The 62,182-nt window shown below is 39.9% G+C and overlaps 2 protein-coding genes across 3 annotated transcripts in view; one reads left to right on the forward strand and one right to left on the reverse strand.

Moving 5' to 3' along the window:
• Cbr4 (carbonyl reductase 4) overlaps window positions 1-372 on the forward strand; it is a 24,941-nt gene extending 24,569 nt beyond the window's left edge. For both annotated transcript variants that reach the window (XM_005373574.2, XM_005373573.2), the window contains exon 5: window positions 1-372. This exon is cut by the window's left edge and continues 562 nt beyond it. The gene's annotated coding sequence lies outside the window, so the exon portion shown is untranslated.
• Window positions 373-22,865: 22,493 nt separating this feature from the next.
• LOC102008488 (palladin) lies at window positions 22,866-60,608 on the reverse strand (the record flags this gene model as incomplete). Its single annotated transcript, XM_013513428.1, is given in 11 exon segments — window positions 22,866-23,693; window positions 24,929-25,062; window positions 25,582-25,747; window positions 28,482-28,689; window positions 32,462-32,594; window positions 34,417-34,511; window positions 42,173-42,322; window positions 44,983-45,204; window positions 47,231-47,329; window positions 50,632-50,767; window positions 60,496-60,608. Coding segments are annotated over 11 exon segments (1,629 nt in total), but the record flags the coding sequence as incomplete, so codon positions are not given.
• Window positions 60,609-62,182: the final 1,574 nt, after the last annotated feature.

A 62,182-nucleotide genomic window follows, 5' to 3' on the forward strand; every position in this document is an offset into this window, starting at 1 on the left:
CAGAACATTGATTAGTTGTCAGTGCTTCAGTAGCTCTGCTAATGGTTTGCAATGGTTCAGCATGTGCTCAGACCATCAGTTTTTTACAGGTTAGGAAAAAAGTATTAGTTAGATAAAGACATGAAGTTAGACTGTATTTCTTGGAGAGCCATCACTCTTGGTTAAGCAGATAGGCAAAATAATATGCAATTTTAATTATGGCACAGTTGGCCCATTCTTTAGAAATTCTGAAAGGTGATAAAGCTTAATCCTTATGTAGTATTAAGGTTTTAATATCTGGTACAGTAATGTACTGCGCAGATTTCATGACTGTAGGGAGTGTTTTTTTTTTTTTACTCCCCAAAACTCAATGTAGGGAGCTATTGAAAAAAATATATAAGAAATACAGCACTCGGAGTATTTTGTGGGCCAGGGCTGGTGGCACATACCTGCAATTCCAGCTACTCAGAAGACTGAGGCAGGAGATTGCAAGTTCATGACCAGCCAGGGCAACTTAATGAGACCCTGTTAAAATTTTTTTAAAAATCAATTAAAAGTAAAGAGAGTTGGCACTCCCTAGGTTCAATCCACAGTATCACCAAAAAAAAGTATTTTGTATTAGTCAATATAATGATGATTCTTACCTTAACATTTTAGAAAGGTAATAAATAATTACTCATAAATGATCATTAAAAATAACAAATGTGCAGTAACAGTGAATTAAATATCTTTATAAGAAGCAAAGCACTAGTTTTGAAAGAGAATATTTACCTGGGAATAGAGATAAAAACATGAACTGAATGCAAAATATCAGATCTGTTTTGCACTGAACTCTTGTGAGGAATAATGTAATATTTCAGTGTTACTGGATTCATGTTGATTTTTATTATACCATTTTTCAAAATTATAAATATTGCACTTTAAAAAGTAACCTTTTATAGCTCTTTTGAAGCTGAATATTATCCAAGCAGAGACTTACTTATATATTGAAAATCTGTTCAAAAATATGAGTAGGATACCCTAGTAGTACTATAATTGTAAGTCAAATCTGTGTTTTAAATCAAGATTCCTGAGTTCTTAAAAATTATTCTTGATTTATCTTGGAAATAGTTTTCTTAATCTCTTCATGATATGGGAAACAAATATAAAGTTAGCTGTTGAACAGATCTGCTAATTGGAAGGCATAGTAATATCTAAAATATATCAGGCATTAACAGTTCCAGGTACAGAGAAGAAATGTAGCATTTCGGATGGCTTCAAATGTGGTGCTTCTAAGCTAGAAGAGTTTATGCAGACAGAGGACGTTTAGCTTTTTTAACTCGGTCTCACCCACTGGCCTTTGGCTACTTGCATTTCACTCAGGCTTTAATTCCCTTTCCTGGATGTGTCAAATTATGAAGTTATCAGTTGAAATTCATACCTAGATAAATTTAAGGAAGAAGAATTTGAAGAGAAAAGTTTTTATTATGTTCCATTGTTTGTGGTATTCCAAAAATGGAACACTAGGCATAAATGGGTTAAGAAGAAAGTCATGTATTTTACTGAAGTAATGGCATTGAGATGAAAGTTACAGATAGGCTTAACCTTTATGTGTGTGTCTATACACTTTAAAATGAGAAATAAAACCTTTTAAACTATATTCCCAGCCTGTATCAAACTGGTGAAATATGTGGAGATACACTGAAACAGATAAAACAGATCTTTACTCTGCTGCATTCTAGGCATTTCTTCACCTGCTCTCACTGACCTGGTAGAACATGTAACTTCACACTTACATTTTGTTTCTCAAATTAGTTGCGAGCTGTTGCCTTATACTCAGAATTTGAGAATTTAAGTGAATTCTTAAGCAGAAGTCTCACACTAGCTGTCATCTGACTTTAAAGAGCCCGCAGTCCAGCCTGTGGTTTGCATGAAAAGAAAGTTAATGGTTAAAGACAATGTAAAGCCAGTATATTAAAATTCTGCACTGAGGTTTAAAATTTGTTCTCTTTTCATACCTTTTCATACTCAATTTATGAGGGATTGTAAATGCTTCTTAGATATAGAATTATTTCTGATTACTTTGGAGGGGGAATAATTTGTGCAAAGAAGATCATTTAATTTATATGCCTCTGTTATCCAGTAAAGGGAGAAAATTCTTCTGGCTATTCAAGAATTGTATGTTACATTACTGAAATATTTTCCCAAACTTTTAAAATGAAAATATTACACATATTTTCATTTGTACAATTAAGAAATCACACCATTGCCCTAACTTGACAACATACTATACTTAAATAAAGTATTTAATAATTGACTTTTTTTGTATTAATTTTGCTCCCAGCTGTATCATAAGCTCCTAAGAATAGAGTCTCTACTATGTTTTCATTCATTTAATTAAGTTAATTCAACAAATTGTTATACTTCTTTTGGTACCACTCACTTCACCTGTTTAGCCCTGAGTACACTGGATAAAAGAAATACGCAGGTTAATTTTAAAAAATGATTCAGGAAAATTATTTACTACATGGTACCCTTGGCAGAAGTCATTCAGATGAATCTGTTCTGGTTCTCAGTATATATCTTGGCATATTGTTTCTTGATCAAATCTGTGTGACTTAACGTCTTTTGGGGGGCTATTTGTCTCTGTGACCTTGATGCTTGTTTTTTTTTTTAACTTTCTAACTTAATTTGCAGTGCTAAGCCAATCAAATACTTTCTCCTAGGCTATATGCCTTCAGTATGGATAATTGCCAGAGTTTAATTTGGGATTCTTGAGCCAGTAATCCACATGGAGATGATATCAGTATCACTGTGTTGCTGAACCTAGTTCCATTCACTTGCTGCTTGAAAAAGATTTAATGAATCAAGGACAGGTTATTGGGGCAAGAAAAAGATTTGGTAAGTCGGCAAGATTGAGAAGGTGGTGGACTACTTCCTGAAAGACCATGTTAGCACAGATTTTAAAACTTCTTTTATCTTTAGGCGGGAATGATGGATGAAACCCGGTAGCTGGTAATATGATGCTTTGCATCAGTCCCTAGAAGGGGAGGAGAGGTTAGGGAAGTGTCGGGTACATCACCCTGCTGCTGTGTAAATGACTGAGGAGGGCTGTGCCCTCACTGCACTGTCCCCTCCCAGGGTCGTATGAGAAATAATGAGTGCTCTGGCTACCTGCTGCGGAGAGTGGGTGAAGGAGGGGGCATGGTGGAGTGGAACTGCTTAACATGGAGCTGGAAATATGGGAGGATCTGAGGGCCAGCCACCTCACACATGTAGAACAGGCATCTGCCTAATTTGTACTAACTATTAATCCACTTCCCTTCTTTATAAACTGCCACTCGTACCTTGGAATATTGGGGTTCAACCTCTTTTAAAGTCCTTTGTATTAAGATAACAGGAAGTAGGGAGACCTTTTTCAAATGAGAAGGGGAGCAAGCGATGGAGGGGAAGGAAGGAAAAATCAGTGAAAACAAAGAATTGAAGAAATAAATGGAAATAGAGCTTTTGGACGTGGGAAGGGGAACAAGAGATGGAGCAGGAAGAGAAGGGAGGAGAAGGGATTGAAAAAAGAATTAAGATGTGTCATTCAGTACTGGATAAGCAGTGCCTGCGTCCCCCAGAAGATTTATTAATTTGTTCTTGCTGTCAATTTTGCTTGGGACTCCTGTGAGGGAAATTTCTATCGCATGTCTTAATCCAAGGAAGCCTCTGTCCCTCTTCATTCTGTATCTGACTGTTCTTTCCCCACTGTCTGTGGGCCCTGAACCTTCTGTCCTTTGTTGGCTATTTGTACCTTCTTCCACTCAGGACAATCTTTCTTCAAGTGTTCTTCCTTCTTATACGTCAGTGTAGGCACATTGATCCTTGCCAAGAGGAGCTTAGTTTCTTTGAGAGACTTTTTTTCTTTTTCTTTTTCTTTTTTGTCTTTTTGAGACCAGGTCTGACTATGCAGTTCAGGCTGGCCTTGAGCTCACTTTGTAGCCCAGGCTGGCCTCAGACTTGCAACGATCCTCCTGCCTCAGCCTCCTGAGTGCTGGGATTACAGGCATGCGCCACCACGCCTGGCCAGAGGGACTTTTTTTTTCTGAGAGTCTCATGCAGTGGCCTGCAAAGAAACGTGTTTCTTTGTGTCCTCCTCCTCCTCCTGCAGTTTCTCTTTGTTAAGCATGTTAGATGCTGTAACCAACACCTGGGATGGGTTCAACTTCAAAGCTCCCTCAGTCCTTTACAGCTTTCTCTTTAGTGTCTGGGGCCCTTCACTTTTAAATGTCGTCTTCACCATTCTTAGGATTTCTGGTCCCTCAAAGTCAACATCAGTATACCTCCTGTATGCCTGATGTGGCCTCTTCACGAATGGGATGGGCCCTTCTTTATCTTTTGTCATAATTCCCAAATCTCATTACGAATTTGTCCAGGTATCCCCTTCCTTAAGCCAAATAGAATGGATCTCTGATAGTGTTCCGAAGGATCTGCCATAGGAATGGCTATATTAGCATCAAGGGCTCCATTTGGATCTGCTAGATGGAGCAGAAGTGCCTCCTCTGTAGCCTTGTTAATCACCAGTCTCTTTTCATCTCATGTTAACAGTATATTCATCAGAGTCTGTATATCTCCCCAACAAGGGTGATAATGTTGCAAAGATATAGTTGAGGAATCCAGTCATGGGAGGGGATTTTCTTCGTAGGGCAGATTATTATTATTCCAGTTAAACAAGTCCAACATTGAAAAAGGGTTGCGCGTCCAAAGAAAACCAACTGGTAGCTTATTTACATTTGGACCCCTGTGGGGTTTTGTCACGTAGGATACTGCCTTGTTCTGGGGGTAGTTCCCTGGTCGAAGTGTGTATTGTGGTGGGATTTGGGAAGGCAATACAATTTTAGAATCCCTTCTTTGCTCATAAGGAGATAGCTAAAGATGTCCCATGTTTTTTGAAGGGAGCAACAGGGATGCTAAAGGGGGAAGAGATGAGGTGCCAGTGCAGACCCCAAAGGCAGGAGCTGGCACCAGTGAAGTGCAGGCGGGGATTTAATATTCGTATTACATCTCTTCCTCCTCTCAGTCTTCCCTCTGATAAACTAATCTCTTTTGTTTTTCCTTTTGCCCTTTGCTCCATAAGCTTGCACCTTGTCTTTGTCCTTGCTTCATCGTGGTACAAGGTCAGAAATGCCCCTACGCACGGTATCTTACTGTTCTTTTTCCTGTTTGGTTGCAAAATGTATTACAGTTCATTTTCCATGCTCCAGTAGTCAGGCGAGGAGTCTATGCTGGAGCAGAAATCTAGGGGGAGCTCCCTGGGACAAATGGCTCTGAGCAGAGCCGCTATCACAGATACAGTGTCTTTTTTTTTTTTTTTAAAGACAGGGTCTCACTATATAATTTAGGCTGGTCCTAAACTCAATATGTAGCCCAGACTGGCCTTGAACTCACAGCAGTCCTCCTGCCTCAGCCTACTGAGTGTTAGGATTATGGGTGTGCACCACCACTCCAGGCCAGATAGGGTATCTTGACCCGATTAATCAATACGGCATGTGGCACTTGATTTGCAGCAGTTGAGAAGGAGACATTCTTCTTTCAGTACCTGTCAGGGAGGTTTTCACGTGCACCTGGAATAGTCAAAGTACGCATTTGTGTCCGTAGTGCTCTTAGTGCTGTTTCACTCTCCTGCCTTCTGTCACACTGTAGACCAAAGGAACCTTGGCTGTCTACCCATTCAGCAAAACATCATCCACTCCATTAAGGGTGTCACGTTAGTGATTAGCACTCTCTGGCAAACCCGCTCTTCTGCTTCTCTGCGTTTTTATCCTACCTGTACGACAAAATTATAAATTCACACGACCAACTCTTGCCTTTCTCTCCATACCACGCTCGTTAGTTTTGTTTGAGGTACTCTTCCAGATGCTTCCCATCTGCGTCCTCTAATGTTGGCCAAATGCTTTTTAGTGTGCTACAGTTTTTAGTGTAGGACTTTACTATCTTTCTAAAAATTGCTTTTGGCTTATTTACGCCTTCATTTATTTTCTAAACAACAGAGCTTGCTGGTTGTTGTCCAAGATGCATTTTGCCATTTCTTCACAATAACAGAACCCTGTGTTTTTAAATTAACACATGGATAGAATAAAAATTACATGACCAAGCTTGCCCTACAGCTAAGGGAGTCTGTGTGACTCGGTTGTGATCAGCAAAGTATAAGTTTAAATGTCTGTTTCACACAAAGTCTGATGTTTTTGGGGAAGTGGCCAACGCATGATGCAAGGAGATATTGTTGACTTACTGAATCAGTAGTTTTCCTCATCCTTAGACTTTTTTTCTCCTCACAGTGTTCCCTGCTGATTGAACTCTTACTCTTCAGGGCTGCTCTCAAATGTCATATCCTCTGAGAAGTTTTCCTCATCTCCTTCCCTCCCCTTCCCTTCCCTGACTACTTGTACTAACATTTGTGCCTCAGCTTGAGCAACTAAAGCTGATACTCATTGTCCTTATGATAGTAGTCTGTCCGTGGTTGCCACAGTGGAAAGGTGGTTCTGATATGAACAGTACCAGTTACTTGGACTCAGCTATTCCCCTTCAACGTTTATAGTGGTACAGCTCATACTAGCCAAATCTTCAAAGTGGCCTGTATTCATCAACAGATGAACAGATAAAGAAAATGTATTTACACACAATAGAGTGTCACTCTGCTGAGGATAAACTTGAGTCATTTGCAGGAAAATGGATGCACCTTGAGACTGTAATGTGACATGAAATAAACACAGAACCTTAAGTGTCTCATGGTTTCTCTTTATTTATGTTGCGTCGTTTTCTTTATTAGTACATGTGTGTAGTACATAGTGTTTACCTTCCTGGTGGGTAGTCGGTACATTTTCATTCCTTTCTTCATCCCTTTCCCTTCCCTCTCTCCATTTCTTGGTCCCCTTTCCATTTGCACAAGGTCCATCTCTCTGTTTCCCATTATCTTTCTCTGATTTTGCTCTTTCATTTGGGTTTGTCTTAGACACCGAAAGTGTAAAGAGCGCAATCAAAGATAGATAACAGGAACTAAGGAGATAGGTTTTTCTCAAAGGGGAAGGAGACTAAGAGATAGAAGGAAGGGGCGGAGGGGAAAGGGATGAAAAACGTGAAGTTGTGCTCTGTGCATACACCAGCTCCCCATGGTGAATGTAATCATTATGTACTGCAAATATGTACTAATGTAAATAAAAAATCATTTTTAAAAGAATACTAGTTAGTTTCTCATGACATTTTTAGCACTACTTCCCCAAAAAGAGGAGATCCACTTGCTTGTAGGGAGGAAAACGTCTTGGATCTGTTTAATCTTTCCCTGTTTCCATTGGTCTGTGTGTTTACCTTGAAGGTTGTCTTTATTTTTTATTTCTCATTGACTCTATTTGGTACCATGACATACGACAGTTGACTGATTTTGACAAAACCAATGGCTGCTAAAAAGTTAAAGGTTAAAATAAAAAGATTAGAGGGAACGTGTACATGCACGCTCACACCCTCGTTTTCCACAGAACACTAAATGATCTGATACTCATCTAAGCATGGAACAAGCAAGCAGGATTAGTTGAATGTTGTCAGTGACTTCCCTGTTGTCAGGGAACTGTGCTGTGATGGTTGTCAGGGAATTGCGCTGTGATGGTTTGGATGCCATCTGCACAAAAATAAATCTGCTTGCTTGATTATACTGCTTAGAGTACACTTTCCTGTGTGCTGGATTCCCTTTCTTCATTTAGTGTGCCCCGCATCTCCCCCGCCCACTGGGGATTGAACCCAGGGCCTCTTTGTACATGCTAAGCCCTAGCATCCTTTTTTCTTCATGGGCTACTTAGTATAAATTAGCTGTATCTTCTGTCAGTTGCATTAAATCATTCCTTCCTGAGAGTACTTCCATTCACCTTGATTTGATTTGAACGTTTCCCATGAGTTCTTGGGTCCGGCATTAAAACGTCGCTTTTTCAGTAGTCAGCTAGTCATCTTCATAGTGTTGAGGTACAGTAATTATAATTCTCAGAGACTTTTTATTTTTGGCCCAGGGCACCCTCTGTAGCTGATGTTACCGTAGCTATTTATAGTTTTTACAGGAGTTTGTGAATTTTCTAATGCTCCTGGGAACTCAGGTGCTGTGAAATTATCAAGCCATTGTCTGTGGGGTAAAACATTAGTATCTTCCGTTACCTCTTCCTTTTCATAGGTTGCTGCGGCTTTTAATTTTTTACAACCTTATTTGTTTAAACACTTTACCACTTAATGCAGTAAACTGTTTTAGTTCAGGACTCTGCATAGAAAAGTGCGCACACTGGATTTTTCCTTTTTAGGGGAATCGTAACAGACAGCTGAGAATCTATTCATAGTCTTGTTAAGGTGCTTAGGGTAAAGAATTATTAAACCATTTAAGAATTATTTTTGTTCATAATATATAATATTCTGGAGCTATTAAGACAACTGTATGCACAAAACAAAAAATTTGGACATATGCATGTCTGTCTATACTCCCAGCACTGTGCTGGGTCTTACTCCAAAAATCTTTGCCTACGTGATATTTGAAGAATTTCTCTCATTTTTTCTAGCAGTTCATAGTGTTAGTTCTTTAACCCATTTGGAGTTGATTTTTATGGAGAGTGAGAGGTAGGAGTAAAAGTTTGAGTATTTTCTGCTTGTCTTTTGAGACGGGGTCTCACTGTGTAGTCCAGCGTGACCTTGAATTCCTGCGAGCTTCTTGAGTGCAGGGATCTCTGGCTGTACCACGTGCCCCAGCCCAAGTTTCGGTGCTGTTTGTGAGCACATTCAGTTTCCCCGGCACCATTTCTTGAAGAGGCTGTCCTTACTCCAGTGCATGTTTTTTTTGTTCTTTATTGAAAATCAGTTGGATGTAAATACATGTCACTGTGTCTGGGAATTCTGCTTGATTGTATTGGTCTCTTGTCTGTTTTCATGTCAGTACAGTATTTTGATTATTCTAGTTTTGTGGAATATTGTGAAGTCTGTTAGTGTGGTACCTCCAGCTTTGTTCTTTTTGCTCAAGACTGCTTTGGCTTTTGTGGTCTTTTATGTTACCATATGAAGTTTAGGAATTTTTTTCTAGTTCTATGAAGAATGTCACTGATATTTTGATAAGGGATTACATTAAATCTGTAGGTCACTTTGGGTAGTATGGAGTTTATAACAATATTAATTTTTCTAGCCCATGAACAGGAAGTCTTTCCATTTACTTGATACTTTCTTTTCAATTTCTTTCATCTGAGTTTTGTAATTTTCATTGTGGAGGTCATTTACTTTTTGATTAAGTTTATTTCTAGGTATTTTTTTTTCCTTGTAGCAATTGTTAATGGGATTGGTTTCCAGTTAAAACTGATTCATTTTGTTTTTTTTTTTTTTTTTGGTTTTTCTCCGGTACCGGGAACCGAACTCACGACCTTGCACTTGCCAGGCAGGCGCTTTGCCACTGAGCTAAATCCCCAGCCCCCTGATTCATTTTGTATCCTGCAACTTTATTGAGTTCATTTATCAGTTCTAATAGTCTTTTCTTTTTCTTTTCTTTTCTTTTTTTTTTTTTTTTGCTCGTTTGAGACAGGGTCTCACCGTGTAGGTTCAGGCTGGCCTGAGATTCTCAGTGATCCTCCTGTCTTAGCCTCTTGAGTGCTGGGATTACAGGTGTGCACCATCAGGCCTGGCTGTCTAATATTCTTTTGATGGAATCTTTAGTTTTTCCTTCCTATGTGTATGCTATCTATTTCTGTCTTTTACCTAGGTTCTCTTTTTCTTGATACTGGGAATTGAACTCACAACCTTGCACTTGCCAGGCAAGCGCTGTGCCACTGAGCTATGTCCCTGGCCCTGCCTAGGTTCTCTTGCTAAGTCTTCCATATTGTGTTGAGTAAAAGTGGTAAGAGTGGCTGAGAATGTAGTTCGAAGACAGAATGCTTGCTTGGCATGTGGAAGACCCCAGCACCACAGGGGTCGGGGGAGAGACCAAGGGGGATTAGATACGGACAGACAAACCCAAAAGCAAACAGGCAAAAAAACCAAAATGAAAAAAGATGATGGGAGTGCAGATCCTTGGGACTGTTCCAGATCTGAGAAGAAAAGCTTTCAGCTTTTTCGCGTTCAGTATGATGTTCCAGTTCCAGTGGCATCAAAAATCATAATGTATTAGGAATAAATTTAATGGATGTATAAAACTTCTACATTGAAAATTACTGAATATTGATTCCTGGAAGAAATGAAAGAACTGAATAAATAGAGAAATTTATTGTATTTTTTAATTGGAAGATTCAAAATTATTAACTTTTTTCTAAACTTGCTTACATATAAATACAGAATAATCTCAATAAGAGTTCCAGTAGATTAAAAAAATACAAAATAATAAGCTGATTTAAAAACTTATGTAGATATGTAAGTAATTTGAATTAGCCAAAGCAATTTTGTGAGAGATGAACAAAATTGGACAAATTATATTATCTGATTGAAGAAATTATAATTCCACACTAATCAAGACAGTATGGTATTGGTAAAAAGATAGCTATAAACCATTGGAACTTAGGCAGGAATCCTAAGTATGTCCAGTTTTTTTTTTTTTGTTTTTTTTTTTTAAAGCTGGGTCTCACTTTGTAATTCAGACAGGCTTTGAACTCACTCTGTAGCCCAGGTCCTCCTCCTACCTCAGCCTCCCAAGTGCTGGGATTACGGGTATGCACCACCATGCCCGGCTTGCTTTAGGTTTTTTGATCTGAAGAATTTGGCTTATTCCATGTTTACAAGCTTTTGTTCTGCTTTGGTTTTCCTATATTGTTTTCCAGAAATTTTATTTTTTTTGTCTTTTATATATGCTTTATCTATTTCAAATTAGATTTGGGGGATGGTATAAAGCAAGCGTTAAGGTTCAATTTATCCATATGGTTAGCCTGCTGTTTCAGAATCATTTGATCAAAGCCTTTTCTTACTTTACTGAATTACCTTGGTGCCATTGTCAGAAATCAAAACTGGGAGTGGTGGTACAAACCAGGGATGGTGGCATGTGCCTGTAATCCCAGCACTCAGGAGGCTGAGGCAGGAGTATCTCAGTGAGTTTGAGGCCAGCCTGGCCTACATAGTTATTTCAAGGCCAGCCTGAACTGCACAGTGAGACCCTGTCTCAAACAAACCAAAAAAACCCAACCCAAACCAACCCAAACCAAACCACACCAAACCAAACCAAAGCACACCAAACCAAACCAAACCAAACCAAACCAAACCAAACCAAACCAAACCAAACCAAACCAAACCAAACCAAACTAAAAGCCTAAAGCACACAGGAGGAAAAAAATCAGTAGAAATTTAAGTTTTAGCAAAATGAAGAAATTTTGTCTTTGGAAGATACCATCATGAAAATGAAAGGGGGTTAAGGATGTAGGTCAGTAGCAGAGTGCCTAAGATATATGATGTGCTGGTTCAATCCCCATAATTTAAAAAAAAAAAAAAGCAAGTCACAGACTAGGTAAAGCTGTTTGCATTACATATATTTAAAAAAAAAGATCCAGAATATGTAACAATCTTTTAGAACTAAACAAAACAACCAAATAAATAATGGCAAAAGATTTGAATAGATACATCACTAAAGAGGATACATCCGTCACTGTAGGCTTATGAAAAGGTGCTCAGTGGTGTTAGTCCTGAGAGACATACAAATTAAACCCACAAAGAGATACTAGAGGATACCCATTAGAATGACTGAAATGAAAGAGACTTCTAATAGTACTGAAGATATGGAGCAACTAGGACTTTCCTGTGCCGCCAGTGGGAATACACAGTGCTACAAACGCTTTAAAAGCTGGCAATTGAAAACACACATTTGCTTACAGAACTCAGCCATTCTCTTAGGTATTTCCCTAATATACATAGGATGTATATCCACACAAAGATTTGCATATTGGTCATGGGAGCTCTATTTATAACAGTCAAAATTATAAGCAATGTGCACATTTGTTAGTAAGAGAATAGACAAACAAAAGGTAGTATAGTCACAGAATGGAATACAAAAAACCAACTACTCATACACATAGGTGAATTACAGAATAATTATGCTGAGTGAAAGCGGCCACATCCAGAAGAGTACATACTGCGTGATTCTAGCATGTAAAGTTCTAGAAAGTGCAACCTAATTTATAATGGTGGGAAGTAGATCAGTAGTTGTCACTCGGCCTGGGGGTGGAGTGAGGGTGGAACCACAAAGAGGTTTTGAGAAATCTTTCAGAGCTGATGGAAATATTTTGTGTCTTGGTTGTTGTAGCAGCTTTGTGGGTATATACATCTTCAGAACTCATCCGCTTATATGCTTTAACTGAATGAATTATGCTTCAATAAAATTGATAAGGCTGTGGAGAAATAGGAACCCTTCTCCACTGCTGGTGGGAATGCAGACTGGTGAAACCACTGTGGAAATCAGTTTGGAGATTCCTCCGAAAACTAGGTCTAGAGGTCCCATTCAACCCAGCTATTCCCCTTCTGGGTATTTTCCCAGATCTAAAAACATCATATCACAGCCGTATATGTGCACCTATGTTCATAGCAGTGCAATTTGTAATTGCTAAATTGTGGAAGTAACCCAAATGTCCATCCACCGAGGATTGGATAAGAAAATTGTGGTACTTTTATATAGTAGAATATTACTCAGCTATAAAGAAAGATAAACCTGAGGGCTTTATAGGTAAATGGTCACAACTAGAGACCATACTCAAAAGTGAAATAAATCAGACCTGCATGTGCAAGCACCACATTGTCTCACTAGTGTAAAACCTGAAAGAGTTAATTTAAACTAGGAGGTGTGATAGACATTGTGAAATGATAGGAAAGTACTGAAGGGTAAAGGGCAACTGGGGTGGGTGTGGGAAAAGCGAAGGGAAAGAAGGAGAAATTTTGTATGTATGTATATACAGGATAGTTAACATAGTTCTACTGTCTTCTATTTCTTTGCTGAAAGAAAGTGTCAATGAGTCCTTGACTCATCAATATTGCATGTCTCTATCTGTTTTCATGAGAAACCACTTTGAAGATATCAATATGTAATACAACAAGCATTGTTAATTTCCTACCACTTTGTTTGTAACTCTGTATTGCCTGTACTGTTCTTTTGCTATTTTGTAAAAGGTTATCTGTCTGTTAATGTTTTCCTTCTTTTATTTTTAAAATAAAAAAAAAATTGATAAAAGGAGGATGATGGTAGTGTACATAGCTGTGAAACTTGGATGAGAATTCAACATGGGTCAAGTGTTTGGAGAAGAAAATCTCCCCCGATCTGCAGTAGGGGTCAAAATACTTGTTTAATGGCCTGGTAGTGATACTACGGCAAGCAGAAACGCTGAAATGGTACTCAGGATTTGGAGGCAGATTTATTTTATATTGATGGGCACTGACAGCGAATCAGTTGTCCCTCAAAATGTCAGGACCCAAAGGCTCAGGGACGAGGCTGCAAGCAGGAAGCAGAGTACTTGGCTGTCTTTGATTGGTGCTTACAATATGCATCACAGTGACCAGCCGTTTCTAGGAGACAGTACTAACAGGAACTCTTACCTGGGCAACTGAAAAACTGGCTGGGGGGCATTTTCTGCTACAGGAACATGCCATATATATCATCCAGTATAACACTGACAAAACAGTGATTTTTTTAGTTTTTAGTTAGAAGACTCTTAAACTGTCAGCGATGGTAAATAAAAATCACTTTTCATTTAGTCTAAACAGGAACGTTTGTATTGATTTCTTTCTCTGAAAGCTTTTGGGTGATGAGGCTTTAAATGAATGGTGCTGATATGATTAGTGTTCAGAATCTTTTTGTTTTGTTTTCTTTCCTTCTTTGTCGCCCTCTCTCTGTCTGTCTCTCTCCTTTCTTGTGGTGCTGGGGATCAAACTCAGAACCTTGCACATGCTAGGCAAATGCTTTACCACAGAGCTACCTCTCCAGCCCTTTTAAAACACCATTTCTTATTCTGAGATAGGGGCTGGCTAAATTGCAGAGGTTGGCCTTGAACTTGCAACCATCCTGCCTCAGCCCTCTCTAGCAGCCGGGATTACAGGTGTGAGCGAAGGCACACAAGTCAGAATACAGTATATCTTGAAGGGGACAAACTCTTTTTCCTAAGAGTGCTAGAAATCTGTGCCTCATCTTTAAATCATTTTAGCTGATTAACATATCTAAGTACCTGTATTTTTGAATACCTGCTATATTTGCCAAGAGTTCGATAGGGATTTTGTCTATATATACAGTATCTTTACTGGACTTTTGGGTGACATCTTACACTACTCATCCACTAAGTGGTGGTTATGTCACTTTTTTAGTGTCCTTTGAAACATGATGTGAAACGTCTTCATAGAAGGCTTGATATCTTTTGCAGTGAAGCTAGTGGGTAAGGTCTTAAGTTAGTGGCAACATATTTTCTGGCCTTTGGAACCAGAAAATCCTGCTTTCAAGTTCTAACTGTAACTAGTTATAAGTTTTGCAAATTATATCCCTCTTCTGAGGCCATCTTCTCACCTGGAACAAAGAGAATAACACTTCTAGAGTTATTGTAAGGATCAAATAAAATAGCATTAAGGCATTAGGATAAGCCTGGCACGTAGCAGTTGCTTAGTAGCTGGTGGGTAGGATCTGGAGTTTTCCCAGTGCTGGAAATTCTAGGTTTTGGGTTTCCATCCTTTCTGCTTTTGCGGATGTGCTTTCTGGCTTTCTTTTTTCAAGTTTATTCATCTTGACCTGAAAGGTGAGTTCTAAGCAATATCTCTTCTTGCTCGTTCACAAAATGTAAATTACTAGTGATGCCTAGCATCTCTCAGAGAGTGAGTGCTTATTCTAAAAGCAATGTCCTGTGTAGACTGTGTTATTTATATCACACACTTTCATCTCTTCAGTGAAAGGGTCAATTACAAATAAATATTTTTGCCCCCTTAGGCTGTTAGAGGGCTGCCAAGCAACCATTTAACCGTCCCACGGTTTCCTAGAATCTCACTCATTTTAATCATACCTTTCCCTGTGGCTGTGTTGTACTGAGCTCAGATGTTTCCGCTGTAGCCATTGCTGCTCTACAGCTGGCAGCTTCTCTGCTCTACGCCTGGCCCCCGTGGTCTGCTGGTGCAGTCTCTTGACTGTGTAGGAGATGTCAGTTCTAAGGCCGGTCCCTTAGCGTTTAATCATTAGCTGTGAGCTGGAGCTGGGCCTGGAATACGTTCCTGATCTCTTCCAGTGCAGGAAGCTTGCATGTTAGGGTTCAGTCTCCGGCATAAGATGTAAGAGAGGATCAGAGTCTAATTGCTGTCTTAAGTCCTGCCCCCACTTTTACTTGCAGAAATTCCTGATACTGCGAATGCTACAGTCTTAGGAGCTCTGTGAGGGAAGCTGGGTTGTTTTCCAGCATTCTCTATTATTGGTTGAAATTCAGCTTGTTTGGCTCTACTGTAAGTTAATACCTAACTTCCAGCTGCTTTCTAGCATTTGTTTTACTCTTATCTTTTCTGTTGCTTTGGGCCGTATAAAATCTAAATGTGGTGTTCAAGGTACCATCCTTCATTAGAAATTCAGACAGTGCCACTTACTTACATTTTTTAATAGTACACTGTTTTCATGGGGTGAATGCATGTCCCTAGGGAGGGTTTACCGCAGATATCAGATGATCTTTCTCACACTGGGAAGGAGTCTGGTGATGTTATCTAGCATACTTGAGAGCCTGCTAAAGGAGTAACCACTAATTCAGCGAATCAAGAAAAGCAAAGTTCCTGAGGGCTCTTGAAGATAGTCTCCTTGGCAGAGAACCATCTGTAAATGCTACTGTCTCTTCTGAAGGAAGATTGTTACTAACTTTACAGACATTCTTTGGGGTTCTTTGAAAATATAATAGTAATATCTATATCTATTTATATCTGTGTCATCTATATCTGTATCTATAGCCTGTATTATTAGTTGATTAAGGAGAGACTTAGGATACCTGACCCTCCCTGTGGCCAGTGGTTCTTAAGCTTCAGTGTATATCAGAGTCATCTGGAGGGGTTGTTAAAATTCAGGTTGCTGGGCTCTATGTAGAATTTCTGATGTAAGGGGTTGGGGATTTAGCTCAGTGGCACAATGCCTGCCTGGCAAGCACAAGGTCATGAGTTCGATTCCTGATACCAGAAAAAAAAAAAAAAATCCCAGCCAGAATTTCTGATTTAGAAGGTTGGGTTAGGGCTCAGGAATTTGCGTCTCTAGTAAGTTCCTGATAGGCTAGGGATCATACTTTGAGAACTGTTCTAATAGCTAAAATGGAAACTTCAGAAAAGAAGAAATTAAGTTCAAACAAGTTATAGTACAATGGACAAACTCTTCAATTAGGTAAGAATTTAATGTAAAGAACAGTTCAGAGAAAATGAATAGAACAAACTGTCATGTACTATAAGAAATCCTGAGGTGTTACAAGCTTTAAACAGCACAGGCTTATAATGGATATTTCTGGTTTTATTTGTTGATAGTCTTTCTTTATGAGAGTAAGCAAAATTGAGGACCAGACTACATGGGAATGTCATCGGTGACTACATGTAAATTCCACTGCACTTTAGAGACAGAATGGCATTAAACATCATCTTATCCAGTTCTTTATTTTATAAACAGAATTAGCTCTTGACTCATTTTTCCCTAGGCAGTTCTTAAGTGCCCTTTTGTCTTGAAGAATTACAAATTATAAAAACATACATATGGTTCAAATTCATTACTGAACTCTCTCTTGTACTTGAGGAATTTGTCATCTTATTGGAAAAGTAAGATTGGATACTAAGATTGAGAGTGAACACATGAAGATCCTGTAAATACTGGGTTTACTAGGGCACTTTTTCAAAAGGAAATATCAAATTCATTCTTTAAAAAGTGTGAAGAGTTTATTAGTCTCCCTGCTCAGCACAGTTACTAGTCAGGATCTATGGGGAAATAGTTCTAGGACCCCCTTGGGTGCCAAAATTTGTGGTTGCTCAAGTCTTTTATATGAAATGGCACAGTATTTGCATATTGCCAGCACATATCCACTTGTATAATTTAATCATTTCTAGATTACTTACAACACCAAGCACAATGTAAATGCTATACAAACCACAATTGTCACACTATCTCATTTAAAGAATAATAAGAAAAGAAATCTGTACACGTTTAATACAGTTTTTCCCTCATGTATTTCCCTTCCATGGTTGGTTGAGTCTATTGATGCAGAACCCAAGAATAAGAACAGCAAACTGCTTTCAGTGTGATTTTTGTAAAATGACGTTATATTCTTAGAGACTTTCAGTGATAGTTGTTTAGTCCCTCATTTATATGGCCAGCTTTTCTCTGATGTTGTGACCTAAAGTGTTGATTTTAAGCACTTTGATACTTGTGGTAGAAAATGTTATGGGTGACCTTGTCAAACTGCTCAATGACTAAGTCAGACTTTCTGAAGCTTCCTTCTGGTGTACGGGGTTGTGATTAACGATTGTTCTAGCAAAGACACCCGCATGCAAGAGGAGCAAGTCCTGACGCATGGTGCCAACCACTTCCCACACTCTTTGAAATCTTCCCGTGATACTAAGGTTTAATTCTTTTCTCAGGTTTCCTTATGTTTCACAAGGCTGCGTTGCCAAAGTCTTTATTTCTACTCAGGCTTTCTTCTCACTCTTCTTTTTCAAATTACCCTCACAGTAGTGATTTAATAGCTTGCACACTAGAGCTGAAATTCTCATAGTTTAGGAAAAGGTAATAGGATTATCTGAGTCTAAGAATTTCATGTCACAGATACTCTTGGGTTCAAGATTGGATGACATCCCAGCAAGTCCATATTATATATTGTTTGGGGCTACGTGTGTCAAAATGCACGGGAATGAAACATACCATGCAGAGGGTAATGACTGCCTGTATAAGAAGGAGGGAGGAATAAAATAAGGCTTGGGTTTTCCAGGAGTTCCAGCTGTATTCAAAATGCTTTATTTCATGAGTTTGGAGGTGATACGTGATTGTGCTTTGTATTAGATTTTATATCTTTTTATATTTGTTCAACATGATAAATGTCAAAATGTTAAAATAAAAAAAATGATGTCCTGTAACAGAAACTTACAGGTGGGAGATTTTATTATCTATACAGAACATTTTCCTCTTGATGCATTTTTTTCTTATTTGACACACCAAAGAAGAATGTACAGTACTGTACTGGCCAAATTATAGCCAACAACTATATCCATTTCAATCAAGAAGGGGAGTTTATTGTGAATTAATTTATGTGTGGCTACTTTTCTTCCTACATACGGTCTATGTAAAACTATGGATTTATAATTTTTCTTATAGTTCCACATTAGTGAGCCATTTCACCATATTCAGTAATGAAAGCATTATCCGAATGTCTCAAAAGCTATGTCACGAGTATACCTCCTTGTAAAAACATTGTTATTATTCTTTTGGCTGAGGTTGGGAGATTCAGAAATTATCTAGAGGACTTTCAACTGGCTTGAAGATCCCTCAACATCTGTAGCTCCTTTCACATGAAACAACCCTACCCTTCCCAGTTGTATAATAAGAAAGGATTCCTCAGGCTATAGACCCCAGATTTCTAAGTAATTTCACCCTTTAAAGTTTGGATTGTCACCTGTAGCATATGATCCCAGATGTTTACAGCATTTATACCATGGTGAGGGCTATTCGAAAGATATCTGGAAGATTTGTGATGTACTGTGCTTTGCAAGTTTGGCAAAACACAACTTGAATCATTAAATCCTAAGTAACAGTGACTTAGCAGCCCACCTGGTGCCCACAGTACACTGCAGCTCTTTCAGTCTTCACTTGACAGGTACATAGAAACCTTCCGAGCATACACCTCTAACTGGGCATGTACAGTGGTACCTCGGTTCACAAACTGTTTTGGTTCGCAAACAGGAGTGTCTGGCAAAATTTTGTTTTTGTTTGCAAACTCTGCACTGGATGATGAGCAGGAGTGCAGCCATCTTTCTCATTAAACACAGATGTGGGCACCTGTTCCAAAATCATAGAACAAATTAAATTCATGAACCCAGGTACCACTGCATTTAAATTTTTTAAATAATAAAACAATTCATGTGAAATATTTCAAATATGGAGAAAATATATTGAAAATAATTATACTTATCCACGTCCGTAGATGTTAACTTTTTTCGATATTTCATATAATTGCTTTTAAAAAATAAAAACATTACAGGCCTTTTTTTTCTTTTCACGGTACTGAGGTGCTGAAGGTTGAACTTTGCACATGTAGGCAAAGGCCCTCCCAATGTGCACCCTGCTCACATTATGGGCTTTTCTGAAGACCCTTTTATTTTTCATCCCTTCTAGAGAAATCACTTTCTGAAACTGATATGATTTCCATGCTTGTTTTTAAAATTTGCATAACTGGTTTACATCAATAAAGCCATACTATACATACCCTTTTGTAACTTCCTTTTGTCACCAAATATTGTTTATATCTATCCATATTCACAGATATAAATACAGTTTTTTATCTCTGAATAGTAATGTTCCATCGTATGAATAAGTCATAATTTATTTCTTCTTATACTCAGCAATTTTTTTTTCTAAAGTTTTCCCTATACGATGCTGGAGTGAGCATTTTTGCCATTATCCTTTTCTATATATTTGAATTTCTGGGTGTGGTTCTTAATACTTCATATCAGATACTCTTTTGAGACTCTGAATCATATAGATCCCTTCTCAAAATGTTTATAAACACATATATAGGAAACAGTTTATCTTAAAATAATTATCGAGTACTTTAAAAAACCAGATTTATGATAAAATAATATACATGCTTCCAAATCACATCTATTGGTAACTTTACCAATAAATTTGAAGTAGTGCAGAGTATAAATGAAATTTGAAGATATTTGGAGTATCTATGATTTCTGCTGGGACAGCTTCATAAATGAGGGACATTCTAAATTTTAGTTAGGGGTGATTTTGCTTCCATCCAGGTTCACAAATTATACCATTCATCCAGTTTTATTGGTCATGTACATTTTGTAACTGACATAATCTTACCCAACTATTTTAGTTTTCAAATTGTATTAAAATAATATGCTGACGTTGATTATGTTCCAGGTACCAAGTTTTGCATACACTGTTATCTCCTGTAATCTTCACAGCAACATCAAGAAAGAGGCATTAATTTTATCTCCATTTTACAAATAAGAAAACTTCGCATAGGGAGGTGAAATAACTTACTCGTGGTTCACATAGGTCCACGTGTTCAGGAGCTAAGATTCAAATCCTAGTTGCCCAATTCCAAGATCCACTTCTTCATTACCAGGTACACAATTCATATTTCCATAATTTAAAGAAATCAAACTTTTCACTATATTAGTGTCTAGCTATTGAGTAAGCCAAGGTGATTACTGTACTTTACTTACGGCCATACAGGGGAAAATTGAGGATAGGTTTAGCATTAAATATCTACTGGATCTTGAAAACTTCATAGCAAGGAAAAGTCATAGGTTATAGGAGATAGTGTGAAATATACAATTCTGGTCTAATTCAAATGTATCCTCAAAGTTCAGTGCTTAGCTTATGTAAAAGATAGAATGTTTTCATTTTATGGAGGCTTTGAATTATGTAAGTAACCAGCTTTTCCCCCATTTCTATTGTTTTTCCTATAGCAGGAAATCCTAGGGCCAAATGTATTGTCCCTCTATTGTAATTATCTAGATACTGTGCATGTGTATAGTGGAATTTTTTGTGTTAATGCTGTTATCCTTTTCTTCATTGTTCCTCATTTTAAATTTATATCTTCTTGCTATATTTTATGCACCCTTGTAAGCCATGGCATTGATAAATACACATATTTATGTGTTTACATATAATAAACTGATGTGGTAGGCAAAACTCTAAGATGGCATTCAGTGTCCCACACCACTACCGAACACTCTTCCTTAGTTAACCAAACATGAATCTGGGTGATACTTTGCAGGCATGTTGCAGATACAAATAAGGTCCCAATTAGGTGACTTTAAGAAAGGGAGATAACCTGAGTGCACCGGACCTAAGCAGGTATGCCTTTAAAAGGGACTGGACCTTTGACAAAAGACAGTCAGTGAGAGGGGTCTGCCTTGAGGGAGATTCTCTTTGCTGGGTTTGAAGATAGAGGGGGCTCCCTGGTAAGGAATATAAACGGTTTGTAAGAGCTAAGAGCACTAAATGAGACCTCTGCCCTGTAGCTGCAAGGAGCTAAATTTTGTCACAATCACTAGAGTTTGGATGGGAATCTTGAGCTCCCAACAAGAACGCAGCCCAGCCAACACGATGATTTTAGCCTTATTGTAAGCAGAGAACTTGGCCATGTCATGCCCAAACTCCTGACTCAGAACTATAAAAGTGATACCTGAAGCCTGTAAGTTTTTGCTAATTTATATCAGTAACAGAAACTAAAACAACTGAATTTTGCTTCACAAAATTACAACTATTATTTGTTAAATATTTATTGATGTTAAATCCACATTACACCAGCACAACAATCCAAAGTAGTAAGATAGTACTTTTTTTTTTTATAAATACAACATAAAAGGTGGCAAAATATTGCTAGTTAATCCCCAACCCAGCAAATTAGCAAAAAAGTCACATTCAGAAAAATTTGGCAAGTTACCTATGACATAAACCATAATTCTACACTCTATGTAGGTCCATGAGACTCTGTATGTTAAACTCCACATTAGCAATACATGTAAGTGTGGCCAAAGAAAACGGCACCACACTGCATAGAACATCTGCCACCCGTGCTCGATAATCATTTAAAACTTGGTTGGTTGGTGTTCTTACAAAGAAGTAGAAAGCTGTACATGTGAAGCAGTAATATGAAATATATGGGGTGGTATACAGCTATAAAATTATTTTAAAAATACTATGTATGAATTGAGTAACTGAGCTAAGAAAGTTCAACACTTTTATTATAAATAATGAAAGATAATATGTGTTTTGCACAAGGGATACAGTGTTTGTTTGTCCTAGCAAAGTACCATTAAAGCCTCATGTTTTCTACTATTAGGCCAAATTATTTTTTCTCACTGAAAGATTTTGTTGGTTCCGACTTAAAACCATCAAGTCTGGTCAGAATCATTTCATTCTAGCGGATGCAGAATCATATGCATTCGAAAAGTGGTCTTTGCAGAGATGCCTTAGAAACTACTCGGAACCTAGCACCTTCGTAAGACAATCACTTCTCAGCCTTTGGAACTTTTTTTTTTTTTTCTTTTTTTCCTGGTGCCGGGAATCGAACTTACGACCTTGCGCTTGTCAGGCAGGCGCTGTGCTGCTGAGCTAAATCCCCAGCCCCATGAGCCTTTTGGCTAAGATCAAGTGAAGACAGTGTTTCACGGCAGCAGGTAAGTGAACTATTTTCCATTCTCCATGTCTTCAGGCCAATGGAAAAAAATACATCACAGCACAGACCTGTTTGTGTCTCTCTTTAAGTCTCCACTTCTCTCAAGCAGACCAGCTCCTGCAGGCAGTTTCTCATTTATGCCACTCTTGCAGTCTCACTCCATTTTCAACTTGCTCTACACACCTAAAATCCTCAGGTACCACACAAACTCCAGATACACTGACATCTCGAAAGCGCGTGTGTTCCAAACTTCTGGCTGACCCTAGATTTCTCACTTTTAAATGGCAGTGTTTGCTTTTTGCTACCTACATTTTAAGATTAGTTTTCAAGAAAACCAAAGAAAAGTCTGGCCTTTGCCACCTCTCCTGCCCCTTCTACTTTTATCTAAATGAATACAGTGTAACTATGCTGGTCGTTTTTTCCTTCATTCATCCCCTACTCATCCCAAACCTGTTTCCTCCGAATACTGCATACCTTGGTCATCTGGGTGGTTCGGATACCTTTTGTGGAATGGACTGTAATACGTTTCTGCTTTACTCAGAAAGCTCTGTATTATTTATATTTAAATTAGCCTTTTAATATGGTTTGTAAATAAGCTTCCTACCAAGGTGGCATGAAAAGAAAATACTGCGCAAAAAAAAAAAGGTTAAGAGCTAAGATAGTACCCTTGTTAGAAAACTTTTGAATTAGTAAGATTTAAGGCAAACAGTTCCTTCTTTATGATTTAATATAAAACAGTTTGCAAAGACAAGGCATTTACTTGGATTTCTTTGTCATGTTCTCTTCCTTTTTCATCCTTAAATATTGCACTTGATTCACTTGAGCTGTCCGAATACACTGCGCTGTAAAACATTTCACACTACTGTGCTACACAGCACCTATAGCTTGTGTTTAAAGGCACTTGTAGATAATGTAAATTGTTATCACTGATTTCCTTTAACGTTTTGGCATTTCAGACCACTTTAATCACAGCAATTCCCAGTTTTAAATTGGACAAAAAATGCAAATTTTGTGTGCAATGTGTACATTTCTATAAGCATCACCTACTTAAACTCTAAGTTTGGTATAACAAGTAAGAAAAATATTATTTTGGTGTTTTTTATTTCTTATACGTCAAAGTATATTTCTGCCTTTCACATAATGTGACAGAGAAACTTGTTGGTCAAGGCTATGGCTGTCTCGGTGTTTCAGCTTTAACAGGAATACTGGATTACAAGTCCTCGCTCTCTACCAGGCCTGTATTCAGCGTCAGGTGAGATGGGCTGGCTTCAGGTTGGAAGGCTGCTTTGATGTCTAGTCCCTGGTCTGACAGCGCTGCGTAGCGACTGGCTGAAGGCCGCACTTTTTTCGGCTTGGTGGTCTGTGGCTGCTGATGCCACTGGGCTATAAAGGAAAGAGAGGAAATTAAGATTTTTAACAAACACATACTTGGAAATCTCTATGTGTTTTAAATAAACATAGACTATCTATCTTTTCTCTATTCTTTTGGTACCAGCAATCAAACTCACGACCTCGCGCTTGCCAGGCAGGCACTTACGCCACTGAGCTGTATCCCCATCAACACAGACTATCTTTCAACAGATACCAGGTACATACTCTTTATGAAGAGCTGGAGACATCCACGGTAGAGAAAGAAAATTTAGGGATACTTTTGCGTTTGACTCATGTTGCATATTTACTGTCTACACAGGTTGGTGGGATTTTCAAGAGTGGGGCAGTAAAGACCTGGTGTAGTTCATCTTTATTTTCAAGCAATAGTGCAGCACTGGGAATCTTCTGAAATAGTTACGCTTCCTAATTCTCACTCCGCCACTTTTAAAAACATTTTTTTCTTCAGCAATTATAGTGGCTAAGCATCCCCGATGGATGTTTTAGCATTAATAAATCGAAAAGAATTGGGCAGTAGGGAGGGTTGAGGCCACTCACTTACTGAAGAACCTCTCAAAGGTACCTTTTCTTCAAGAAGAGGTAAAATTTGAAATCTGTTCCCAATCATTTTGTATGATTAATCATTTTGTTTCCCTATGTCAGGGAATCACATAATACTACTTTACTAGTTTAGAAATTCAGTAGGAACATTTAAACAATAGGATGAATATAATGAAATACACAAACACAAATCTATTGCTGAGATGCTTAAGATATATTAATGAGAAAAGCACTAAGCCACAGAGGTATACATTCCGGTATCAATAGTACACACACTCCAAGTGCATTAGGACACTGTGACAGGATTGTAATATACAAGAAATGTTAAGAGACAGTCGCTTGCAGAACACAGTAATATGAAAACGTGACAAACATTTATGCCTTTGTCTACTGTTAACTCCCAAGGATGCTCGAGTAAGGAAGCCACAACTGACTATGTAAGAGAAATCAACATGCATATCTTGCTAATAATTCAGAATTCCTGAGTGATACTTGGGTATTTGTTCTCCTGGTGGAGTTTCACTATTAATGTCGAGAAACTATAAATAGAAAGAGAAAGAGAACATGAGTTTTTCTGGTAAATAAAATGCTATCATCGTTTCTAAGATTAGCCAAGAGTAATGTGATTTGCTGTCCAGGTGTCTAGTCTTTTATAATTCAGCGAGTCACTGGGATGAGGTGGCACTCACTGTAAACATCCAGCCTGGCAGTGCAGGACACAATCCCTGCTTCGTTCTTGGCTGACACAGTGTACCACCCAGCGTCTTCTTTTGTAGCTCCCTGAATAAGCAGGCAGATGTAGCCATGGTTATCCTGGTGCATGCTGGAGGAAAGGATAAAGTCATTAGGGCTCTGAATTTTTAAAAAGTGGCTTTGGACATGAAGCATCATTTTTAATTAGGTCATTAGAAACAGAATTGTGCACGTAGCAGATAATGGGGCCCTCCTTATTCTGGAGAGGATGCTAGCCCATTAAAGTTAATGGGGGAGAAGAGCAGAACCTCAAGAGGTTGAATAAATCTGTTCTCTTAATGTCTCGTTGGTCTGCCTTTACAAAAACCACTGAATAGGCCATCACCACTGAGGCAAATGAATTCATCTTTTCTTTTGATATGAACATTTAAAAGTCATTGCTAGGATAAATCAGGGCATGCTTCATTACATACTAGTGTAGCTTCTTTCAAAACCCTTAAAGACATATATTTGGGTCAAGAATGATTTTTGTCTTTGATATCCTCAGCAGCCTGGCTTTTATATGACATGGATTTACATGCTATATAAAATATCTCTTTTTTTTTTTTGCATATCATTTGGATGAAGTTAAGTCCTTATGTCGTCTTACCTCACTCGGTCAGTGCTGTGGGTGAGCGACTCATTTTCTTTCTTCCAAAATATCTGAGGTGGCGGGACTCCTAAAACACGGCATTCCATCCGCACTGGGTACCCATCAGCAACTCCTGTGTTTTGGAGCTTCTCAATGAACACAGGAGGTTTGTGTGCTTCCTTAGCTAAGAGAACGTAAGGTGAGTTCTCTATCAGTGACACACAGAAGGAGCTCGAGTACATCGGTGATATACAAAAGGATATTATTCAGAAGGCTTTAGGAAGATCGCTTGAGTAGTTCTTTTACGATACCCTTTTTCGTTCAGGTAGTAAAATGCTAGGTCCCTGTCCAAGTTACTGTTATCAAGCAAAGGTTCATATACCTCATTCCATTCATTTACTTCCTCAATTCAAGCCTTATAGGCCCACACGGCCCCCGGCCATCTGCTGCACAGAATGCCTGTGTGACAGGTTGCGGGAGCCTCTTAAGTGATTGCTAGTATCTGTGATGGCCTCCCTGCTAATTCATCACCACTCATCCAGTCCTCACCAACTACCGCCGCCTAGTGATGCCAACGAGAAGTATTTCTTGGAATTTGATGCATTTAGATTCCTTCACCTCAATGGGCAATGTTTGCTTTAAAGATTTTGAAGGTTTAAAACCCCCTGGCTTCAGTAAGATCTAACAAAGGATTTAAATGGGGGAGAATCACAGAGGGGGCGGCTTCATCTAAGTTGGCAGCTTTAATTGGTCACCTATAAACTAGGAATGTGCCTTTTATAAATTACAGACTCTAATTTGTATTTTTTATTAGTACATTTTTGTAGTACATAACGAGCACATTCATTGTGGGTAGGTGGTACATGGACTCGACACCTATTAATTCTTTTACGTCCCCTTCCCCTCCCTTTCTCCCTACTCCCAATAGCTCTTAGCCCCTTCCCATTTGTAAAGCAGTATCGCTCTATTTCCTATTGTATTTTTTGAAGAAAGCTATAAAAAGGTAGCTTTCTTATGACCTTATAAGGAAGAAGCCATAAAAAAGAAAATTTCATTGCTTAGAACTGATTTTTTAACACTGGTTATTACCATCCAATGACAACTTTTCTTGGGTCAGTGGTGGAAACGATTTTAGAGAGAGAATAAGATTTAATAATTCTCTCCTGAGCCACCAACAATGATTTTGACAATGCATGTTTTTCTCCATCACCCACCCCCTCATCTGGAGTGACAAAAACATCACAATAAAGCAGGTTGGAGAAAGAAAGAGAGCTCAGAGGATAAAAATTCTACCTGAAATTTTTCGATGCCTCAAAGACTCTAAGACCTTGAGTAATTAATATAGAGGGTTCTACTTTTATTGAATTTTACATGGTCACCTGACCTTGGCTATTTTGGGGAAAGTGGGGACAGAAGGTCATTTCATTTTGTTTGTGGGTTTTAATTTTGAAAAGAACTTGAAGTACTTAAAAATAAGCCTTATCACAGCAGCCTACCACTAAGAATAACACGTATCACTTGGGAGCACTGCTATACCAGGTGCTGGTTATGCGGAACTTCCTACACCTTTTTGTGACTAAATTTGTAATAAAAATGATGCATTTTGGTCCCCATTTTCATACAAAGAAAGTGAGATGCTGAGGTACATTTGCCAAGGGTCATACAGGGAGTCAGGCAGACATGACCGGGGTTGGAACTGAGATCTGATACCAGAGGCCTTGGTTCCTATTACCGTGCACTGCCATCTTCTGACAGAAGTGCCGAGGCACGCCAGGATATCTGCGTGTCCTAGACCCTCAAGTCTCAGCCATGAAGGACAGATATGATCACAATGCACACTGAATGGCAGAAAAAGAGTTCGAGATTAGAAGAACGAATGAAACCAGTCCTGGTGTGTAAGAATGTGGAGTACTTTGCATATGATTTAAAAGCACGGCTAAAGTAACACCACAACCTACATATTCACACATTTTTGTGTGAAAAGTATTTTGGTGCCATCCTTAGAACCATCATGCAGGATTTTGGCCCAGACCTCTCGGGTTTTATTTTCAGTACCACTCTATTGAAGAAGTTCAGTGGCTCACGGTGTATTTGGATGAGCACAAGGGACCAACAGAATGTTTTGAACCTCATCCTCAGTTTATTAAAGGAGACCCTGAGAAAGGAGATTTGCTCTGTTTGTGTCATAGAGAAGTTATGAGGACTGAGATAACATATATGATAAACTTTGTAAATAGAGGTATAAGAAATAAACATTATGTTTTGTTAAAAAAAAGAGAGAGATCAGTTAATCAGAATCTCTACTTATGTCTAACTCCTAAGAACGGTATAAATCTTTCCATAAATATATTTTCCTTTCAGGCTTCTCAAAAAAGAAGGCTTCATACCACACGACTCGTACAGTACCACTTACATTTACCTACGGTGCAACTGATTAAAGAGAAAATCTGAATCTGACCACGACTTTGGGTGTAGAAGACAATGTTGTCTTAAAATTTTGAATTTTAAACCACTGCACATTTGGTTAAAAACTAGGTCTGCATGTGAACTCTCTGAATAAGCACATTCTTTAGTAATTAGAGCCTCTGCGGCTGTTCTTTTTTCCCTGTGAAATACCGAGGGCCATCACATACACTAGCATCCGTATGACCTAGAAAAGTTGCTAGAAGCCTTTCCCTCTTGGGAATGTTCGTGGAGAAAGGAAGAGTAAATAAGAATGGTTACACTAAAGTAAGAAAAATTAATGTTTCTGACTTGCTAAGCCTTATAATTTGTCCTCATGAGAGATCTTGATAATGCAATCTATTTTGTCAGCAGTTTGAATTATTTTCCATACTGGCTATAAAATGCACAATTACTTTACACCTGCAATCTGACATTCACTGTGGCAGAGAGAAAGGATTCACTGAGGAGCCTACCAGCAACCACAAGCTCCAGGCTGAACGAGTTCTGTCCTGCTCGGTTGGTGGCTATACACGTGTAGATGCCGGCGTCCCGGGATGTGACTGGCTCTATGATCAGAGAGTGCACGCCATTTTCCCGGACGAGCATCTTGTGAGCACTGTCGGGGCGTACTGGCTTTCCGTCTAGTTGCCAGCTTAGATCTGGGGTTGGTAACCCACTGACCTAAACCGGAAAGGAAATACATATAAAATTCTCTGTTAAAATAGAGGGAAACAGCCAGGCGTGGGGCAGGAGGATCACTTCAAGTTCGAGGCCAGCCTGGGCTATGAATAATTTCAAGGCCAGCCTGAACTGCATAAGGAAACCCTGTCTCAAAAAGACAGAAGATAAAAAAAGAAGGAAATCACTGATAACTCAGAAACCAGCATACACTCCTTCCTTGGTAGCACGAGAGGCAGTTTTTAGAATCAGTGCATGTAGTCTTTTGTTTAAAACCTTCCCAGGGCTTCCTCCGCATTCAGAGGTTCGCTTTGAAACATTTTGTACAGAACAACCTAAGGACAAGGGATACGAGGATTAAAAAAATTTCTGTCATCGCCTAACCTCACCCAGGCCTATAAAAATTCCTGGGATGAAGTCAGCACCAGCAGCTCAGCAATTTGGAAATGAAATGTCCAACCATAATAACAATAACAAACACTCAGCCGCGTTTATATACTGTGAAGCCGCTCTTTCAGGAGTGGCCATTGCTATGGAGACATTAGTTAACGCATCCATCAGCACAGAGAGCTATTATTATTTTATAATCCTTGAAATTGAATAACAAAAGCAATATAAAATTACCCAGAAAGCCATCTCAACAAATTAGCATCACAATGGAAACATCATAAAATCTGAAGAGCATGACAGTTGTGCTGTCCAGATAACAGATAAAGCACATTTAATTGCAAATAGCACGTCACACTACTAAGGGTAGGGATGGTCGCCATCTGCCGGCTTTACAGGGTTTCCCTCGATTTTGAATAGGACAAAAGCACTGGTAAGGCCTTTCTACCTCCTTTTCCTACAATTTTACAAGTGGGAAATTATATACAAAAAGATGTCTGTTAGGCTATGAAACAATTCCTTTCAAGGACGAGCTTTGCCCAAATCAGCCAGAGAACTCACAAATTCCATGCTGTTGTATATGTATTCATCTATATCAACTGTAAGATGCCTCCCGCACACATAGCAAAGTGAGTGAACAGAAAAAAGATATTAAAATTACGGGTTTAGAGGATGAAGAGAATTTGCAAACAAACAGCACGTAGGCAGGCAACTTGGTGCGCTGAGAGGCTGGGCTGTGTGCTGCCCTGGGTCCACCGCCAGCCCTCCGCGTGCGCTGCTGCCCGCAGGTCGCTGGGAGGGGTATGGAGGAGGAGGAAGCAGATACTTCGGGTTATGCTCCACGTCTTGCCCGAGTTTAGAAATGAAGTGGCAATGTTTGTTCCCACTCAGCTACGTGAGAGCCTGGACGAGGTGGGCCGTCTCCTGACTGAGGCCATCGTTTCATTTAGTAGGTGAGTTGCCCCAAACTGTACTCTCCCTAGTTCACAGAGGATCTGTCCGAGGGGGCAAAGTTACTTATCTTCAGGCAAAGGAAAACGCCCTGTTGGTTTAACCTCAGCCTTCCTGGCGAGTAAGTAAAGAAGCATGATCTCAGGAGACAAGGGCATGGAAAGTGGGTCACAGCTGGAACACGTCTGTGCTTTTGGTACACACAGAAGTGGGGGAGAAAGGAATGTACTTGTTTCTAGCGGGGTGGGAAGAGTTCTTTGCCCTAAGATTTAGTACCAAGTAAAAATACGGTGTCTGTGAATGTACTCATGGGCTGGGGGTGGGGAAACACCTTTTGGGGAAATGAGCTGTTGCTTGTTGATCTTCTCAAGGCGTTTTTCTTTCTCAGAGTTAAACACATTGGGAGCTTTTTTTCTGAAGCAGGAAGCACCCTATCTGTTCACAGGGCAAGCTATTCACGTTCTCTTTATCCGGGTCAGATCATCAGAATTAAGTCAAGTAAAGGTTACTTTTGTCCCCAGTATTCTTTTGAAGGCAGACTGTTCAGGGGCATTTATGTCTCTGTGCACTGAAATCAAGTATTATGATTTCAGGCTTAAATATAATCAAAAATAGATATAACACTTTGGCCAGTCTCTTTATACCTATCATTTAGATCCACTATCATAGCTTATTATTTTAAAATAAGTGGAAGATTTTCTGTAATTTTACTCCAATGTAGTTAAAAAAATTGATTTTCTTACATAATTCCATTTTTATATTTGAAATTAATAATAATCCCTTGGTATCATCTAATAATCTATCTAAAGTAAAATTTCTCCAGTTATAAATGGTCTTCATGAATTTTTAAAATGTTTTTAAAATTTACTTTTTAAAAATTAAACGATGTTCATTTTTTCTTTTTTTATGTTTTTGAGACAGCAGTTCAGGCTGCCTTGAACTCACTTTGTAGCATAGGCTGGCCTCAAATTCACAGTGATCCTTCTACCTCAGCTTCCTGAGTGCTGGGATTACATGTGTGTAATCCACACCTGGACAATTTATATTTTGTATAGCAACTGTTTTGAAATATGTATATGTTATAGGAAGGTTAAATTGAGCTAACAAATTCATCACGTCATATGCTTATAATTTTGTGGTAAGAACACAATTCTGCTCTCTTAGAGCATATCTGCTTTCAGATATAGAGCTACTAACTGTACTCATACTTTATACAAGACACTTTCAGTTGAACTTCCTTCTAACTGAAATTCTATATTGTTTGATGAACGTCTCCCCAGTTCCCTTCCCTTCGCCCTCAGTAATTACCATTCTCCTATCTGATTTTATGAGTTCAACTTTTTAAAGTGAGATCATGCAGTATTTGCCTCTGTGTGCCTGGATTATTTGTTTCTCAGCATCAGTCATGTTGTCACAAATGACTGGATTTCTTTCTTTTTAAAGGCACAGTAGTATTCCACTGTTGCTATACTTTCTTTACCCATTCATATGTTGGTGGACACCTACATTGTTGTGGATAATGTTGCTGGGGACAGGAGTGTAGATATCTCTGACACACTGATTTCAGTTCCTTTGGATAAATTCCCAGGAGTGGGACTGCTCATTGTATATGGTAGTTCCCATGAATGAATTTTTAATTAGAGGCTAAAAAAGGAAGCAAATACATATACTGAAACTCAACTTGTTATTTATACTGTAAAATGAACTATGTTTGAAAATAAAATATTTTAAAGAATACTTTCTATATGTTCCTAGAACCCCAGATTTACTTTTTGAAAAACCAAGTGCCCACACCCTCTAACCCGCTTATGCCTATTTGTGTTCTGCAATCCCAGAGAGAACCAGCAGAGGGAGCCCAAATTATTTTTTAAAATTATCCATATTTAAGATCAGCAAATAGGGCAAAAAACAAACAAAAGAACACACACACATTAAAAAAAAAAACCTTTCAGAGTAATAGTCCTTAAGTATTTTTTTATTTCAAATTCCTCTAAGAAACTACTGAACACACCCAATTTTGTATATAATTTCAGTGTCCACACCCCTAATAAAGCCTACATACCCAAAGACCCTCAGTTAAGAAGTCTTACGGTAAATAGGAGCAGGATGGCACTTACTGATCTAGAGCTTGCATGTAAAAAGAATAAAGATCACCTAATGATTAGGACCCATGCCAGACTCATCACATTTACCAAAAAAATGAAAAATTTCCAATGGTTCTCAGGAATATGAATATGGAGGGTTTGGAATAAAAACACATTTAATAGTAAAAGAAAAAGCATAATGAAAAACAGCATGTAAATACTCAGTATAGTTCACTCTTTTTCTGTTTTGCTGGAATCATACTTTACACATAATTTTCCCAGTAGGAAATATATAGAAATAGCAGTGAAGGGAGAGTAAGGCAATAATTTGGCAGGCAGTAATAAACTCTTACTTTGCAATCCATCCTGCAGAGTTTTCCTTCTTGAACAGTCAGGTCTCCAGGAGCCTGCAAGAAGTGAGGTCTGAAGAATCGCTCTTGAATTGGTTCATTTTCATCTGCACTGTCCCTTGATCTAGAGCGAGGCCTTGAAACAGGACATGATAGGTAGATGAAAATACAGACAGGCAGTGGTTACTCACAGGGTATTCATTGTGTTTTCTTTCCTTATCCAATACCTGCCCCCAAGATTTACATACAAAAAATCACAAAGGCAAAATCTTGTTTAATTTCAAAGTGTGTGATAAATATAACAGTTTGCAAAATGCAAACAACTATTAACCACAAAGGGGAAAAAGTAAAGGGGAGTTTCCTACAAATGAGTATATTTTTTGTTTTAAATATTTTAAAGCCTTATTGTAGAAGTAGGACCAGCTTTTGCTCATTTGTTTAATACCAATTCTTTTTCAACAGAAGTTGTTATTAACTTTCCACTGTGATTTCAGTTTTGCAGGGAATTGGAAGTGTTTATTTTATGAAAACTTAATATATTTCAAACAAGAATTCCTTTTCAAACTAAGAAAACAAATTACACTTTTAGGCAAATTTCCTTTTGCATTAGTTATCCATATGCCTAAAAGCATTGTTTTTTTGCTTTCAAAGAAGATTGTGCAGATCGCTCAGATTTTGTGGGTTTCTTCTACTTCTAAGTGTGCTGCGGGAGAAACGCAAGTTAGTGTACTAGCAGGGAAGACTTAAGAAATGAGCACGGTGCTGAATGCAAATCAATAGAAGAGAGATTTAAAGACACGACTGGAAAAGGCAGGATGGAACAGATGAAGCAAATAAAAGATTGCTCTATTAGTGTAATAATTATCAGTGTTTTAATGTAGTTTACTTTTCTCCAAATGCAGGTCTAGTGGACGACAAAAACACTTGTAGGACTCACTGATGTACGGAAAAGCTTAAATGTACCGAAGACTATAAGAAAAGTAAAAGCGAATAATGCAAGACACTGGGGCTAATATTAAATATGTTGTGTTTACAGTCACAGACATAGGCTGAGGATCCTGGGAACAGACACTGCTGCAGTAAGTTTAGAATTAAATCTGCACCCACGCAGGTGCTTGTCCCCCACAGGCCTTTTCGCATCCGGTCCCATGAGGTAGGACAAACACACTGTTTGTCGCTTACTCAGTTTTTCTGCTTACGCTCTGTGAGCTTGTGTTTCTCTTCAAGAAAGGCGGTGTGCATCTGCGGTCTGTAAATACAGTCAGGACTATTTCAGGCTGCTCTGTAAACTACCTAAGTAGGAACCCAGCTTGACAGACTGGTTTCATATTCTGTTTTTTTTTAAGTGCAAATATGTTCCTAAGAAATAACATCCTCTCTCCCTGTCTGCCATTCTTCTGTCATCACTCTTTCACAGACTGAGGGCTCCTAGGAATGGCAAGTCTGCTCCGCAGTTAGCAGACACTTGTTTAAGCATTTAAAATGCAACACTCTTACCTATAAGATTGATGACCTAGTGGTGGTCTTATGTTCTGAATTACGTGATATGAAAGTATACATTAACAAACTAGCTGAGTTTAAGAAATCTAGTGGCAACTGTTAATAAGTCTGCTGGTTAGAGATTGGTGGGATTTTGAATATTTGTGTACCGTTTACTAGCGTTTCCGTGTTTACGTGCTGTCTAAAGGTGCCGGGTCTTATTTCTTCATACAGAATATGTCCTACTTAACAAACTGATGATAACATAGCTGAATGCGCTCAGCATATATTAGCAAATGTTTGTTCCCTTGCATTTTCTAAACTGCAAAAGAGACAGTAAAGAACACACTTTAAAGTTTGTATGGATACTGTCTTCTACTTATGTTTATATTTATGATCATACTACGATTCTAGTAGTAGTGAATTCATAGTGATACATAAAGAAGCAGTAACACTTAGGGAAGGAACATTTGAAATACCTTCTGACATGCGGGTGGCCTGAGGGAGAGCGCGGACTGCGGCCTCTTTGGTTGACGGCCTGTACCATTAGCCGCCCAGTACAACTGACACGGCCCTGTCGAGAAAAGAAATAATTACTGTGCAGAACTGCTAACCATCACGTCTGTTGTCCTACTCTAGAAGACTTTACTTCATAACAAATCAGTGTGCCATTAGTAATAAAATCCACCCCTCTCAGAGAAGAACTTTCCTAAGTTAGTTCCCTCAGTAAAACTGTATTTACTTGAAATCAGGTGAGGGAGTCTTTCTCTGAATGTTAAATAAGCTGTTCTTCTCTATTCAGGATGATACTGAAAATGATACCTCTGAATTAACTGCAGTCGGCTAAGGCCTCCTACAGTATGAGGTTGACTTGTAAAATACAGCAGGAGGACATTATTCTTGTGATGATTCTATTTCTATGGTCAAATATTTACTAGTTTTGGTCAATCTTGAAATCAGAGCTAGGTGTTTTTAGTTTCCTGTTAGATGTTTTTAGTAATACATTTATTAAATGTTAGTGACATCCCTTCCCCAGAATATATATTAAGGGATAGCTGCGTGACAGAATTAGCATTATGTAAGAAATATATACACAGGACGGCAAAGAGAACATCACAGCTAAATGACACCATGTTCTCATGAAGTGAATGTGTGTGAAATTTAAAAGCCAGAAAGAGTTAAATACTAAAATATGTGGTCATGTGACAAGGGTCTAGCTAATGAAGCTACACTTCATCTCTTATTAAATTTACCCATTTAGTATTTCCCAGGATAGACAGACAAACATAATACTTAGAGGACCCGGGCGACATGGATAAGTCACCCAGTGTTGCTCTGGCTTTTGGTTTCAGCTCCTTCTTTTAATTTTTTTCTTCATTATTACTAGCAGAGTAGCAAAACAGATTAGGAGGGCCAAAAAGTAACATAAGAAGAGGAAAAATGTACAGATAGACCATTAATGATTAGCCTTTGTGAATTCTAGGATTGATAAACAGTCCTTGTATACACTTAATTCAAAACGAAATTCTATATCGGCTTCCATTTTCACTGCAAATGAGCATGGTAACAGAGTAGGGGTGAGAACACTGGAGCGTGTTTTGAAGAACCGTTTTCCATCTGAGGTTGGCTGAGGTAGCAGGAGCGTGAGCAGAAGCAGAGCGAACACAGTAGGTTATCACAGCAGCACACCTCCTAGTAGGATTTGATAAAAGGCAGGAATCCGGTCAGTGGCCCTTTCCAGGTCTGCCAAAGGCCAGACTTCTTTAGGGCCCTAGTCAGCCAGAAAAGGGGAGGGGGGTGGCTTACAGAAAAGTTCTACAGAACAGAGAAGAATTTGGAATTACCAGACAGAAAGAGTTGGTAGCAAAGAAATGAATTTAATCTTATACCAGATCCCTGGTGCCCGCCAGCATTCACAGTATTTACTGCTGAGGTCACACTGAAAATACTAACTTCCCCCCAAATATCCGAAGAAAAATCAATACAACATTATGAAAGAGAATATGTCTAAATTCGATGAATTTTATCTGAGGCTCAGGCCCTATGACACAGGTTCGGTTATGCTGAGCTCTTGGCAAATACTTGGAATTCCAGGAACAAAGCACTCAGTTTGACAGCAGAATAAGTGGAAAGTGGATCCACCTTTAACTTCTGCTAAGCACAGTCATACTCCCTGGGCTTGTTTCTGTGATGGCTGCCATCGGAGGCCTAAGATGGGAGATGTTCTACTTTAACCACCGGGCTGTGCTGAGATTATACCCCACCTTCTCCTGCGTTCTCAAGCAAACAAAACACACACACACACACACACACACACACACACACACACACACCAGGGTGTACAGACTGGCGTACTACGAAGGAGAGATTACTCATTTCTACACTGTTTTTGAGGTTTTCATTGCTATAGCTCAGAACCATACGCACAAATATTGATACAGACTATCTCCTGAACCTTGCAAACTTAAGAAAAAGGAATGCGTTACCATTTGTAGTCTATGTACTCCTACACCACCCTGTACCCCCAAACGTAAGGACAGAAGGCATTATTAATTTCGTTAATATTATGTTAGTGGCTAAATATATTATATGTACATGTACATGATCGGGAGCATTTTGAAGGTATCCAAACTAGGAAGTTAGGTAACTTTGACATTTTTATTTGACAAAAAAATCTAGAATTCGGTGAAGCAGTTTTGAAGATGTCTTCAGTGTTCAGATTTTTTTAAGTCTGAACATCTGATTTAGAATTAGTGTTACATGATTTTAATCTATGTATATGACAGTTAACTGGAATAATCATCCTGATCAGCAGGCTTTTGATACTCATTACTGCTGTTGTATTAGCTTCTAACTCTCCGATCTCTATGTTTCACTAACAATAAAGTAATAATGGATCAGTGTCTTTTTTTTGTCTTTTTGAGACAGGGTCTCGCTATGCAGGTCAGGCTGGCCTTGAGCTCACTTTGTAGCCCAGGCTGGTCTTGAACTTGCAACAATCCTCCTGTCTCAGCCTCCCAAGTGCTGGGATCACAGGCGTGCACCACCACGTCTGGCTGTATCAGTGTTTAAAGTGAAGTTTGAGGCTGGGGCTATAGCCCAGCGGCATAAGTGCCTGCCTGGCAAGTGCAAGGTCCTGAGTCTGATTCCTGGTACCAAAATAAATAAATAAATAAATAAAGTGAAGTTTGAAGTAAGCCAGGAGATCATGCAATGCTAAAACAAAACACAATCAACAAATTAACTTTTCTGCATTTAACTCAGCTCTGGTACTTTTTTCCTATTCTGACAGATCCACAGAGTTTAAAACTATAGCACAAGTAAGAGGTTCAAATTGTTAAACTGATTCTATTTTATTTTATTTATTCATTTATTTATTTATTTATTTATTTATTTATTTTGGTACTGACAATTGAACTCAGGACCTTGTGCTTGCCAAGCAGGTGCTTGTGCTGCTGAGCTATATCCCCGGCCCGACTGATTCTACTTTAAACAGACAGCTTGTAAAGATTATTCAGTGCCTCATGCAAGGCCTATTATTCGTGTAATATGAAAATAACGTTTATATTTCATAGTTTATGAGCTGGACTTGTGGCACGCAGGTCTTTACGAAGCTTGCCATTTGTATACATAATGCAATTTGAAGAAACATCCAACTGCAGAAGAGCCACTCCATAATCCAAGTGCAATACAGCGTAACTTAGCAACACAGCAAAACAAAGTGAAACATTTGTGTTTAGACTTAGCTGTGTCCTAAAGACAGGATTAGAGTCTAAAATAAACTGTTTCTGTGATCCTCGTTTTGGCATTACGATTAGTGTAAGACTACGCAGTCACTCGTTATTTTGCTAAAGTATGGGACCACTTTGGTCTCTGATGAATTGGGCTGCACACACACTCAGTATGATCCCCAGTCCAGTATACATTTGGAGCTGTGGGTTCTATCCCAAATAGAATCTGGATGCGATCAACAATATCTAACGTGTTTCTTTTTCCCAAAAGATTAACCCAGGTGGAAAAATATCACATTCTATGAAATACTCTGCTGAACTTCGGGATTTTCCTCTTTCCTTGGTTCTCGCCCTTTGCTTGGCTGCTTTCTGTAATTCTTTTCCTCTGCTCAGGAAAGCTCTGCCTGCTGTTTCATTCCTGAGCTAATTCTTCCGCTGCGGCCTCTTCCTCTCTCCCTGTTCTTTTCACGTTCTATAGGCTGCAGTGCACTAGGAAAGACAGAGGTAGTTGCCTCCCTTCCAAAACCAAGTACTTTTAAAGTTTGAAAAAGTTTAACATCACTGATAGATCTCAAACATGCAGAGTCACCTTTGGTTTTCAGTCAAATATATGCTTTCGCGATGAATGTATCTTTGCATTTAGCTGTTCTGAGTTTTTAAATGCCTGCTTATGACCTTCTTCTTTTAAATCATGCTTTAATTCACAAGTAACAAGAGCAACAAAAGACCTCAATATATAATAACATGTTATAAGGTTGAAATTATGACCACGTGAAACATTTCTTTAGTGACGTGCCTACAGCCACAAATAACTTATGCCGAAGGTTAGGCAGAGAAATGGCCGCCTCTCGTCCTCGTTTAAATGCCACTTTTGTTCAGTGAGTAATAAAGTTCATTCCAGTATCTCGATGATGACTCACAAATCCTACATCTGTCACATCTGGACATACCTACTGCAAAGGACGCCAAGGATGAAAGTTTTGAAATTAAAAATCAACAAGGCAACATGTTCAAAAACTTGGAACAGACAGTTACTACTAAATAGCATAAATATGCAGTTTCAGTGGGTAAACTGGTCCACTTTTTATACCTCTGTCTTCTCCCTAAAGGACAGAAGGTAAGAACTACAGAGGGCTCACCTGGGGGGCTTCCCTGCGATTGGGCAAAGCAGAATTGCTGGGGCGCAGGGTCAGCGCAGAGACCGCTGCTCTGGCCTCTTCTGGCCTCGAGGGTGCTGGGAGCAGAAAGCAGCTTCCCAGTTTCACGTGTGGCCGGGGTCAGCTGTGCTGAGGGTGGGGCCTGTTCTCTAGCTCACAGCTTCCTCCACCCAAGCCCACAGCTGTGGCAGTGTGGCACAGCCACATCTGCTGCCTAACTCCTTTCCCACGGGGGTGATAAAAGGGAAAGGCCGGGAGGCCAGAAGACCACACACCAGCAGTGTGCCGGGTAGAAATTCCAAGTGGACTAGCTTACACTAACAGCGCCGCGGGGCTGGAATACCTGGGAACGGAACGGATCCTTCACATCTCCTCTCCACAGTCAAGTCTGGGGGTTGCTGTTCTAAAATGAGGTAGTCAGTGTCTGTGAATTAGAATAAAGCCAACCACTAGCACTTACTGAACGTGGATGGTGTGCTAGAGAAGCTGAGTGTTTTTTACATGTACGCTTTAAATCCATGTTATGTCCACTTGTGGAGGAGGAAACAGGCATAGAGAGGTGAAGTGACTGGCAAAGGTCACACAGGTAGTGAGTGGCAGCACTGGAACTCCAACTCCTATCTGTCTGATGTAGGGCTTATGCGCTGTGTCCGTCCTTCCTTCCCTTTGTCCCTCCCTCTTTCCCTCCCTCCTCCATTCCTTCCTTCCCCTCTCTCTTTTTCCCCTTCCTCCCTCCTCCCCTCTTTTTCTTTTCTTTTCTTGCTCCTCCTTCTTTTCTCTGTTCTCCTTCCTCTTCTCTTTCTTTCTTTTTTCTTCCCTTCCTCCCTCCCTCCCTCCCTCCTTCCTTCCTTCCTTCCTTCCTTCCTTCTTTCCTTCCTTCCTTCTTTCCTTTCCTTCCTCCTTTTCCAATGTTTACAAAGGGATCTTCTTTGGGTGGGGTGGAGGGCTCATATACAGAGATTTGGGTAAGAGTTCAGTGACTTTGACACTTTTATTTTAATTGGCACATTGTAATTGTATATGGGTAACAGTGTGATATTATTATACACACGCACACACACACAGTGTGGACCAACCCAAGGGGGATCCTTAATGCCCCGATAGATGGGACTCCATTATAGTTTAAGTGATCCGACAATACTGACCCTTGAGGCAGCCTGACGTCTTAACCTTTACTGCCACTGGCTATGAGCACTGAGGTCTTCCTCCTTTCGAACTATCCCATATGTACAAATACATTAGTGTGATTCGAAGAAAAAAGAACCAGACTCATAATTACAGTTTTACATGCATGTTCTTTTGTTCTGCAGAGTGGCTTATTCTAATAACAATTTAAAACATGCTAGGAAAATATGTCTTGAAATGCAGCAGGAACCCAGTTCTGGCAAGTACTAAAGGAACACAGACAATTCTGTCCTCATAATAAATCTCAGCCTTGTCAGGGGAAAAAACAAGACTCGACAAAAATTTCTGGATTTTGTCACACCCTCCACTTTTTTTTGTCGTACTGGGCATGACACTCCAGGCTTTGTACATGCTTGGAAAGTGCTTTCCCCTGAGCCAAGTCCCCAGCCCTTTTTATTTTTCTTTTGGAGACAGGGTCTCACTAAGTAGCTCAGCTGGGCTAGAACTCAGCCTTACGGCATGGGTCTCCTGAGAGCTGGATTACAGGTTTGCCACCTTACCTAGCCGTTCATTTTTTTTAACAGCAGAAAACTGAAAATTGCAATTTGTTAAAAGTCATAGAAACATGTTGAAAATATAGTAAGTGAATGAAAGCATTACTTTTTTTCCCTTGAATTACATCAAATATAAGTACAGCTTATATGTGTGCAACTTATATTTGATATGCAAATTTGATACGCAACTTCATAGAAGAGATTATTTTGACCAATTTCAAGGCAATGATCATGTATTTATTGATTACAAAATTATGATCTCAAGAAGGTGCATTAATATGGAAACTTTTTATTGACAGTCAAGAGTGTGCTGTGCTCTTTTTGTGATATGATAACATGGATAATTCGGATTTCATTCAATTACTAGTAGTGCAGAAAAATGTTTATATGACAATGGAATATTAAAAACAGGAAAAATCTTGTACAAACTTTAAAAGCTTACAAGTTTTGTTATAATTACATGATTTTTCTTTTAACAACTTTATTGTATCATTTTCTAACACAGTATTTTCTGTGAAAGAAATAACGAAATATGGAGTAATATAAATAGGTCCAGAGGGTTTAAAAAGATGACTTCGGGACATCTTCATTAGTTATAAAATTGTTAGTCTTAGCTTTAGAAAAAAAAGTAGTAGATGACTTAGACAGCTTCTGCAGACTTCGAAAAATTTCCCAGTCACACACTGAGCTCTTAAGGCACAGAAGTGCTTCCTACTCGTGTGTACCCTGCACCCAGCGTAGTGCCTGAAACATGCACGATACGCAATAGCACAGAATGTGTGGGTTTCAACTGGGAGCTCCATACGTAACAGCCTTCTTCCAAAGTCTAGGAAGGCAGTTAGTTATTCATCCTAAATCTAAGGACAAATGCAAGACAAAACATTTGAACCAGGCACAGTATTGCATGCCTATAGTCACAGCCTTTCTGGAGGCTGAAGCAGGAGGATCACTTGAGCCCAGGAGTTCGAGGACTAGCCTAGGTCACATTGTGGGACCCCATCACAAACAAATAAGCAAACAAACAAACCCCTCACAATTGTGTTTTATACAGATAAATGCTATGCACATGACATTATCAAAATTATAATTATTCTGGTGAAGGTGGAATTCTAATGCTTTATTTCTGGGCCAATAATGTTTTTATGTATTTCTTAAATATTTGATTTTGTTTTTGTTTTTGTTTTTTTTTTTTAGTTTTTCCACTATAACCTATGTATGTGCCACTCTGTATCCTTTCTTCTTTATTTTCTTCATGGAAAGTAATCCTGCCTAGAATTCTGTTTTATTTACTTGTTCGCTGGCTTAATTTCTACCTCAGGACTGTCCTGCCCACCTTGCCACTTTATAGCCTCCAGCAGAAACACACCTAAGAGCCCCTAAATGTGTGTGGCAGGAATGCACATCTGCATAGGCATCATTCCTACAGAAGAATGCCTGATGGAATAAGTAAATGTTCATGAAATAGGTGTGAAAAGTAATTAATAAAAAATTTAAAGATAGATTTTTTTTTTGTAATCATCTGAAAGCAAGATGGATGAAGAATTTGGAAAAATAGCTTTCTAAGTGAAAGAAGTACAGCTTCACCTTTTAATGAAATAGTTCCTCTGTGTAATCAAATGCCTGCAAGCACTCCACACAGAAGAGAGCCCAACCCTCTACCCTGTTCACCTGAGGGTTGGCGGCCATGATTGTGTAGTTCCCATCGTCCTCTAGGGTGGAGGCTGAGGTATGAAGAGAGCAGGTCCCATCGAGATCTCTCTGAATGGTGTAGTGATCACTCTTGGGAGAGATCTGCTTCCCATCTTTAAACCAATAGATCTGTAGAAGGAAGTGAAGATTAAAGATTAAGAGTGTGATTTGCCTCTAGTTGGAGGACTAATAATAACAGTGTGGTCTGCTGAACTGATCTGAGTTTTCATGTTAAAATATTAAAGCAAACACCTGAGTAGGAAACTGATTTAAATGAAAAAAAGCAGACAGCAATTGAGTTCAATTCTTTTTCAGTTTTAAAAAGTCATGTATCATTTTTTGTTTTAAAAAATATATATATGAAATATAAATATATCTTTTTGTTTTTGAAAATACAGTATTTACTTCATTTATTATTTATATGAAGGATATGTAGGGAATTTTGGCAGTGATCATTTCTGTGAAGTAGCATTAGAGGTTTTTTTCTTTTTTCAAATGTACTGGTAATTAAAATGTGTTGCTTTTAAGGTAAAGGTAAAGAGACAGTGTAAAAACAAACCCTAACTCTAGTTATTCTACTAAATTGTGTCAATAAGTGTAGCCTGGAGGGAGGGAACAAGTAGAGGTGGGGAATGGTTGGAACTCTGTTGCTTTAATTCTGAACCAAAAAACATATGATCAAAGGTCGAAAGCTTTACACTAAAGAAAACAGCATTACTGAACAGCAAAGTACTGTTTAGAAAGGAGAATCAAAAGGCCAGTGATGGTGAACCTTTTAGAGCTTTCAATGATACAAGCAGCCCGCTGTGGCACGTGTGCCAGAGGTTCGCCACCACTGGATTAGGTTAACCTGGGTGAGGGTGTGTCCTAGCTCAGCAAAGCCATAAACAGGGTTATACTTTTCCCCAATTTAAGTGAAAAGGATAAAAAAGATGAGAAGTTGAAACCCCAGGTTTACACTATTACATGATATTGAGCCAAAAGCAGAAAAATTAATAGGAAGTTTGGCTCTGGGTGATTGAAACCCTTAGCTTCCTTTCAGAAGCATACAAACTACTCCCACATGGGACACTTCCACAGGTAGGAAATGCTACTACACATTAGTTCACAATGAAAAACTAACAAACCATGTGAGGAAATAAACAACACAGACAGTCAGTAGTACAAGAAAGAAGAAAATAGAGGCCCAAGTATTGTACATGTTGAACAATTTTAAGAAACTCTAAAGTCAGTATTTCAAATCACTAAATTGTGAAAAGAATAAAAACTATAATGACAGGATAGTCTAAAAATGCAAATTTGGGGAAAAAGTATATAAAATGAGAAATATACTTACTAAAATTGTAAGATTAACAGTGATGTCAAAAAATGAGTGTAGTAAAATGGAAGAGTGGAAAGGGATACTGTATACTTGACACTTGCAGGTTCTAAATCCTATAGCTTCATGCTTTTTTTTTTTTTTTTGGTACCAGGAATTGAACTCATGACCTCGCACTTGCCAGTTAGGTGCTGTGTTGCTGAGCTACATCCTTGGCTTCTTATGTTGTTTTGGTCTCACAATCAGGTTAGTTTTAAAAACTAAATTCCAACCACCGAGTCAGAGAAAAACAGATAAAGAAAATGGCTTCAAATTTTTAAACTCATATCCACTTTCTAATAGGATGAGACTTTTAAAATAAACCCTGATGTTATAAAAAATCTTTTTTACCATATTCTTTGCATAATCTGAACATTTACCTCTGCTTGTAAACATAGGAAACGGTGGTTTTGTAGACTAAAGACCTGGAGTTTTTATCACTAGGAGCGAATATTACTTCTTTATGGTCCAAAGCACCAAGTTCATGTCCAAGTCTGGTCACTTACCAGCTCTGACCTTGGGAAAGTTAATTTCACAGAACTCTAGTCGTGTGTAGTTTGAGAGTAACGGAAGTAGATAATGGAGCTGTGTGAAGAGCTCCTTGTTATTCACTTGTTCCTGTTCTATTATATTCTTTAAATCTCAACTCCATACTCCCCAGCCTCCAATTCCTTTTGGTTTTCTTGCTCCATTCCTCCCTGAGAATTGAACCTAGAGCCTTGAGCATGCAAAATGGGAACTCTACCACTGAGCTACACCCCAGCCTTGTTGGTTTGGTTTCTAATGTCTCCTTAGGTGGCCCTGGACCTAAGAGCACTTTAAAGATTTTATATCCTGAATATTAAGAGAGCTAGTCCATATCTCGTCTATCTACATATCTGCTATCTTTCAGAACCTAACTTTTGGGCCGGGGATATAGCTCAGAGGCACAAGTGCCTGCCTGGCAAGCTCAAGGTCCTGAGTTCAATTCCTAGTACCAAAACAAAACAGAACCTAACTCTTCCTTAAAAACTGAGGCTCTGGCTGTAGTTCTGGTAGGACTGTGAAAGTCATTTGCTGGAAACTTGGCTCCCGATATAGACAGTTAGGATGTGAGGCCTCTGGGAGGTGACTGGATTCTGAGGGCTGTGCCTCAGTAGTGGACGAATCCATTCATGGATTTTAATGGCTACTTGGTTAGGAGAGGAATTTTCAGTATAAATGTGAGCTCTTGCACGCTCACTTTGTCTTGTCATGTGATGCATTTTTGCTTTCTGCCGTGAGTGCGAGGGGTACCAGGCCCTTGCTTATGTCATGCTCATGGGCTTCCCAGCCTCCAGAACCATGAGCCAAACAAACTTCTTTCTTTATGAATTACTCAGGATCAGGTATTTTGTCACAGCAACAGAAGACGGACAAAGACAACGCTTACAACATCATGTTTTTAGCTTACCTTAGGCTTTGGATTCCCAGCCACTCTACACGTGAAGGTTACCGGCATTCCTTCAAAGATCTTACAATGTTTCAGCTTCATCTCAAAGAAGGGTGCCATGCCGCTGTCCACAGGCACATCCCCATACTGCATGTCATCGCCTGACTCGTCCACGAGAGACCTCTCTAGCCTGTACTCTATTTCACTTATGAGTCTCTGCTCACAGCTGGAGACTTTGTATTCCTGTGTAAAGCAGACAAAGCTCAAGTTAGCGGTCTCGCTCCCTTGTGGAACAGCGTGTCTCCTCAGTCTCACTCCTCTGTCCAGAGAGGCACTGAAAAGTCGGTGGTGTTCTTACCACAGAGCTTAAAAACGTAGTCTGAGCCCAGTTCAATTCCACAAAAACAAACAAACATCTGGAAGTGAGTATATGTGATATTTCAAATTGTCTTCAAGTCCTTTCATCCCCCCCAAAACCTAAAAAGATGAGTTCCCCCCTCTTCTCTCTCGCGAGGGGGCTGGAGGGGTGAAGGGAAGAAAGAAGCAAAGACAGTGTATTCCTAATCCGTTCATGAAAATAAAACGCAGGGGAACACTGATTTCCTTCTGCAGGGTAAAAGCCATTGCAGGGTGGTGCGCCTCTCCAGAAGGCTAACATACATGTGGCAAGCAGCTGCAGTCTTACACAGAATTTTATCAAATGAATAACAGAAAATAGGGCACTTTTTTTTTTTTTTGTAACCCATAACAACCCTCCGTCTCCGAGAGGCCCCTCCTTAGCTCTGCTGCTATTAGGGACACATCTCTTTAAAAGCAAAACAGGACTGAGTCTGTAGTCCCAAGTTGGGTTAAAAATATAAAAGCAAAAGCAAGACACCATCAACATCCTATAGTGTTTTCGGTGAGTCCTACAAAGTGCAGGACATGAACAGGGGCAGCCTGTTGCAAAATATTCCCAACCAGTTTTCTCTCCAAGAAATTATACTCTAAAAAGCAATGTGTTTATTTGAAGGGAGAAATACAGCGGTAAGGATAAACCTGTTAACAATGTACTACAAGTTAGTTTTGTTTGAATTACTGTCAAATTAATCTCTTTAAGCATTGGCACTGAGTTTGACCCTGGTCTAGACAACATAGTGAGAACCTGTCTCAAAGTAAGAAAAGTAAAAAGGGCTGGGGGTAAAGCTCGGTGTGAAGTCCCCTGAATTCAATCCCCAGTTACACACAAAAAAATGAAAGTTCAGAGTATTCACTGAAGTCAGAACTACATTGAAGTCTCTAAGTAAATGACAAAAAATTATAGTAACTTTTGCTAAACAAAAACTGACAGTGATTATGGCATTTATACTATATGGTAGTACAGGCGGACACACTTAAGAAGGGGCAGAAAAATGCAAAACAAAGTAAAAGCAGACACAGTGAAAGACTTGAAAGAAGGAAAAACTTAACCTTTTGTCCATCCAGAGGACTCCCTACAGAAGCATGAGACCCAACAGCCTGCAAAGGTAGAAAAAGAGAAGTGAAGAGCAGTAATAGAAATAATGAGACCTAGTAAGACTAGTTTTCCTTCAGTGAAACTTTTGTGGTATTAATATTTAACACAGAGAAACCCTCAGATTTTGAAGGAAGACCCATTTCTCAACAGATAGGGAAAAGAATTGATTCGATACTTATAAACGTTTTTGTTTTTGAGCTTGACACTACATCTGGAAACTCCAGAGGCAGTAAGGGATTATAAAGCAGCACACATCAGCTCCATGAAAGGATTTTTTAAAGCAGAGGAATAAAAATAGCACTTTAGTCTTTTGCTGATTTGGTGTTTTATAACTGTACATGTGAAGGAAGATAAAGACCATCAATCTTTTCCCTATATAGATATTTTACTTTGGCTAGCTATTAAAAATATAATGGGAACTATTTACTAGCTTATTTCAAACAGTGAAAATATTTTTCCACCCGAAACTATTTTGTATTAAAGCAAAGGAGAGAAAAAATACAAAGCCGGCTGAAAGTAAACTGGTTAGTAAGATAAAAGAACAGATATTACTGATGGAAATAATTCTATTAGTCACTTACTGCAGTGTTGTGCACATAGTATTCATTCAATAAATATTAGCTATGAGGTTGACTGATGATATTAATATGGATTTCCTGTAAGTTGCTCTTTACTTTTCACAAAACCAATCCCAAGGATAGTGTCCAAGAAGAGTGAGGGAAAAAGGGGCAGGATGGTAGTTATTCTTCTAAGACATCCAGAACAACACAGTACCTGATTAGTCACTTCTTCTTCTGGCTCCTGCATATTAAAGACAGTTGCACTGTCAGCACCGAGCAGTCGACGAGCCATTCTTTCTTCATACGTTAACCTCTAAACATAGGAAGTCAAGAAAAACACACACAATTAGAAAAGAAAGCACAATTATATACTGCCTCATGCGAAAGAGTGAAAGAATGAGTTTTGATTTTCCTCTAGGTTCAGATAGCTGGGTATAAAAGGAGTACAAGGAGCCCGCTCCTTTCCCTTGCTTTCTGTTCTATTTTTCTATCTCCTCTGGCCTTCTTGGCCTAACCAGTGTGGGGAGATGAGATAACTAATCCTGGGAACCACCAACTGATACAGCATAAATTTAAAGTGAAAGACAAGCCACAAGGCAGAAGATGTGTCATTCTTATCCTTTATGTCATCTTATCCCTTAAACCAGAGGCGGGGGTGGGGGGGCGGGAATATATTCAGACAGCAAGATATGATAAAGGAAATGTTATTTTCAAAGCCATCCATATGCTTCAGAACAGTAAAGTCATCTCCTCCAAGACCAATAGACACGGAAAACAAAGCTACTCAAAAGGGGAACACATTGATCTGTAAGAAGATAATAAAGAACAGGCATTATTGACTAAAGTTATTCTACCAGCCACTTAACGCTGTGTCTGGCATATAGTATGTGATCAACAAATATTAGCGAATGGAGGTATTAGACCAACTGACAATAACGGTCCTTTTTGCTTTTTTTTTGGGGGGGGGTAGGTGGGCCTCACCTCTAAGAGCAGTTCCTAAGCTACTGTATACTGTAAGAGAATAGAGGCAAAGATTATAATCCACAAAGAATGACTGCTCATGGCTGACTTAGCAACAAGATGCTGAAGGATACAGCCAAACCTGACATCCGTAATTCATGACTCACAAGCAAGCTGTTCGCCTATCAGGAAGAAAAGGGTAGTGTTTTTGCATCTAGCAAACAGCACTCTGGAGTCTGCCAAAACCGTTTTGCTAGGCCATTTTTACTCATAAGAAACGCCTACAGGCTTGTTCTGTCAGTTGGGGGACTCTTGCTTTTGAGTGTTGGTTCTAATGAGCCTTGAAATTACAGATCTGGGAAAGACATTTCAGAGAATACCTATTCAGTCAGGGTCATTTGACAGACAGGGGTTTGGTTAGAAATAGGGAAGAATTAGTAATGCAGAATCTAAAAAACAAAAAGTGCAACAGTTATTTGAGGTTTACTTCCAAACTTCTGAATATAGATGTAAATTCTATTGGAAATTTTCTAATCAGGAAAAAATGTTGGGTAAATATACAATTTCCAGTAATTCCTGGTTTGAGTCCCAGCTCAAACCGGGAAGTGAAACAAATCAAGTGCCAAACAGTCCTAAAGTTCAAATTATTTCATTTAATAACAAAAAGACGAGGGACAAGAAGAGGTAGAGATAAGTGTAGAGTGATACGTGGAGTGATTTAATATGGGATACTAACGTGTAATTTGTTCAAATCTATTTTTAAAAATGAGTGAATTCAATTTTAAGTGCTCGCTGTCTTAGAAAGCATTCCTGATGTTCCTGTCGGGGGGATGCCTGGAATGAATTACCCTCTGTTCACACAGGCAGAAACATCAATTTGTTATCTGTTCCTTCATTGCAGTGAACTTGCTACCATTAGAAGCCAGACTTACTTCACAGATTTCTTTTTTGTGGGTGCAGAAAAGTTATTTTACTTTTTACTGAATTTTAATTTTTATTCACGAATTTGTTTCTAAAGCAGTATGCCATGTGAAAATATAAGCCTTGTCTAAAGAAGCCAAAATTAAGTAACAGATTAATAGTGTGGTATTAGGAAAAAGTTATTTGAAAACCCCATTTTGTAAAACGGGAAACTTCTTGTTTAAGCTCTCAAAATTGGAAATCTATGAAACTTACTGTGAACATAACTTACTGCTAAACAAATACATATAAATACACTTAGTATGGTTGAATAGAAGCTTCTAGAAGCCTTATAATGAGAGCACGTTAGCCCATCAGGAACATTTAAATAAACAACCAGAAAGAAGAAGGTGGGAAAAAAAAAAAGCTGGAGAGATGCCTCCACCTGGCTTGAAAAAGTTCCCTTATGTATTTGTTTTAATCTTTCAAAGACTCTAGCTGACAGAGCCAGGGCAAACTTCCAGAGTGTGTACATTTACACATGCAATCACTTATTTCAGGGAGAAAACATTTTCCTTTTGGGAAGATCCACAGCGAGTGAAATGAGTAACACAAAACTCATGCAAATTTTAATCTTCCTTAATGAGATTTAGATGCTCCAGTAATTAAAATTAGCATTCAGCATCCCACCTCTCTTCTTCACCTTTCCAATCAAATGTGGTCTGTTTTCACATCTTTATTTACCAGTGCTTGATAATTAAAATTCCCAGAAGACATAGTTTATACAGAGATCTTTCTGTTCTGAAAAAAGGTGACTGAGGGGCGAGTTTTATAGGAAGAGCCCTCATATATTAAAACCAAAAACATAAAAAGAAGGAGATGAACACCTCTCTTCTTTTGCTTAAGAGCCAAGCAGCTTTCTCTGGCAGAGTTCCACGATAAAGCTACGGCAGACTCTTCTCCTTCACCTGGTAACTGTTACTTGCTAGACTTGCTTTTCCCATTCCCTTAAAATACTCTGATGTGCTAAGAGCCAGCAAAAAAATACAAAAACTGATGAAGAAACATGTAAGTTCAGTGAGGAAAGATCACATATATCTTCCACCAGATTTATGTATGTACTCTACAATTCTGCAGCTTTAAAGCATCATTTTTTCAAGTTTAATTATCTTGCTCTGACAAACTACAAGGGTGTGGAATAGGTATTACCTTTATATCTTTTTTTTTTTTTTTTTTGGTACCGGGACTTGAACTCGGGACCTTACTCGGGACCTTGCCAGGCAGGCACCTGTGCTGCTGAGCTATATCCCCAGCCCTGGCATTACCTTTTTAGATGGCTGAACCAGTACCTAGTCATCGTCTGGTAGGACAGGACTGAACTTCAGCAATGGTTCTCTGGTGAAGATTTTGCGGGTAGAAGCAGTATAGGCTATCACATCCAAACTCTGTTTTGGATACTTTATTCTAATTCACTGCTTCTGGGTACAGAAGATTCCACACACTGTCTCCCTCATTCATACACCCTACGTTCCTTTTCTTGATAACAGGTACATGACTCAGTGTACTCTCAATCCTAAAGCCTGCCCTTCTTTCTTCCTTTATCCCCAACTGGCTGAGAGATATATTGAAATTCTGGGGTAATGAAATAATTTGGTGGACAAATCTCAAGAATCTGAGTCTTAGTTAACTAAGGTGAGAGATCTCTGATGGGGATAGCTCATCTCCCAAGTCCACACCCCGAATCTGTCTCAGTACCGGCTGGCCATTGTTCAGGAGGTCCTCCTTGAAGCGAAGTTTTCGTTCCAGGTCTTGAATGACAGCATCCTTTGTGCCTTGGATCTCCTCATCAGAGGCTATTCTAGCAGTTCTACTGGCCTTCTTTGGAAATCCCCTGCAGGACAAAAAGCATGAGGTAGTGCCATCAGTTTGTGAGGCATATAAATGTAAGTCAAACATGTAAGACCAACAAAGAGACAGTACAATGGATCAACATGTCATTCCCATTCTGTTTTTTCTTTTTAATGCTGCATCTATTACAACTCATGGAAAACCATCAAATTTGGTTCCCGCAATTCCAGAAGCATGCATTGGAACCAGTTATTAGAGAAGGTTCAGAGGCCTCGGGAAGTACACGATGGCCCTATACTGTAGTCCAGGGAAACAGCAATGGAAAGAGAAAGTTGATGGGATTTGTAATCACACCTAACTTTAACACTGGACTCTAGCTTGTGTCAGATTTGTAAGCTTTGGCACTTTGTTAAAGTCTCTTACAAAGCAAGCATAAAAATATTTACCATATATAGATATGATGAGGATTTCTAAGAGGACATATTTCTTTGATACTTTTATTCAATTTTCTGGTCCTTCATAATCGACTTTAACAACAGTGGCCACTCTATTCTAAAAGAGTAAGAACATCTCTTACCCAAAATGCTGGGGACCAAATGTGTTCTGGATTTTGGAATATTTCCATGTACACAATGAGATCTCAGGGATGGGACCCACGTTTAAACATGAAATTTATTTGCTTCATATCTATCCACACACATAACCTGAAGGTAATTTTATATGGTATTTTTGGCGTACCTGCATTTTGACTCTGACCCATCACACGAAGTCCAGTGTGAAAACTTCTACTGTGACACTGTGTTGATGTTCAAAATGTTTCGGATCACGGAGCATTTCAGATTTTGGATTTTCATATTAGGGTTGTTCACCCTGTGTTAAGTGTCTTCCCTTCCCTCCCACCCCTCAAGTATCCTATCTGATTGGAGTAAGCCAGTGTCTGACTTAATGTGAGTTTTTTTTTATACTACAGGGCTCCGGGACATCGGCAGGTCTGGCAGCCTGCAAACGTCCTAAACCTCTGCAGTAGGATGGGTGAGATCTCAGGACCCTTCTTTCCAAGGGCAGCAACAGTGCCCCGAATGTGTGAGCTGGCCGTCATCGGTGCTCCACACCTGATAGGTAGTGGAATTACTTTTGCTGGTGCCTTAAACAAGTTGCTTCCCATTTCTCTTTCTTTTCCCTCATAGGCCAGTGAGATTAACGAGAAATGGAAGACTATGTAGTGTGAAATGAGTGACCACCACCACCCACATCAATAAAATTGAATTTCAAAAACAGAATTTGAGGTTATAAAAAAGCAAAGGACAGAAGAATACATGTCATATTTCTATTTGTAATTAGCTGAAAGCCATTTTGGCAGTAGTTCTCAGAGCACATGGTCCAACAGCAAGAACATGACCCTGAGGAATCACTAGTTTCAGATTTGTATCCTCACTCCAGCCCCACTAAATCAGAACCTCTGGGCTGGCGTGTAACATGTCAGGCGGTACTGACACAAATCAAAGTTTGATCAACAAATTTAGGGAAACAGACATACATAGAGATAAAAGAATGATTAACTCAGAAGTTCAGGGAACTAGTCAACTCTTAGGAGAGAGCAGGCGGGTGTAAGAGGGAAACTCGTGTGGGGGATTTCAGCAGGTACTAGAGATGGAGGCGTTTCCCTTTACTAAGCTACACCTATACTTGAGTTTTCCGATGCCTATATTGGAAATATCCTAATTGCTATAACCTGCTTCTTCTGATCTGCACTTTTCAGTCCTCTGCCTCTGAAGTTCCAAGCAGGGCATTTATTATTAGACACTAAAGAAACAAAGAAATCAAAATAGTGTGATGTGCTGCGTTTGTAATGTCAAACAAATGGCTAGTTAAACTTTAAATTGCACCTACTCAATGGGAACTGATCTTGACAGGGAGCTGGGCAATAAACCTGAGAAATGTTGATAGCAAAAGCCATAGGATTACAATTTATAATATCAGTTTTTAGTACCATGCAGCTGTTGAACAAAAACACGCAGTTTGCTAGCTCTCTTGCACCTCTTGATTCTTTTTCCTAGGGTATGTCATCAGCCTTCAGTCTAACGTCTCCTTGGAAAGGACATCCCTAAGTCTGCCCCATTAATAACATATTTAATAATATATTTTGTTTGTTTCTGAGACAGGGTCTCAATACGTACATCAGGCTGGCTTGAACTCCAGGTGACCCTCCTGCCTCAGCCCCCCAAGTGCTGGGATTCCAAGTGTGTGCCACCACACCTGGTGACTCTTTTCTTTATGGCACCTTTCATGCTTATAATTATGTGTTCCTAAAGGGTTCTCTCTCACCATGGCTCTACTGTCAATCACAAGGTTTGCTAACAGACACTGATGCACTTCTGCGGTGAGTGAATGGATGTACAATCCATCTGCACTTCTGACCTCTTCTTTCTTTCCTCAGTCAAGAAAACTTGTGCCAGAGCCATCTGAAGCCAGATCATACGTAAAAAGTCAGGCTCAGGATATGTAAATATTACACAAATTTGGAAGTGAAGTTCTGTGTTGCTGTTGACTACAGCCTCACATCTGAGAAATGGAAAAGTTGGGTTTCGCAGTAACCTCACAAACAAAACTGAAGACAGCTCTCTGCTCCACCAGAGGCTGCTGCCACGCACTGTCTCCCGGGATGACTTCTAGTCTGGACATAACCCAGTTGCGCAAGTATGCGATGGTGACAGAGCCGTCTGTGATGCTGTGGGAAGACGGCACCAGGAGGGGTGTCAGCACAAGCGAGAACAACAGGGGTAAAAAGGTGCATATTGGGCTGAGCAGTTCCTCTAAGCAGCAAAGGCAGAGAGCTGATGGTTTTAAAGACAGCCACAAGCATCTAGGACAGGTAGAGACCTACATATTTACTACAGAGTAAGCACGATCGCTTGGAAGTGTTTTTTAGTATACTTGACTCTTCAGGGGGAACTTAGAACTATCACTCTGCAACATTTCATTGAGAAGCCTTTGATCATGGTTTGGAGTCCCTGCCACCAAACTACTTTACCATTTCAAGAATATATTATAATTACTCTCCAATCCAAAGCAAGCCCCCTGATCATTCTGTATTTCTTTTCACAAACCAAGTGTCTAAATAGCGAGATGACTACATGTAACTCCTCTTTCCCACCTCTCTTTAAGAGATGTTCCTCTACTTACAGAATTGAAGGTACTCATATTTCCTTGGTTCTTAATAAGGAAATAAGAATCCATTAAAACTTTTTAACAATTCAAGTCATTTCACAAATATTATTAAGCAGGTAGCAAGCCAGTCTTAGGCCAATACATCACACAGATTCTGTTACACCTAGAAAACAATAGTTGGTTTGTAAGATAATTATATTGCCTGATGACATCATGGCATTCTATGTATTAGAAATACAAGCGTCATCATGATAGTCTAAACATCATCTTGTGTGAGACTGGAAAGAGATCAAATCCTTAAAGATGGTTTTTCATCATGACAGATTAGTTAATACTTAGGCTGGGGGATAAGTTTAGGCGCCAACCCTGTGGTACGAATTCCAGATGCAATGGGGACTAACAAAACGGAGTAGAGACAGTGCTGGCTAGAATGACTGCGGAGGACTGCATCGCAGATCTCAGTATCTCAGACAGACACCGGAAGCTGAGTGTGTCAAGTGGCTAGGAGGGGAGGGGAATTCAGAGCCAACAGGAATAAAGGCACAAAGTGACTTCAGGCACTTAAGAGCTCTCAGTCTTAAGAAAATAACCTAATGACTATGTTCCTTGCTTCCTGTGTGAGTGTGATGTTAACAGCGTGCACCTCACAGGATTGTTGGGAAGCCTACACAGGCTAGTGTACATTAAGCATCTAGAAAAGTGCCTGGCACAGTAAGAGTGGGTCTGGAGAGGCCAGCACAAAGCATTCGGCATGGAAGTGAATCACAGAGACAAGACTGGCCAAGGGAAACAGAATGAATGAGGGGAAGGAGTCTAAAAAGTCGCCAAGAATTCTTGACCAGAATTTCCAAGAATGTGCAAATGACTCTCACTGACTGCGTTTTCAGGGCCCAGCTTCGTTCTAGCGCTGGGAATACAATGTGCAACACAGCTAAGTCACAATACTTACTAAAATTACATTCTGTGGAGGAGATGGTAGAGAGAGATAGGAAAAAACAAAAGAATGGAAGGAAGGACGACGTATCAGGAGGCAGTGAGCGGCACGAAGGGACTGGTGTGTCAGCAGATAACTGTACTGGATGGTGTAGTTAAACGTCTGAGGAGGTGGCCCGGCACCGAGGCCGTGAATGCCCGGAAGTTACTGGCTTTGTAAAGGCCTACAGTGAGAGCTCTGCAGCGCCTAGTTCCCATGGTCAGAACGAGCCCGGCAGGGCCAAGGGATGGCACTGTGAACCTCCAGGACAGAGGTGAGGATACACTATTTCTCACATTCACTCTAAAAATCAGACCTTTTCTTCAGAGAGCATCTCACTGGAGTGATATAATTAAAAAGTACTTTAGGACACTGTTGAACTGAGGGTAGAATTTAGGGTTCCCGGGTAAGGCTGGTGTGAGAAATAAAAATGAAGTATTTGGGAAGGAGAAGCACCAGGAAAGAAAAGCAAGTTTCTGAGGTGAAGCTTGGGCAGCTGAATTTGTTTTTCTATAAAACCTACTGTGCTGGGGCTCAGTGTAAGGTAGTTCCGGGTTCACAGCCCCAAATGGCCCTTGCTTGTGAGAAATGAAGAACAGAAACTCATGAAGAAATAAAACGAGTCATCTGGTGACAAAGAGATTCTGTCCATGATGGCTTGTACAGTTTTTAAAAGAATGTTTATTCCAAGTAAATTTTTACCAAAACCTCACAACATTCCTCACAAAAATCCATACTCAGAGGCTGACCTTCACTAGTAAACAATTCAACTGGCCTCCTACCCTTATGCCTCAGTGTATAAAGGCTCAGCCCAGCTGCGCCAAACACACCACCGATCTGTTTATGCTGACTTTAACAGTAAGTCATTCGCCATTGAAAAGTAATATTCATGTGGTCGGATGAACACACACACACACACACACACACATGCATCTGGAAAGTAAAACTGTCCACATCTGACCACTTCCAAATCCCAGGAGGTTATTTTAAAAAATTTTTGGCTACTGAATAATCTTGAATAATCCTTCCCCGGAGGTAGTACTCTAGGTCAATTCTGTCGGTATACTTCAGAAACTCAAATATCCGGAGTACAACACTGATTTAAGAGATCAGATGCCTGTGCGGCATCTTTAAAAACCGCTAACGGCTCTGTAACTGTGTTCTCAGTTCAGTGATATCTGAAGGTAACTAAATTCCCGAAAAATTCCGCGTGAGCAAACTCCCTAACATGTTAGCATTTAGGCGTCGCCTCTATTCCGATACTAGGTTCCCTTCACAGCACCTTCTGTGAGAGCAAAATGACGGAGGTGGGTGGGCTACAGCAACCTGCTCACTCTTCACAGCTCGGGACAGCGGCGCATGACTGAGCCCATGTGCCCCTGCGCAGCCCCAGGGAGGAGATGTTTCCGCAGAATCTTCACTCAGGCTCTGCGGACCCCAGAGGCCCTGCCGCCTGATCTGGGAAATACTTGCCCAGGACAACAGGATCCAGCTTTACGTGGAATCCTCTGAAATACCAGACCTTAGTAAGCCCCATAGCCAGAGCCCAGGAACGCCCTGTGTGTCTCTGCTGCCTACTGGAGGATGGCAGGGCTCCCACCCGGCTGTCTGCCTGCAAGACAAGAGAAAGACAGCAATAGTAGGACGTCTGCAAAGTCCAGCGCCCCTTTAGTCTGTTGGGTGCTTTGTTGGGCTCAAATTTGCGATCCTCCTGCCTCAGTCTCCCAGAGCGCTTGGATGACAGGCACGTGTCATCACGCCTGTTTGGTTCTTTTTTTATTGGTCGCTATATTGAACTAATGTTTTGACTTGAAAACTGCCTAAAATGCCCTGTACAACTAAATCTGCTACAAATTTTTCCCCTGAGACTCAGGGGGTTTGGTTTTATTGCTTCTCCAACAGTTTTCTTTAATCAACAAATATTAGACATTGTGTTTATTATAGGCAGTTGATCTCCACTACACTCAAGGCTGGTCCCCTTCTTTTCTCAAGCTTATTCTAGAATAGTGGGAAATCCCTTTACTTCTGGAGTGTAGAAAGATGACAGTGTTCCTTACCTGGTTCCCTCTAGTCAAGGGAAAGAGAGCTACGTTGAATTAAAGCTCTCAGTACCTCCACTAAAAGCTCCTAGTGACAAAAGTAGGGTAAAAATTCATGCCAAAGCCCCACTTATGCAAAAGATGCAATTAAGAGATGCTCTCGCCAGCAGGGGGGGCACTCTCTGAGGAGAAGACTCCGCCTGCGGAGGTGGGCAGAGGATGCAGGGCCTGATTCTCTGAGAGTGAAGGGATGCGATTCACTCTTTAGACCTGGTATCACCACTCAGCGACCAGCACAGGCAGAAATGCTACCCTACACCTGCGTGGTAGGGCCCACTCTGGATTCCAGGCATCTTCTCGGGCTGTTACGTATGGAGAAACAGCAGTACAACAGTGGACGCTGTCAGATGGACACTCAGCAATACCTCGAAGTTATAAATGTACTAGCAGATGTCTAGGGCACGTCTTCCTCATGGCCTCCATCTGAAAAGATTCCATCAACATTTGTATCTGCTGGAGACGCTGAGGAGGGAGATGCTCCTCCACCGGTGACCCCAGTAGCTGTCGGGCGGAACGTTACCACCTGCACACAGACACTCGAAGAACTGGATGTGAAATTCCCCGCTCTGCAGCCAGCCAACTGCACTGCTGCGGTCAGCCCAGTCTTTTTGCCTTCTTGGCTTGGTGCCTTGTTACCTATCTTGAGCCCTGCTGTCCAGACACTTGAGAAACAGAACCTTAGCTCTACGGACTACTCAGCATCAGCACATACCGCACACCAGCTTTACTGCCTCCAGATTAAAGGAAGAACGATGCAAAACACACAAGGAGAATCAACCAAAGGTTTGCAGTTGATAATTAGGAAGACAGATATCTGAAAATGAAGTTTGAGATTTTGGTGAAAGGCAGGCCAAACTCTAATGAAGTTTTGCTTCAATTTGTCATTCCTAATCAATCCCCATTTGCTAGCACTTACAATCTGACAATAACTGGCAGTGCCTACAAGTTCAAGGACCCCAATTAGTCATAGCAGCCTTAAAGGGACGCTTGATTTTTGCCAAATTATTTAGATTATTAAGAAGGATAAATAGTGACATTTTTTGCCTTTAATTCAGATTGCAAAGGATGGATCCCACAATATGCCAGAGGAAAAAAATGTTTCAACTGACACATTATCAAACCAAAGGAATGAATTCTTCAAGTGCGGGTGACTTAGCAACAGGGAAATTCCTTCAAGACAAGAGGGTGACCGTATAATGCTGGCCTGCTGGGCTGCTGCAGAGCTAAAAGTCTGCAGCCTGGTAGACAGCTTTGGTCACGCTGCCTTCTTTTTGGTCTAGTTTTCCACAGCTGCAATCAGCATGACTTCTCCATTAATTTTTAAGACGTGTCCCTTTTGGGACCCTTCCGTGGTAACAGTGATGCACTATTTTGGCTTCACAGAATGAATAACTGATGGTGACAGGAAGCAAGTGCTCCTGTTACTTGAGGTAAGCCCTTAAAACTCGTCACCCTCTTAAGAGTGTCCGAGTGAAAGATCAGAATAAAGCCCTCTTCCTGCTTGCGAGGGTGAAAGGCCCGACCACCCAATGCCTTCGGAAGGCTGATCTTCTATGAAATTTTATGTGGGAAGTATTGGAACAGGTCACTATCCAGTACTTACCTTCCCGGGAAACACAATTTGGTACCATTGCAGTGAGAGAACTGCCATGTAACAAACTTCCGCTTGCAAACCTACCTAATAGTTGCAAACTGACAAGCCCATTGAGTGGACTTTCAACAGAAACGCATTACCACATCGTTACCGTACAGATTCCCCTCCTCTCCTTACTTATTTACATCTCCATCTGACTACGCTTTCTCCAGTAAGGATTTAAGAAGCCAGATCTCAAACATACGATTCATGTCATCAACATTCAGAAAACGCCCAGCAAAACAAAGCTAACGGAAGCGCCCGATCCACCTATCAGGGTCAGATGCAGCGGTGCTTGCTGTTAACACTGGAACGGCATTAGTTCACCCCAGTGATAGGAAACACTACAAGTGTATGAAAATAAATTGAATTTGCAAGTCGTCTCAATTTTATTCTTTAGCTGAGTTTCTTTCTTTCCCCTCTCAACAATAATGGGCTTCTGACAAACTCTGAAGCAGGATTTCTGCAGCAAGAGTTGAGACATGGGTACTGCCTTGACCTCTGCCAGCGCTTACCCACTTTTGAAATCTTTGGCAAAATGAGTAAGTGCTAGCTTTCACTCATTTTCCTCTTCAATGGACTATGCCAAACACCTGTAGGATATATTTCTTTGGAAGGTTTTACTGCGCCTTTGTAGGTTTTATCTTCAATGAGTTTCTATTTCACAGAGTTCATAGAAAGCCAGGAGCGGTATAGTCCTAGCTACTCAGGAGTCTGAGGCTGGAGAACCACTTGAGCCAGGAGTGTGAGGCAGCCTGGGCCACAAAGACAGGCTGTATCTCAAAAAACATACGAACAAACAAATAAAAAATCACAGGACTTCCATCATGAAGTCAGGAGAGACAGATATTAGACAATCTGCAAATAGAAACACTGGGCAGAGAGGAGTCCTGCAAATTTACCTACAGATCATTGTTGGCCGGGGACAGAATTGGTACGATCATTTCTCACTAAACTATATGCATCCCCATTTATTTGGGAAAAAAAAAAAAAAAAAAAGGTATTTTCCATCTTCCAAACAAAAAGTTGTATTGGGAATTGAGCCCAGGGTCTTCACAATGACCTACATCCTTAGACCTTTTTGTTTTAATTTTATTTTATTATTGTATTTTGATGCAGGGTCTCACAAAGTTTACCAGACTGAGCTCGAACTTTCAATACTCCTGCCTCAGCCTCGCAGAGTGCTGGGGTTACACTTTCGTGTGTACTAGCGCCAAACTTCCACATCCGCTGTCATGCGGAGCAGAAATGTTAAGAATCACAGTTTGGTGGTGAAAGCACGAATTTTGGAGTGCGACATGGATTCAGATCTGAGTTTAATGGCCATGTGACCTTGAGTAGATTATTTAACTACTAGAATGCGAGACAGTGTTCTCTCTTAGGAATGTTGTATCAACTGAAATAATATTCCAGAATTGTTTGGCTCAATGCCTGCCCAATGGTAGCTGAGACTGTTGTCATAATTACTGAGGAGCATGCAAAGATTTTGAGTACTTGAGCATCTTATATTTAATTCACAGGAAAAGTGTTGATCTTGCTAATGGTAAGGAAATTATGCAGTAACAGCTGTTAAAGCTGCTGTGATCGTTTAAAATCAGACGGAGAAAAGTAGGTAAAATTTTACACCGGGACTCCTGGGTTGGGGATGAGGTTTTTATATACTCATTTATACATTTTGGCCGAGCTAGGAATTGAACGCAGGGGCTTTGCATTGAGCTTCATCCCCAGCGCCCCTCCACTTTTGAGACACAGCCTCCCTAAACTGCCCAGGCCGGGTTGGAACTTGCGATCCTCCTGCCTCAGCCTCCCAGGCTGCTGGGATGAGAGGCGTGCGCCACCAGGCCTGGCACGCGGGTGTGCCCGTGCAGGAGCGCGGGGCCGGGACGGTGGTCACTCACGCGGGGGTGACGCCCTTGGGCAGCCCCAAGGCGTTGACGGCCACGGGCGGCGGCTGCGAGGGCAGCAGGGCGCTGAGGAAGGCGGCGGGCGTCGGGCCGGGGCGCGCGGCGGGGGGGGGAGGATGGATCCCACAATATGCCAGAGGAAAAAAATGTTTCAACTGACACATTATCAAACCAAAGGAATGAATTCTTCAAGTGCGGGTGACTTAGCAACAGGGAAATTCCTTCAAGACAAGAGGGTGACCGTATAATGCTGGCCTGCTGGGCTGCTGCAGAGCTAAAAGTCTGCAGCCTGGTAGACAGCTTTGGTCACGCTGCCTTCTTTTTGGTCTAGTTTTCCACAGCTGCAATCAGCATGACTTCTCCATTAATTTTTAAGACATGTCCCTTTTGGGACCCTTCCGTGGTAACAGTGATGCACTATTTTGGCTTCACAGAATGAATAACTGATGGTGACAGGAAGCAAGTGCTCCTGTTACTTGAGGTAAGCCCTTAAAACTCGTCACCCTCTTAAGAGTGTCCGAGTGAAAGATCAGAATAAAGCCTTCTTCCTGCTTGCGAGGGTGAAAGGCCCGACCACCCAATGCCTTCGGAAGGCTGATCTTCTATGAAATTTTATGTGGGAAGTATCGGAACAGGTCACTATCCAGTACTTACCTTCCCGGGAAACACAATTTGGTACCATTGCAGTGAGAGAACTGCCATGTAACAAACTTCCGCTTGCAAATCTACGTAATAGTTGCAAACTGACAAGCCCATTGAGTGGACTTTCAACAGAAACGCATTACCACATCGTTACCGTACAGATTCCCCTCCTCTCCTTACTTATTTACATCTCCATCTGACTACGCTTTCTCCAGTAAGGATTTAAGAAGCCAGATCTCAAACATACGATTCATGTCATCAACATTCAGAAAACGCCCAGCAAAACAAAGCTAACGGAAGCGCCCGATCCACCTATCAGGGTCAGATGCAGCAGTGCTTGCTGTTAACGCTGGAACGGCATTAGTTCACCCCAGTGATAGGAAACACTACAAGTGTATGAAAATAAATTGAATTTGCAAGTCGTCTCAATTTTATTCTTTAGCTGAGTTTCTTTCTTTCCCCTCTCAACAATAATGGGCTTCTGACAAACTCTGAAGCAGGATTTCTGCAGCAAGAGTTGAGACATGGGTACTGCCTTGACCTCTGCCAGCGCTTACCCACTTTTGAAATCTTTGGCAAAATGAGTAAGTGCTAGCTTTCACTCATTTTCCTCTTCAATGGACTATGCCAAACACCTGTAGGATATATTTCTTTGGAAGGTTTTACTGCGCCTTTGTAGGTTTTATCTTCAATGAGTTTCTATTTCACAGAGTTCATAGAAAGCCAGGAGCGGTATAGTCCTAGCTACTCAGGAGTCTGAGGCTGGAGAACCACTTGAGCCAGGAGTGTGAGGCAGCCTGGGCCACAAAGACAGGCTGTATCTCAAAAAACATACGAACAAACAAATAAAAAATCACAGGACTTCCATCATGAAGTCAGGAGAGACAGATATTAGACAATCTGCAAATAGAAACACTGGGCAGAGAGGAGTCCTGCAAATTTACCTACAGATCATTGTTGGCCGGGGACAGAATTGGTACGATCATTTCTCACTAAACTATATGCATCCCCATTTATTTGGGAAAAAAAAAAAAAAAAA

The sequence above is a fragment of the Chinchilla lanigera genome, unplaced genomic scaffold (assembly GCF_000276665.1).
Source record: "Chinchilla lanigera isolate Chin_1 unplaced genomic scaffold, ChiLan1.0 scaffold00002, whole genome shotgun sequence".
In the NCBI taxonomy this organism is placed as follows: domain Eukaryota; kingdom Metazoa; phylum Chordata; class Mammalia; order Rodentia; family Chinchillidae; genus Chinchilla; species Chinchilla lanigera.